Genomic DNA, 72089 nt, shown 5'->3' on the forward strand with positions numbered 1-72089 from the left:
AGAGAATTGTTTGTATAGTAGTCAGTACATAATGACAATAGCAAATAATTATGTAGCATTTACCAGGTGCTGGACATTATTCTCATTTACGTTATTACTTAATTTCTCAGGTAATATAACTCATTGAATCCTCATAAAAATGCTGTGATGTGGATGTTTCTATTATACTCATTTTGCATATGAAGAAATCTAGGCCATAGATCTTAAACAGCTAGCTTGTTATATAGTATATAAGTGAATAAATGAGAAAAGAAAAAAAAGAAATTTATTTTTTAAAATTAAATCTTGAAATTTTTTTTATTTGGGTGTAGTTGCATATATCTTTTTGAGTTAGCATTTTTGTTTTCTTTGAATAAATACTCAGGAGAGGAATTGTTGTATCAGACAGTATTTATATTTTTAATTTTGGGGGGAACCTCCATAATGTTTGCCATGGTGGCTGTACAAATTGATACTCCCATCAGCAGTATACAAGGGTTCTTTTTTCTCTACCTCCTTGCCAACACTAGTTATTTCTTATCTTTTTTATTTTGGCCATTCTGACAAGTGTGAGGTGGTAACTCATTGTGGTTTTGATTTGCATTTCCCTGATGGATGAGTGAACATCTTTTTATGTGTCTGTTGGCTATCTATATGTCCTCTTTGGAAAAATGTCTATTCAGGTCTTCCGTCCATTTTAAAATTGTTTCTTTGGTGTTGAGTTATATAGGTTCTTTATATAGTTTGGATATTAACCCCTTATTGGGTATATAATTTGTGATTATATTCTCCTATTCAGTAGGTTGCTTTTTGTTTTCTTAATGGTTCCTTCACTGTGCAAAAGCTTTTTATTTTGATGTAGTCTTAATAGGTTTTTTTTTTTTCTTTTTGCTTTTGTTTCCCTTGTCTGAGACATATCTAGAAAAATACTGCTATGGGCAGTGACAGAAAAATTCCTGCTTGTGCTCTCTTTTAGGATTTTTATGGTTTCAGGTCTCATATTTAGGACCTAATCTGGAATTTTAAATAACTAACTAACTAACTAAATATTATTATTATTATTGTTATTATTATTGAAGGAAGAAAAATGCCTGAAGCACAGGAAACAGTGTGTAAAAGGACAGGAAGTAAGAGATAGCCTAACATTGACTTATGCCCAAGACTGGTTTTGGCAGGATGTTATTGCATCATCAATCAAGCTTCTCAGTCTTCTATACTAGAAACTGACTCAGAATAACTTCAGCTAAAGGGAAATTTTGGCAGGTTGTTAGGGGACTCACACAACAGGAGGCTGAACGAACAGCTTGCAAATGTAGAGCCCATAAAAACCCATGGAAATTTCAGTAGGCATTTTGGGGAAGGAACTGCGTGGTGAGCAACATTTGAAAAGAATAATCCCCAACCCTAACTCAGCTGAAGCTGGCTCAAATTCTCAGTCCTCAGGATGTGTCTTATCGGTCAGTCTTAGTTACTTGCATCACGCCTGCCCCTACTCCCAGGGCCAGGAGGAGGATCCGAGCCCTTCATCTTCTGTTACGGGAAGTGGTTTCCAAAAATTTTCTTCTAAGAAAACACACAGTGGAGGAAAATTAGTTCCACAAGAAAACTGGGGTATTATTAGGATGGAGATGCATATTGGAAGCTAAACAATGACCTTATCTACTACATGTATTAAGAGAGCAATTAAAGTTGATACTTGGCTGCCACTTCCTGTGTCATCAAACAGGTTAGTGTTCCAAGGAGAAAAAGACATTTGATTATTTTTATAGTGTCAAAAAAGAGTCCTTATTACTGTTGGAAGATTTGAGAAATTTCTGGAAAATGGTGGTAGCCAAGAGATTATTCTTTTCATCATATGTTTGGAGACAGATATGTATATCTCCCTCATCCTTAGCTCTGACCTGACAGTTGGCTTGGTTTTTCGCTCCTCTTCTAGCTCTCTGGAGAAGAGCCGCTTCTTGGACCAAAGGTAAGGTGGATGAAATACGACAGAAATTATATTTTTTGCTATATATCGGGGGGTAGAGAGAAGGAAGAGAAGAGAGGGAGTAACAGGGTGGGAGGAAAAAGAGAGAGAGAGAGAGAGAGAGAAGGGGAGAATTTTTAGACACAGAGGAAAGGTTAGAGATCATTAAATTTCTTTATTTTATGTATGAGAAAACTAAGATCCACAGATGTCCTGGGGTGCCTGGCTGGCTCAGTTGGTGGAGGGTGCGACTCTTGGTGTTGGATTGTGCTTGAGCTCCGGGTTGGATGTAGAGATACTTAATAAATAAACAAACCTAAAAAAAAACCCCAAACCAAAAAACCCCAAAGACATTATGTGACTTTCGCAAGGTCAAGCAGAAACAAAACTCACATCTCCTGATGTCAACTCTGTTTTTTCTATTCTAGCACAAAAACAATGAAATAAATTCTTCCAGATTTTTTTTGTGGTTTGCAGCATGATTCAGATCAGTAAACTGTTCAAGCTTCCAAACTTCCAGGGATTATATTCTTCCCATTTCATGGGAAAATCTGGCTTGATTTCTTTCCTTCAAGTTTCCTGTACCCTAGGGCCGGCTGTCTCCCTTCTCCAATTTATATATCAGTCGGCTACACCTTGCCTGTGTGCATTTGGTCATATCACAAGGGTCATTATGCTCTCATTTCATGAGCAGTGTCTCCTTGTTCCAGCTCCTTTACCTTTGCCTCAAGGCCTAGACCTCTACATCATTTAATAGTATATCAAAAAATGCGTGAATTGAAACTTACTTGGTCTGATTTGCAAACCACCTTTGTTAAAAACTTACTTCTGCCTTTCAGTACTCTTGGCCCTGCTGTCTGGGATCTCAGGCTGCTACTGTGCCTAGTGTAGCGACCTACTGAGGCAGCAGCCATGTATCCGTCTCTTTCCTGCTATCTTCCTGAGCAGAACTAGCCCATTAATATGTCGGGTTTTTCATATTATTAGGCATAAATGGAGAATGTCTGTTTCAGATACCTATTGCTGCATTATAAATCACTATACACTTCATGGCTTAAAACAAAAAACATTTTTTATTTCTCATGAGTCTGTGGTGGGGTGGTTCTGCTGATCTGGGCTGAACTTGGCTAATCTTGGCTGGGTTTGCTCATGCATCTGCAGTTAGAGGGCAGGTTGGCAGGGGCTGGTGGGGTCTGGGATAGCTTTAGCTAGGATATCTTGACTTTCCTCCACATGGGTTTTGATCTTCTAGCAGGCTAGCCCAAGCTTGTCTTCCTGGTGGTGGCCAAGTTCAAAGAGTGGAGGAAGAAACCTAAAGTTTCTTTTTCAGGATTGTTTGTATCAGGTTTGAGATTGTCGCATTGATAAAAGCGAGGCATCAGGCTGAGCCCAGAGTCAGTGGGGATAGCAGAGAAATCAGAGTCAGGGAAGCATGAAGATTGGGGCTACTAGTACATTCATTCTAATACAACACCCAGTTAAAGTAACCTTGAAATTATCCAGGCTGGTTGCTTGTTATGTGTATATTACACATGTACTATTTAGGTGCATGTATAAGTGTGTGTATAGTTTTAATCCAAAGTAATAATAGTAATTGATGGAGTAGTGACCAATGGAGTACAAATGACATCGGTTATTTTTTTTTTTGCCATCTTCTCCCATGTCCCTACTTTTTGCAAAGGATTTGTTTAAGACTGAGTGGCTCCTCCCCTACTCTTAGTGTGTACAGTTTTGGGAGAGTGGCACATGACCACATCTAGTCAATCAAAGCACCACTTCCCTCTGGTAGCTGTGATGCACACACATCTCAAGTTGGGCTAGTGAAGAGACTCAGTGTGAGGTCTTTATCTGGAGCAGGCTTCTCCACCTAAATCCTTGCCAGGCCTGCTGCTCAAATTAGACAGTGTGGAAGCTCTTTCATTCATTGCCTCTGTGGAGCCAAGAGATGGAGACATACTGAGTCCTCGTGAGAGTTTTTGTGCGGCTAGATCCATCTGTATTTTAAGACAGGACTCATTTTTTTTTCGTTTAAATTTTCTCCCTTTATTTAACCGAGTTAGAAGATTAATACAAAGTGCTTGGATCAGTATCTAGAAATAATAAGTGCTCAGTATGTGTACTATTTGTTTATATCAATTTGAGTTGGATTTTCTGTCATTTGTAACCAAGTGAATCTTAACTGTTGCAACTAATGAGAAAATATGATGAAAAAGAGAGCCCATTTACAATAACAACAAGGAAATAAAAAATCGATATGTATTCATCTAGGAAGAAATAAGTGACCTAAGTGAAGAAAATGATGAAATGTTATTGAGGGACTAGAAGAAGATTTGAATATTGAAAAAAGACAATAAGAACCTGGATTGGAAGATACCATGTTTTAAACAGATGAAATTTCCATAAAATAATCTGCAAATTTTTCTATGTGTTGGCTCCTTCTCCTTCTCCTCTACCCTGATATTCCTCTTCCAACTCATCCAAATGCGTACTGTATTCCTCCTTTAATCAGGGACCAATATTTTCTGATTTAATCTTTCTAGTAGTTTCTGAATCTGTTTCCTCTTCCATATACCCACCCCCTCAGTTCCAAATTTGGGATCCCATAATTTTGTTTCCTAGACTACTCCCAATGTCCCATCAGTCTTGCCCCTTTACTTTTGATCTCTTAAATTCACCCTCAAGTCCCAGCTTTTTCTTGCAGCCTTTGAGGCCATTCTTATCCCATCTCCCTGCTCTCTGACAACATTGAACCGCTCGTCATGCTCTGCCCAGACTGTGGTCTTTTAGTTTGACGCCTTTGTTCATGTTGTCCCCGGTAGTGTTATCTGCCACAGTACGTACGATTCAGTGCAAACCATTCGTTGCACTCACCTCACTGTAGTGTAATGGGCTGTTGACGTGTCTGTCTCCTAACCTGACTTGCAGGCATGGAACATGTCAGCTTTGTGTCCCGGAGCCCAGCACAGGGTCCTCAGTGAGTATTTGCTGATGGATAGATGGATGAGTGCATGGTTCCCTAGCTCTTTGGTTGCACAGGAAAAGAAAACTGAGTCTTTCTTCCAGGAGTATTCCATCTATGTAACAGTACCATATGCAAGTCTGTAGCAAGGTGTATGATGCTGCTGAGTGGGAGAAATAAAGAATATTCAGGGTCAAACAGTGAGATGAAAACGAATATGGTCACTTGTGCTGAAACTGTCATTCCTTGTAGCTGTGATAATAACAAGACATAAATATTCATGGTGCCATTATTCAGAGACTTATGAAGTGTTGGCAAAGGGTGTGCTGTCTGGAATTTTTGCTTCAGTGCCTGAAATTATTACTGACAAAATTTTTTTTAAAGAGGAAAAACCGACATACTAATGGTCTCAGAGCCAGTGAGATAATGAGAATCTCTCAAGGTAATGGCTTTGTGAAAGGAGGTGTCCTTCCTGGCCAGCACCAGCCCAGGGGTCTGCCATCTGACAAGGCTTTTACTGGGAGTATTTATTAGGCTTGGCTCTCACTTCTTCGGCAACCTGGGCCTGTGATTTAAGACCGTCCCCTCTTTCCTGCCAAAGAATATGTGCATATGTTTAGATTTCCGGAGCTATTCTTTCTCAGTGTTATATTGTTATTTACATGGAAACATTTATTGCTTCCTTTGGATTATAAATACCATACGAATACATGGAAGAAAATCTGGATAATATAGATGTGTATAAAATAAAAACAGCTTCTCCCATCCAAAGGTAACCATTTTGGTATATTTTCTTTCAGTTCCTTGTCTGAAAAACATAAAATATGAGTGCTGAACTGGGGGACATAGCATAGGGTTGTGTCATAGAGACCAGCACTGAGCCAGAGAACAGGGTTTGAGGCATATCCTTGTTGGTTTCTACCTGGCGAGTTTCGAGTAGGATACTCAACTTTTCCCTGCCTCATTTTTCTTATTTGTAAAGTGTGGATTAAAGTTATATCCCACAGAGTGAGTCTGAGAATTAAGCGGTGATGAATATGAAGCACTAGACTCAGGGAGTAGCTTGGAGTTGGTGGCCAGTGTTTGGTGGCTGTTTCTAGTAGCTTTAGTATTAATACGTTATTCTGTCCCAGAAGTCTCACCATGCTCCTCCCTGTCCTCATCCCTACATCTACCAGTTGCCAAATGCTGTTGATTTTACTTGTTTCGTGCTCCTCAAATATGTCTCCTCCTCTCTGCAGGGAGGAGATCCTCAAATGCATTCCCCCAGTTTCTGCTTTGGTTCAGGCCCTCAGAATTTTTTGCTTGGGTATCACAATTTTATTTGCTTCTTTTCCTGCCGCCTTTGAAACCATTTTCCATGCAACAAGCAGAGAGAAGTTTCTAAATGTAAATCTGACCATATCACAGACCTGCGATTGTCACAAGGTTGCCATGTTTACCTCTGTGCATGTGTGTGGGGGGGGTGGTTCATGCAGGGGAGTGAGAAAGTGTTTGTATGAGTGTGCGTGCATGCGTGTGTGTGTGGGGGGGAAGGAATTTTGTGCTTTAGCTCTAGAAGTGTGGAGAAGGTAGAAAGGTGTCTGAAATCTCATCTGGTCTTGAGACCCCCCCCACCTCCCCGATTGGGGAGGGGAGTTTGGGCCAGAGTGTGAAGGCACTGTCTTCTTAAGCATTTTTGGTGATATTTTACTATAAGCAGTGCTGCTGGACAGATCTGGTGACCAGGAAGCCCTGAATTATTTGTCATAATATCTGCACCAAAACAGTAGTGAAGCCAGGAGGCTGAGTTGCCCAGCAGATCCTTGGGAGGCGGCGGCCTCAAGGAAGGTTCCAGCCTGCTGCCAAAGCCAAGCCTCCCTCTCCCTCTGTTTGTGGGAAAACCCATCTGCATGCGTGGGTATTCCTAGACCTTTTAAGCAAGCTTTTGAATGAGAGCTCTTTGTTCCTCTAAATGAGCGGACCTGGTATTCCATACCCTTTGTAACAGGGCCTTGTTTTTGTCTTTGTCTTCGGCTTCATTGCTAGTTAGGTGCCAAGGAGTACTCCATGCTCACACTGTTCTGAACTATTGGTGTTTCCTGGATGGATCGTTCATGTCTCCATCTTTTGGAACCTGGTCAGGATTCAATCCTGATATGAATAAGAGGGAAATAAATAAAGAACAACCTAAATCACATAATATATTTTACTTTCACATAAAAGTCTGGGCAAGACAGTCTAGGACTAATAGGTCTACCAGGGTCTTCAGGGACTTAGGCTACTTCCAGCTTACCTCTCTGACATCCCTAGAAAGCAGCTCTTGTGTTTACGGTCCAAGATGGCAAATATCACATGTAATTTATAGCAGCAGGACAAACCAAGAAATAAGTAAAGGAGCAGAGGGTACATTCTGCATTTCTTTAATGGAATATTCTTAGAAGCTTCCTGCAACTCCTACTTACAAGATATTAGCCAGAATTAGTCAAGCGATCATACCTAGCTACAAGGGAAGACAAGGAATGTAAGTCTTTACTTTGGGGTAGCCAAAATTAGGGGTTTCAGTCACTATGAGAGATGGGTCAGTCAGATATTGGGGAATTACTGACATCTTCTGCTATATCTAGAAATTCTTGGTTATCTTTTGTGTACAATGGTTCAGCTCCTCTGGAAAATAATTTGGCTCTTTCTTATGAAATTAAATGTGCATTGTAGCCCATGTGTCCATTGGTAGATGAATGGATAAGGAAGTTATGGTGTACATATATATAAAATGAAATATTAGCCATAAAAAGGAATGAAATCTTGTCATTTGCAATGGTGTGGATGGAGAATGTATGCTAAATGATATGTTAGAAAAAGACAAGTTCTATATGATTTCACTTATATGTGGAATTTGAGAAACAAAACAAATGAGCAAAGGAAAAGAGAGACACATACACACAAACCAAGAGACAGACTCTTAACTATAGAGAGCTAATTGATGGTTATCAGAGGAGAAGTTGGTGGGTGGATGGATGAAATAAGTGATGGGGATTGTTTTCACATAAAAATATGCACACTAATGTTCAGAGCAACTTTTATTTATAGTAGCCCAAAACTAGAAACATTTCAAATTGGTTCAACAGATGAATGGTTAAAGAAACTGGTATGGTTAGTTGATTCAATACTACTCAGCAATAAAAAGGAATAAACTATTGATACATGGAAAAACTTGGATGGATCTTAAGGGAATTATGCTGAGTGAAAAAGCTAATCAAAAACGGTTACATACTGTATGATTCCATTTGACCATTGATTGTGGTATCACTTACACGAGTGTACGCACAGGATAAAGCTGGGTGAAACCAAACTCACACAAATTAGTACATGTAACCCTGATGAAATCTGAGGTGGATTGTGTCAGTGTCAGTTTCCTGGTTGTGATATTGTGCTATAGTTTTGCAAGATGCAACCATTGGGGGAAAATGGATGAAGGGTTTATGGGATCTTCCCATATCATTCCTTAAAACTGCATGCGGTAAGGGACGCCTGGGTGGCTCAGTTGGTTAAGCAGCTGCCTTCGGCTCAGGTCATGATCCCAGCGTCCTGGGATCGAGTCCCACATCGGGCTCCTTGCTTGGCGGGGAGCCTGCTTCTCCCTCTGCCTCTGCCTGCCATTCTGTCTGCCTGTGCTTGCTCTCTCTCCCTCTCTCTCTGACAAATAAATAAAATTAAAAAAAAACAAAAAAATAAAAAACAAAAAACTGCATGCAGTAAGATGTACAGTCATCTTAAAAAGTTTGATTAAAAAAATACTTTCAGAGCTGGGAAAGTAAATAAAGTTAATATAATTAAAATGTATTAATTCATAAAAAAATAAATCCACAACAAGTTAACAGCGTTTTAGATGAATCCTGTTTACATGATCCATGTATCCTTCTGCAAATAGTAATAATTTTTATTTTTAAATTTTTAATTATTTTTTAAAGATTTTATTTATTTATTTGACAGGCAGAAATCACAAGTGGGCAGAGAGGCAGGCAGAGAGAGAGGAAGGGAAGCAGGCTCCCCGCTGAGCAGAGAGCCTGATGCGGGGCTTGATCCCAGGACTCTGGGATCATGACCTGAGCTGAAGGCAGAGACTTTAACCCATTGAGCCACCCAGGCGCCCCAATAGTAATAATTTTTAAAAAAGAGAAACCCTCACATTTGTGTATCACATTCATACATGTTAATTCATTTTATATTTAAATAGACTTAGGAACACAAGTATAAGCAAGGAAAAGACCTAAAGCCAGGAAATTAGCTGTGGCTTATTGTAAGGATAAGCATAATCCCAAAAGTAGCAGTTTCATAAGGACATTTAAATAGCTTTCTTGGGGCGCCGGGGTGGCTCAGTTGATTAAGCAACTGCCTTCAGCTCAGGTCATGATCCTGGAGTTCCAGGGATGAGTCCCACATCAGGCTTCCTAATCAGCAGGGAGTCTGCTTCTCCTCTGACCTTCTCCTCTCTCATGCTCTCTCTCTCTCTCACACAAAAATAAAATCTTTTTTAAAAATAGCTTTCTTATAATTGACTAGTATTTTAAATTGGTTTAAATTTGCCACTCTTATTCTAGATCATGAGGAAAGATTCAGATTGTTGTCAGGTGAGATTCTTTGGTTTATTTAAGACTGGCTCCACCTTGTTCTACAAATGTTTGGCTCTCTCTCTTTTTACGAAATTTCTTGAAAGTTTTTGTCTGTTTGGAAAGAGAGAGGAGTGGGACAGGGCAGAGGAAGAGAGAGAGAGACTCTTAAGCAGACTGCACACCCAGTCAAAGCCCGAGGCAGGGCTCTATCTCATGACCCTAAGCTGAAATCAAGAGTTGGGCACTTAGCTGACTGAGATACCTGAGCATTTGTTTGTTTAAATTTGTTTATTTAAATTTCAGTAACGTACAGGGTCATACTAGTTTCAGATATACAATATAGTGATTCACCACTTCCATACAACACCTGGTGCTCCCTACAAGTGCACTTCTTAGTTTTCTCTTAAAATAGGTTCAAAACACTTGGGTGGCAGAGTTGCATTATTCTGATTTTTTTAAAAAAGATTTTATTTATTTGAGAGAGAGAGAGAGAAGGAGTACAAGCAGGGGGAAAAGTAGAGGAAGAGGGAGAAGCAGGCACCCTGCTGAGCAGGGAGCTCAATGTGGGATTTGATCCCAGGACCTTGGCATCATGACCTGAATGGAAGGCAGCTGCTTAACCAACTGAGCCAGGCAGGCGCCCTTGTTTCCAGGCTTCTGGGTTTGCTCTAGGAAGCACATGCCTCAGACTTTAAATGATTTCTCTGGATAGTTGCTGAGTTGCAGCTGGATGATTTCTGTTCAGCGAGGGGAAGACTTTGACTAATATGTGAAGATTCTCTTTGCTTTCTCCAGCACGTAAGAGGCTGGCCACTTAGATAACCTTGAGAACAAAACTCTGAGAATGGCCTTCAGGGAAACTATGCCTCTGGGGCAGCACCAGCTATGGCTCCTCAAGGAGCATTTGGGGTGGAATGGCAGGCCATCCTCCTGTGTCCAAGTTGATGTCTTAGTCTGGGCCACCCACCCATAGGTTGGGTGGCTTAAACAACAATTTATTTCTCATAGTCCTGGAAGCTGGGAAGTCCATGATTGAGTTGTCAGCAGATCCATTGTCTGGTGAGGGCACTCATCTTGGTCTCCTGATGGTCATCCTCTCATTGTATGCTCAGGGAGAGAGAGGATGAGAGAGAAAGAGAAAAGAGATTCTCATGTCTCTTCTTTTTTTTTTAAAGATTTTATTTATTTACTTGACAGAGAGAGATCACAAGTAGGCAGAGAGGCAAGCAGAGAGAGAGAGAGAGAGGAGGAAGCAGGCTCCCTGCCGAGCAGAGAGTCCGATGCGGGACTCGATCCCAGAACTGAGATCATGACCTGAGCTGAAGGTAGAGACCCAACCCACTGAGCCACCCAGGCGCCCACTCATGTCTCTTCTTATAAGGGACTACTCCTATCCAGGAAGCCTTATGACCTGATCACCCCCAAAGGCCTCACCTACCAAGACCATCACAGTGGAGATGAGGATTTCGTCGTATGAAGGGAACACAGTGTGCTGAGGGGACACAGACATCCTGTCCATCACGGCCCTCCTCCTTTTCCATGTTGACTCCTGTCTGCACTTGTGAGCAGATGACAACAGAACATGTAGTCCTTCTTTGTTTTCCAGAGTAAGTTGTGGGAAAACAAAGGGAATGTTTGATTTATTTCTAAACCATTAACAGCTGAGGCTTAGGCTTTGTCAGGTTTCAGTGGAGACTGACTCGATCAATACCCTCTAGAGCAGTGCTTGTCAAGCTTAAACGTGTACATGAACCAGCTGAGGAGAGTGTTACATGATTCCTGTTCAGTAGGTCTGGAGAGGGGCTGTGATGATTCATTTCTATCAGTGCTCATGCTGCTGGCCCAAAGACCACATTTGACAAGCAAGGCGCTATTTAGACAATGAGGTCTGTGAGACCAAGGATACTGTCTTCTGTCCCATTTTATCCCCAGTCTTGGCGAGATGCCTGGCACAAAGTGAGTTCTCAATAAATATTTGCTGAATTGAATTAATGGGGGACACTGGCTACAAGGACATATTTTATAGCTTAATTTTCTGTTGGAGTAATCTCACAGCCAAAAACCTAATGGATAAATACTAACCATAATTAAACATGTGTTTAACCAGTACTTTGGAGTTTCCCTAGCACTTTAATTAATAAGAGTTTATTTGATTTTTACTCTTAACAATAATCCTCTGAAGTGGAGCTGTCATTATTATTTTTCTGTTATGGATGATAAAAGCAACGTCACAGAGGGCGAGTCATTGACCTAATGAAGGCTAGCAGCAGGTATGCTGCAATATGGGTCTGCTGACTGCCAGTTTTTTCCTGCTGTACTTTGCAGAAATAGTAAAACCTCAACCAAAAGCAGGTTATGTAACTGTTAGTATCTTACACCTAGAGGCTGCCGATGTCCCTCTTCCATGTTAATTGCTACACACTTGGCGCAGAAGAGCTAATATATCTAAAATGTAAGTGTATGGGTGTGATGTAATAAAATTTGTCAAAAAAGAACTCACAAGCTCTCTTTGGGCTCCTTGACCCGACTATCTGTGCCTGAAGGCTCTTTTCTCTTCCTTCGGAAGGGGTTGTATCTATGCTGTCCTTCCATTAGGACCAGAGATTTCCTTCCCAAGGGCAACATCCCACACACCCCATGGTCTGCAGGGGCGGACAGCTGGCAGCCAGATCCAGACTGCCTGGGTACTAAGTGATCCTGTCAGATCACCACCTCCCCCATGGTTGCTTTCAGGCTTGCCCTAAAAGAAGTGAGGGCAACAAGAACCTGGCGTTCTTCACCCGAACTCAGACCTACAGTGTGTCTGGCATAGCACACAGGCCTTGGTATGCCTTGGGACATGGGACATACTCATATCTTCTTTCCTCTTGCTAATCCTTGATTTAGAAATGTCCCTAATAAAGTCTGTTCTGAGACCCATGCCTTGCGATGCTGTGTAATGCATCTAAACTATTGTTGTGGTAGGTGGCTGTCTTAAGGGACCTCCCTTAACCCACCTTGCATGATGGAGGGGGTTCAACTGTTTCTTTGCAAGCTATATCTCAGCTTTCTCTTCTCTTTGCCACACTTACCTCATTGCCATAAACATTTATTTGAGATAGAGAGAGAGAGCACGCCTACACGAGTAGGGGGAGTGGCAGAGGAAGAGAGAGAATCTCAGGCAGACTCCTCGCTGAGTGCAGAGGCAGACGTGGGTTTTGATCTCATGATCCTGAGATCATGACCTGAGCCAAAACCAAGAGCTGGACGCTTACCCAACTGAGCCAGCCAGGCGCCCCACCATAAACTTTTCATCTATAGCCCCTTTGCAAACCCAACCACAGTGCCAGGTACGTAACATAAAATAATAGGAAGGCACTGAGTCAGGATTTTATTTTCTGTAACCCTGCCCTGACCTCTATCCTAAGCATCTATGTGAGCATATTGCAGCCCAGGCTCAACAGGCCCACGGAGGAACCTCACTGAAGCTTCCCACAGCGGAGCCTGGAGGTGGTGTCCTGGCTTCCAGGACTCTTGGGGGAGAGACAGATTAGGAGAGAGAGCTCACAATCCTATCAAAATTGTTCTTTGTGTATCAAGGAAGAAATTCTGACCAAAAATGGGGGAAGTCCTGAGGGACAGTATGACAGCATTTGTATGAATTCATCCTAAAGACACCTGAGCAAGAACTGTTATTTGTATATATATCATCACTTGCAGGGTAGGTTGTGTACTTAAGTTTATAATCCACCCTGGGCAGTAGAAAATAATTCCAGTTAGGGAACAACATGATGATTAAAAATCAGGGCTTAAGGGGTTCAAGATCTAGCTGTGCCATTTACTACTTATTTTTTTTTTGTACCTCTTGACCACCTTTACCCATTTCACCCAGTCTCTACCACCTGCTCTGGCAACCACAATATGTATCTGTATCTGTATCTGTGAGTTCAGGGTTGTTTTGTTTTGTTTTTTTTTAGATTCTGCATGTAAGTGAGATCATTCTTTGACTTATTTCACTTAGCATAATGTCCTCAGGTTCCATCCATGTTGTCACAAATATCAGAATTTCCTTCTTTTTTATGGCTGAATAATATTCCTGTGTGTGTGGGTGTGTGTGCGCGCGCACATGCGTGCATGTTTGTGTATGCAAAATATATGAATAAAGAAAACATGGCATATATATATACATTTTTCATCATTTGATGGACAGTTGAGTTGTTTTCATGTCTTGGCTATTTTAAGTAATGCTGTAGTACACTTGGGGTTGCAGATACCTTTTTGAGTTAGTGCTTTCATTTCCTTTGAATAAATACCCAGAAATGGAATTGCTGGATCATAGAATAGCTCTATTTTTAATTTTTTGAGGATCTTCCACACTGTTTTCCAGAGTAGCTACACGAGTTTGCATTCCCACCCATTGTGCACCCGGGTTCCCTTTTCTTCACATCCTCACCAAGATTTTGCTGTGTGAGGTGATATCTCGCTCTCTTGAGACCTGTGGAAATATATTTGACTTTATAAGCCTGTTTGTCTAAAAAACAAAGGAAGCAATTTCACTTTGTATGCTGTTGGGGAGATGAACTAATGCAAATAAAGGCTAGCATGGTCCTGGCACGTAGCATCAGCACTCACTACTTGTTCACTCTTGAATTGGACTCTATACTAGGACCTGTGTCATTCTAGGACTTGATGTTGTACTTGATTCTGCTTTTTTGCCATTTTGTTTCCAGATTATAGCAGTTACTTTAAGCTCCCTGAAGAGTTAGAGGCATTACTTTGATACAGTATGTCACTGAGGCTCAAAGTTTCCTAGGTATGGTTATGGACCTAGCTGACACTTTTTTTTCCTATCCCCTTTTCCTTCTGTTTCTCATGCCTGATCCCCACATTTCCCCTACTCTGGTCTGCCCCTGATATTTCTTCAGTTTGGTTCTGGCCCCATCTCTTCACAGATCAAGATAATTTAGGGCCATGGAGTTTGATTGCTGGGTTTTGTTTCCCTATGCTGACTTTCTATAAATAAGCCTATCCTATTCATGTGAGCTTCTTAGATAAAGCTTGTGCCTCTTATGGATCTTTAAGATGTTGGGTAATATCTTAGATATCAAAGTGTCTGTATCCCTGTGATGTACTTCTGCCAGAGGCTTCAATGTGAAGAAACCAGGTCGCCTGAGTCTGAGTTGTTGGGTAGACAGTCCCTACTTATGTCTGTTTCTTGGTCTCTCTCAGGCACCTAACATCTCAGTTTCCTTATACTGTCCCAGTTCACACTGTTGTTCTAAAGAAATTATTAACAGCATCCTCTTTTTCTCTTAAAAGTCTTGAGCCTTGGAAGATATATTGTAAGGTCATCCTACCTTTTGAAATAGGTATATATTTAAGTTTTGTTTTAAGTGGAAAAGATGGTCAGTTATCAGGCAAAAACTATTTTTTCAGTTACAATAATAAGAACTGTGATAAGGAAAGTCAAATGGAAGTCATAATTTTCAAAAATGATGCTTCAAGGAGTTTTCTTTCTGTAGCACAAATAGGATTGTGTTTTTATCATAGCAAGCAGTGTTTTGGAAAACTTGTAAGAGCCCTACCACATAATTTACATTTAAGTGGTCAACCCTTGTTCCATGGAATAAAGATAAGCAAGCTAAGAATGCTCAAGGGGAAAACAGATACACATTACACATTTTTTTTTTGCTTTTGAAACCTTCTCCTCTTCTTTTTCTCACCTCACTTCATGTAACTGGGTAGAACACATCTTTCACAAAGAGGTGTGAACACGAAGTCTAATAATACTCAGAGCTAGATGGAGCTGGCAGTTTGTTCATCCTAAAATTGTGGAGCCATGTTAGGATACAACAGAGAGAGATGCAAGGAGCTGGGAGGGAAAACTCACAGCTTTGTTACCATCAACTGTCTCTACCTGAGCAGAAGAGACGCGAGCTGGTGTAAACGTCACATACTATCAAGCCACGTCAGTGACACAGGGCCGTGGTGGATAGAAGGAGACAGGGTGCGCATATGGCTGACAGAGGCTGTACAGACCACGCAGGGCACACTCACGGCTCCTGGGACTGGCCGTTTGGCAGGTTCACACGTTCTCACCCTGGAGAGCAATCTATATTCTTGTCACTCCTCACGATACACATCACGTGTTCATCAACTCCTTCCCTTCTCCATTCTGTCGAAGGGCACAGGGCTGTACTAGACGCACTGCAAAATGCTGCCACCTGGTATGCAGCTGAGAGAGAAAGTATAGCACAGTCCCCGAGGAGCTAGAAGAGACAAGGAAACAAAAGGCAGCTTAACGTTGCCTTTATCAGTTGTCTCTCAGTAGATAAACCAGGCTTTATAGGAAGTTACAAAGAGGAAGCTGGATCTTATTCTTTCATTAAAGCACCATCAGGCCTCAAGATTAAATAGAAGAAGTCTCTCAGACATGACACACTCTAATTTACACCTGGTTACTCTGAATGATGGCGTGATTTATATTCAGCTCTAGGTTGTCTGTCTTTGACATTCTACCCACTCACATATTTGCATATTCAGAAGCTGTACAAGCACAAAAATATTAAAATGAAATCCACTATACGTTACAGTAGGATGACATGTAATTTATTCATATAATGACAGGCAGTACTCAGACTTCATTTAAATAAGCAAGTGATTACACAAATGTCTAATAATACTAAAATTGATAGTCAGAAGGTATAAAATACCATGGGTATGAAATGCCATGGTAAATACTATTCAACAGACTACAGTCATAATTCCAAACTAAATCATGGTTTTTAAAATGATTTTTAGCAGTTCTGGAATGATTTGATGTTTTTCCCCTTCCAAGCAATTTACTTTTTTCACTGATACAAGACAAGGTCATTATTTTCAAGAAATATTACAGAAGGACACAGCTTAGGTCCCTCTCTTGCAACACATTTTCTTGCAAATTGTTTTTTGATGTAACCTCTTGACATTGAAAACAAACCAGTCAGCACTGGGTTCCCCAAGCAAAGATGCTTGGATCAGAACAGTGCCAGGGTATAACTCTGAGTTCAGCAAGAGGCAGGCAGTTAAAAACCTTTTGCAGCTTGAAGTATGCATACTTCTTTTCTGAGGCTCCAAGCATCATAAACTTATTTAGGCATCCAAGCCAGTAAAAATATGGGAGTAAAATAATTTGGTGTCCATATGACTATGACACAGTTGCAGCTGGGGAAGGATACAATATAATTCTGTGGTTCTTCAAACAAAAACAGCACCTACCTAAATCTGCTTCTTGTAAGCCTCGTTACATTTTCATGAAGCGGGGCTGTGTTTGCAGGAATGGTTTGGCTTATCGTGTGTCTGTCTGTCTTCATTATTTGAAAGTCATATACTTTAGTGGAATGAGATCCAAGTGTAAACCTGGCCTGAAGAGCTAGCAGCAGTAGTCATGTAACAGATCAATAAATTAAAAGGCTTTCACAGAACATGATTCATCTAAATCTCTTACATACAAAATACAGCTAGAGAAATACAGTTCTTCAATGCTGAATTATGTGGGGGAAGAAAACGATCTAAAAAAATAGAAAACTCTCTCCATACCTGGGTGTCAAGGCAAATGTAACACTGCATAATGCCACAATATGAACAGTCACTGGATGACAGAGCCTCCAAATAGTGGTATCTGGGGATCTGGTAATTATGACCAAGAGATGAAAATACTGTACCAAAAGGCATGCATACAATCACTGTGCATTCAGTGTGTGAGCTGGGACCTAAGCAGGGATCTAACACGACAATGAGGCAGTGTTCCGGGGTATCTGTTAAAACCAGCGTGGGTGACTACATGTTGATTAAACCTTCTGAGGCAGCAAAGTGTGGGCACAATGCCATGTCTGGGTTCTGCAGCTGTCTTAGGATCCTCTTGCGGAATTTCTCCCGCACACGATTGAATTCCATTATGTCCATGGGGTCCTCTTCAATCCAAAACTTATGAAACTCATGCATCAAATAGCCTGTTAGAGATAAGACAGTGATAAGAATGCAGGAGGAAAAAAAGTCCTTAATCACATTCGAAATCACTGAATGCTGAAAGAGATGTCAGACCAAATGACAGCAACCATGGAGCTCAAAGAAGAGATCAAAATGCAGCAAATACTACTGTTAAATACTACTGTTAAAGTTTATTCTTTAAAACTAGTGCAGTAGACACTCCCAATATGCAGGTTTTTGCAACTGGTCTTGGAATTATTGTCACTCTTCCCAGGAAGACAAATCAGTCCCGCCCTCTCTTGAATATGAATCACATCTAGAACATAATCTGAAAGGCCAACAGTGACTACTTCATCCTTCCCCTCCTGATTAAATTAACATAATGGTCTGATTTTTCAAAATTACTCCACTCAGCTTTTTTTTCCTCTTGATATTTGATTTGAGTAAAGTTTTAAATTACTCTGACAAATCAAACAAATGCATTCTGACAGTTTATTATGAGACAATACAAATTGTAAATCAACTCTGAACAACACAGACTGGTCAATAAACTACATGAAATTGTTAATAAGACCTTCTTGCTCTGAAGCATAATGTCATATTCAAATACTTCTGTGTGTCAAAAGTGTTATCAATGAATGATGTGGATTGGAAACAGTTTTGGAATAAATGTTAAGTATTTGAATTTATTCACTGTGTTCTGTTTCCCCACTGTGTACCCTCCCTCCCCCCACCACATTCAGAATTGAAATGTGACTAGGTTTTAAAAAAGACAATAATAGATATTTGTATGTACTAAACCTATTACAAGCTCAGGTGTCTCATTATATGTTAGAAAAAAACATTTAAGGAAATAATCTTAGTTTAAAAAACCAAACATTACGGAAGATTTTCTTGGTTTTAGTGTTAGAAGGAGCAGGATATAGGAGATGGATTCTGAAGCTGGAAACCTGGTTTGAATCCTAGCTCTTCCACCTCCACAGGAAGGAGTGAGCAGCAGAAATGATAAGGGGCATGGGGAGAGAATTTGGGAGCAAACGTTCCAATGCTAATAGTAAAAAAATACCAAAAAACAAAAAAACCCCATTTGTTTTTCTATTAATTAGCTACTCATGAGAAAACTTTTAACATAGGTCCATAAACATGTTTTAAAATATCCTTACCATGTCTCACTGTAATACAAAATTAGAAGTGAAACTCCTTTCCACCCCCAACACACTTCCAGATACTGGTCTACTTCCACAAACATACCTGGTTAAACACACTGTTAAATATGCTTTACATTTTTAAGTATATGGTCTCTATAACTATAGAAAGAAAGGTAGTAAGGAGAGAGAAAACTTATTTTACTTTTTTGGGGGTCTGACCATTGCATTTTTTTTTATTAATTTCTTTTCAGCATAACAGAATTCATTGTTTATGCACCATACCCAGTGCTCCATGCAGCATGTGACCATTGCATTTTTTTAAGGATTGGGTTATCTTTGGGCCCTCCAAGCATATTAACTGATGTGTCTGTTTTTAATATCTCTCGATGGGGACATATAGCAACCCTCACTCACATGCCTCTGGGCCACACCCCAGGGCCCATTGTCACTGTTATGGGTACCGTCAGGGAAAAGTCAGGGAACTTCAGGGAAGCCCCAGATCACAGGTATCAGCAATCCCAGGGGCTGTCCAGTCCACCTCCACTCTGTCTGGTGCTGGGAGTCCCGGAGGCAGCATCCAGCCGTGAGCTCTTCTGGTGACAACACTGACATTAGCCTGTGCCATGGATGTGAAGAACCTGATTCTTTTTTTTTTTTTTTTAAATTCTATTTATTTATTTGAGAGAGAGACAGTGAGAGAGATCATGAGCGAGGAGAAGGTCAGAGAGAGAAGCAGACTCCCCGCGGAGCCGGGAGCCCGATGCGGGACTCGATCCCGGGACTCCAGGACCACGACCCGAGCCGAAGGCAGTCGTCCAACCAACTGAGCCACCCAGGCGTCCCAAGAACCTGATTCTTAAAGGGTTTTTGCTCACACTGGGCCAAAATCTTTTATCCTGTATTTCTTGGAACAAATTCAGTCCTTCTCCAACTCAGGTAACTGAAGTATCTCTTATGCCCTGAGCTTCTACCTTTTCTAGGTTAAGCATCCCTGTTTCTCCTCACCATTTCTCACGTGCTGTGACTGGGCGTCTGCTTACTGTTATTTGGGGTTTAGTGCACACCAAGAGGAAGTGGTTTCCTCTAATCTCAGCACCTTATTCAACCAAAAGAATTCAGTCATCTGTCCATTTCAGTGACTGTGCAAACTCCTAAAGTATCCCACAAATGCTGTGGCGTACTTTCTGAGAGTGCAGACCTCCCAACCCAGATTCAGCTGCAGTGCAGTAAAATGAATCTCAGGTCACTAAAATTTAAGATCCATTGTTCTAAAAGATGTGCTCTTTTTAAGTTCCCTTGGCTTTTTCCTAAATATTACATTTTTTTATGGGTTTAAGTAAAATCTACGACCACTTACAATTTCTCCTTCCAGAGCTATATAAAATACATAATTTTCCTGACTTGGCCTCTATAAACACACTTGAAATGTTTTGTATATAAAAGAGTCAGGTTTTAGTACTATGAATTAAAATCACACATGGTGAATTAGAATCCCATTATTATTATCTCATGAGTGATAAGGTCTTTACCCATACTGACAATAATGAACAGGCACTGTGAAAATTATCTTTTAATGAAGAATTCACTTTTGCATCTTATATATAAAAATAGTCACTCTTCCACAGTGTGCTTGTACATTGGCAACTCATTCTTATGGTGATCTACTGTGGTGCAGAGTGTTAGAAGAATGCAGATCCATTTGGTGTCTCCATTTTTCTACCTTACATGCAATTACAGAAAAACATTTAGAAAGGTTTAAAAAGCAAGAAAAAAAACAAAAGGCAGGCAAGGATAAGACTAGAAATGGGGTGGTTAAAAATTTAACACTATTCTCAGGATCCTTTCTCAGGATCTCAGGGTACAAAAGTGAAGTACAAGCTTGCAGATTCTCGCTATCACACCGGGAAAATAGAGATTGTATAATGTGATTTTAATCAAAATGCAGAAATGGTGGCTCGGCTTCCAGGGCACATATTATAATTATAAATCTCCACTCATTTTTATAACATTACAGAGTGTTCACTTATCCACTGGGTTGATTGATCAGTTGGCTTACCTGCCAGTTAAGAAAAATGCAGCAGATACAAGAAAAAAGGTACAGTTCCTGTGCTCCCCAGTTCTCTGTCTCTGAGGAGGGACACCCAGGGAGACAATTTCAGCTAATGATGTAGTAGCTAAGGAAGCTAACAAAATGGCATGGAAAGTAGAGAGAGGAAAGTGAGGCCAGGCAATTGCTTACAGTCTCTTAATTCTTACAACAGCTTTGTAGAGTGGGTAGTGCACATGTATCTTCATTTAACAGACGAGAACATTGGGCTTGGAAAAAATATTTGAATAGTGTACAGCTACACAATATAGCCGGAAGCTGGAAGGGAGAACTAGAAATCAGCTACTTTTCACCACTGTACCTGCCGCCTTTCCTAGTGTATTCTCTTTCTCTGGATCTTATTCTTATTGAATAGCCCCTTCTTCTGAAGTTCAAAGGAAAGATGATTCTTTTTCCTCTTCCTCTGATCATTATATTTTCCTTGTGCTCACTACACCCAGCCTTACTTCATTTCAGTGGAACTGTATGTTCAGTGGGGCTTTATATTGAATGCAGTTTTTGTAGCATACTGCCTTGGCGGTGCAGTTTTCACTGAATAATACTATAAAGTCAGAATGATAGAGCTATTATTTTCTTCTATTCCTTCACCTAGATGAAATACCTATTTAGAATACTAATTTGGCTTTCCAGCCCAAGCCTGCAGTGTATTTGTTGCTTGAATGTATCTTGGTTTTAGTAGACAGCAGAGACATAAGCAAGGACACAGGTAATTGCAAGAATATTACAGAGGAAACGTGCAGAACTGATCATGTCTGATAGAGGAACAGTAAATTCAGGGCACAGTTTGCTTCCTCTGGAGAGGCACGAGTCCCTCTGCTTATACCCCAGTTCACAGGGGGATTGCTGCTCTTTCTAAAACCTGGTGAGGGCCTTGGGAAATAATTAACCCTATTGTATGCTACTCATTTGGGCTATGGTTGTCTTGAAGGCCTATCAATTCAGGGACTTTAATTTTCCATTTTTTTTTAAAGATTTTATTTATTTATTTGACAGAGCGAGAGATCACAAGTAGAGAGGCAGGCAGAGAGAGAGAGAGGGAAGCAGGCTCCCTGCTGAGCAAAGAGCCCGATGCGGGACTCGATCCCAGGACCCTGGGATCATGACCTGAGCTGAAGGCAGCGGCTTAACCCACTGAGCCACCCAGGCGCCCTAATTTTCCATTATTAACAAGTTATAAAGTATATGTATTCTTAAATTTGCTTTGTTTTTATCTACGTTATTCGTGCACACAGTTTAGTCTCATAGTTTAACAAGGCTTCTTACAAAAAAACCACAAAACCAGCAGCACCTCCTACCTTAATTACTGCTTCCCTAAAGGAACATATCAATTCTTGTGCTGATTCTTTTGATTATATTTGATTATATATAGCTTTATATAACACGATTGCCATTGCTTGATATTCTTGACTAGCTTTGGTTTTTTTTTTTTTTTAAGATTTTATTTCTTTATTTGACAGAGATCACAAGTAGGCAGAGAGGCAGGCAGAGAGAGAGAGAGAAAGCAGGCTCCCTGCTGAGCAGAGAGCCCGATGTGGGGCTTGATCCCAGAACCCTGGGATCATGACCTGAGCCGAAGGCAGGGGCTTTAACCCTCTGAGCCACCCAGGCGCCCCCTGGGCTAGCTTTGTAAGAAGATGAAGATGTAGCTCCCTTTCACCCATTCCAACCACATTATCACATGTTTTCTAACAATTTTCTTTGTGTAGTATCATCAGCCGCCCTCTCTGTTTATATTTGCTTAGTTTTCACCCAGTGAACTCTATGCCAGCATCTTTGCAGTGTATTCAAACACAGTAGATGTTCCATCAGTTTCATATTCTTCCAAGAGTCTCTACCAGAGCCTTCCGACCTGTTACAATCTAGATTTATTATTCTTATCCTGCTGCACAGATAGCGCCTTGGGCTTTCCCTTCACCTTCATCCTTGACGATTCTCTTCACTTGTTTCCTGTGATAGATTTCCTGCTCTCTGGACCCCATTTATTCTTTCAGGATTACTCTCTTTGTGCAAACATATCCTTCAGGATCTTCCTAATAATGGTACAAGGAGGTAAAATGTTTAAAACCTTGCATTTAAAATATGTCTTTATTGTTTTCTCACACTTAATTGGGAAGTTAGCCTGGGTATAGAAATCTAAATTGAAATCATATGCCCTTAGATTTTAAAAAAATTCTCTTAAATTTTTGAAGACATTATTCCACTCTCTTCTAGAGTATTCTAGAACAGTGTTGCTGTTGAGAATTCCAGTGTCATCTTGATTCTCAATCCATCATGTGGCAGCTTTGGAAATTTTTAGAATCATCTCTTTCTGGTGTCATAAAATTTCACAAGACAGGGACCTTAGTGTGAATATATTTTAATCTCTATTATGCTAGGGGTTTTTATTATGAAAACTCATCCTTTAGTTCTGGAAATTTTTCTTGATTTATTTCTTTGATTCCCTCCCTTTAGTGTCATTGTTCCTTTTTCTGGAAATTCCATTATTCATATATAAGACTTCTAAAATGGTCCTTTAATATCTTGACTTTTATTTTCTCTTTTTCATCTATACTTTTTGTTCTACTTTCTGGGAGTGTTTTCAGCTTTATCTTCTAATCCTTGTTGGCACTTTCATTTTTGCTATATGATTTTTAATTTCTAAGAGCGCTCTTTTGTCTTCTGAATGTTCTTTCTTGGCACCTTGTTCTTGTTTCATAATTACAATTTCTTTTCTTAATTCCTTGTGGATACTAATAATACATAGTTTTGAAGTTTTCCTCTCCCTGCATAGTTTCTATTTTCTTTTTTTTTTTTATTTTCAGCATAACAGTATTCCTTGTTTTTGCACCACACCCAGTGCTCCATGCAATCCGTGCCCTCTCTAATACCCACCACCTGGTTCCCCCAAACTCCCACCCCCCGCCCCTTCAAACCCCTCAGATTGTTTTTCAGAGTCCATAGTCTCTCATGGTTCACCTCCCCTTCCAATTTCTCCCAACTCCCTTCTCTTCTCTAACTCCCCTTGTCCTCCATGCTATTTGTTATGCTCCACAAATAAGTGAAACCATATGATAATTGACTCTCTCTGCTTGACTTATTTCACTCAGCATAATCTCTTCCAGTCCCATCCATGTTGCTACAAAAGTTGGGTATTCATCCTTTCTGATGGAAGCATAATACTCCATAGTGTATATGGACCACATCTTCCTTATCCGTTCGTCCGTTGAAGGGCATCTTGGTTCTTTCCACAGTTTGGCAACCGTGGCCATTGCTGCTATAAACATTGGGGTACAGATGGCCCTTCTTTTCACTACATCTGTATCTTTGGCGTAAATACCCAGTAGTGCAATTGCAGGGTCATAGGGAAGCTCTATTTTTAATTTCTTGAGGAATCTCCACACTGTTCTCCAAAGTGGCTGCACCAACTTGCATTCCCACCAACAGTGTAAGAGGGTTCCCCTTTCTCCACATCCTCTCCAACACACGTTGTTTCCTGTCTTGCTAATTTTGGCCATTCTAACTGGTGTAAGGTGGTATCTCAATGTGGTTTTAATTTGAATCTCCCTGATGGCTAGTGATGATGAACATTTTTTCATGTGTCTGATAGCCATTTGTATGTCTTCATTGGCGAAGTGTCTGTTCATATCTTCTGCCCATTTTTTGATAAGATTATCTGTTTTGTGTGTGTTGAGTTTGAGGAGTTCTTTATCGATCCTGGATATCAACCTTTTGTCTGTACTGTCATTTGCAAATATCTTCTCCCATTCCATGGGTTGCCTCTTTGTTTTCTTGACTGTTTCCTTTGCTGTGCAGAAGCTTTTGATTTTGATGAAGTCCCAAAAGTTTATTTTCGCTTTTGTTTCCTTTGCCTTTGGAGACATATCTTGAAAGAAGTTGTTGTGGCTGATATCGAAGAGATTACTGCCTATGTTCTCCTCTAGGATTCTGATGGATTCCTGTCTCACGTTGAGGTCTTTTATCCATTTTGAGTTTATCTTTGTGTACGGTGTAAGAGAATGGTCGAGTTTCATTCTTCTACATATAGCTATCCAGTTTTCCCAGCACCATTTATTGAAGAGACTGTCTTTTTTCCACTGTATATTTTTTCCTGTTTTGTCAAAGATTATTTGACCATAGAGTTGAGGGTCCATATCTGGGCTCTCTACTCTGTTCCACTGGTCTATGTGTCTGTTTTTATGCCAGTACCATGTTGTCTTGGTGATCACAGCTTTGTAGTAAAGCTTGAAATCAGGTAACATGATGCCCCCAGTTTTATTTTTGTTTTTCAACATTTCCTTAGCGATTCGGGGTCTCTTCTGGTTCCATACAAATGTCTGGATTATTTGCTCCAGCTCTTTGAAAAATACCTGTGGAATTTTGATCGGAATGGCATTAAAAGTATAGATTGCTCTAGGCAGTATAGACATTTTAACAATGTTTATTCTTCCGATCCAAGAGCATGGAATGGTCTTCCATCTTTTTGTGTCTTCTTCAATTTCTTTCATGAGTGTTCTGTAGTTCCTCGAGTACAGATCCTTTACCTCTTTGGTTAGGTTTATTCCCAGGTATCTTATGGTTCTTGGTGCTACAGTAAATGGAATCGATTCTCTAATTACCCTTTCTGTATTTTCATTGTTAGTGTATAAGAAAGCCACTGATTTCTGTACATTGACTTTGTATCCTGCCACGTTACTGAATTGCTGTATGAGTTCTAGTAGTTTGGGGGTGGAATCTTTTGGGCTTTCCATATAAAGAATCATGTCATCTGCGAAGAGAGAGAGTTTGACTTCTTCAATGCCAATTTGGATACCTTTTATTTCTCTTTGTTGTCTGATTGCTGTTGCTAGGACTTCTAATACTATGTTGAACAAGAGTGGTGAGAGTGGGCATCGTTGTCGTGTTCCTGATCTCAACGGGAAGGCTGTAAGCTTTTTCCCATTGAGGATGATATTTGCTGTGGGTCTTTCATAGATAGATTTTATGAAGTTCAGGAATGTTCCCTTTATCCCTATACTTTGAAGCGTTTTAATCAGGTACGGATGCTGGATTTTGTCTATTTTCTTCTAGTGGCTTTATTTCTGCTGTTTTGGACTCTCTTTCATGCTTGAGGCTTTCATTACTGTTCTTGTTATCTAGTACTGCTTATGAAATTATTCCAAAATCCAGTGGCTTAAAACAACCATTTAATACACTCATGAATTCAGTGGGTTGGGAATTCAGAAAGGGCATAGGAGGGATGGTTCCACAATGTCTGAAGTCTAACTGGGAAGGCCTGAAGGGTGTGGTGGTGATATCTGGTGGCACGAATCACTTGAAGGTATCTTCACTCACATGTCTGTGGGGACACTAGCTGTCGGCTATGGCCTCATCTGGAGCTGTCAGTGAGATCACTTATGTATGGTTTCTCCATATATCCTAGACTTCCTTATAACATGTAGAGATCAATCCGTTACATGGTGGCTCATGCCTTCAAAAGCAGCTCAGTCTCTGACAATGAGGCAAAACCCTTTTCTAACATAGTTTCTGGTTTCTGCTATAGTCTACTGGCCAGCCGACAGGTCAGCCCAGATTCAAGGGGTAAGAGGAACAAACCCTACCTCTTAATGGGAGGATTGTCAAAGAATTTGAGGACATGTTTTTAACACTGAGACATCTGAGAATCCTTGGCTGTCTTAATATTTTTTACTAAATAAAAAGCCAGGGACTAAAAGCTTATTGGAAGCTCTGTGCATGTGGGAGGACTTTTTGGGTGTGAGCATGACTGTAGAGTGATATGGCTGGGCTGTTCCACTGGGGAGACCCAGAGGTCAGCATCTTCAGCTCTTTTCTGTTGGGCTGCTCCGACAACCCAGAGAAGGCCCTGTCACTCTCATGACTGGCTGCCGAAGTTAGAGGAATGGGGAAGGAGAACCCACCTGCACAACTCAGTCCCCTTCATCACTTCCAGTGTGGTTCGCCAGTACCTGTACCTGATTGTTGTCAGACTAGAGGAGACCCTTTAACTCTCTAGAGAATAATCCACCAGCCTCTCCTGCAGGGCAGGGAAGGACAGAAGCTGTGTCCTAGGGAAGGGGATTTGGGCCTCTAAGAGTTTCTTAAGATACTTTCAAGCGGTCTTATTGTTTTTGATCCTGCCTTCACCCCTATTTCCAGAGACACCTAATGCTGCCAATTCCTGAACCTTTTGGGAGCTCCCATGGAATAAATCAGGTCACTTCTTACATTTCCACACTACCTATTTGGGATTTGCTTTCTCAGGGCTGCTAAATCAGTTATCACTTCATCTGTTTTCCAGCTTTCAAAATGAGGTTTTTCCTGCCTCATTCCTGATTTTTTCTGTCCTTGTGGGTTTATCATTTCTTGGAAAAAGCCTTTATGTTAACTTTAGTGAAGTTTCGAAAGGAGCATAATGCATGCATTAACTATGCCATCTCTAACTAGAAGTCCTGATTAAGCAGACACTAAAAAAGACAAAATCCTAGGTAACATAATCACTATTAGTTAGGAGTTTAAATAAAAGAAATTGCCATTTACTATGTCACATTATAAAAATGAAGTGGGGACCAGTATTCCCCTGCAGTGGATTTGGGATGAACAGCTGTGTCTTAACCATAGAGTGCAGACCTGCTCAACAAATTAACAGAAGAGAAGAGCTGGAAAAATTTAAAAGAGAAGAAAAACTAAAATTTTCTTAGAAAATTTCTAAGAAAGCCTGGGTACAAGGCCCTCAGAGCAATAAGCATGGTTTAAATGGTTTAAATGACATTTCTCCTTTAAATTGCCTGGGTTGCCTGGTGACTTGGAACATCTTTCCGGGTTCCTCCAAACCAGTTTGTATGTGGCCCATAAGGGTGTGACATTCAGGTTTTAGTATTCTAAGAATAGAAAATACCATCCCAGGGCTCTGTCATATAGTCTTGGTTTTTATCTTCTGAAAGTTCAGTATAACTGTATAAAGTTCAGTATAACTTCAGTATAACTGTAACCCTGAAGGATGCCCCTCCTTAATACTTCCTTCTGTAGCAGTACTCATGGTGGCAGGGTAAGTAATCCCATTGACAGCCCACTGCCATCAGTATTACCCACTAAACCAGCATCTCCTCTTTCTAATGTTCACTGAACACTAACTATGGAGCGAGCTAATAAGAACTTTTTATCCATTATCTCACTTTATCTTCATAGCAACTCTATGAGAAGAGGACTCACTTTATACCTGACGTAAGGGAGGCTTAGAGAGGTTGGTAAACATAGATCACCTCGGGCTGTCTTCTGAACCTGCACTCTTTAAGTGCAATGCCATGCTGCATCAGAGGGAGAGAGCTACCCAAGCCAGAAGCTGATACAGTGGATATTATGCAAGAGCTGGGAAAGAGAAAAATCCACAGTGCCTGAAAATATTACTTTAGGTATTTGAATGAGAAAACAACAAAATCAAAACCCAAGGGGAAGTTCAAAGATCCCCAAGCAGCCAAATCACAAAGATCTCTCAGCTTTGCCCCATGCAGAGAATGTTCCATAGAAACTATATTGATAATTCAGCAATAGGACACTTACAGAATGTTTGCTGGAAATGAGACAGTGTTGGAGCTTCTGGGGCAATGTTGTAGAAGTGAGTTTTTAGAGCTCCGCTTACCAGTAGATTATACGCCAGATCAGTTATATTGATGCCCACAATTGCAAACGAGTACCTGCAAGGCACAGACCACAAAACCAACCGTGTGTCACATAAGCATTTAAAAATAACCTCATTTTTAAATTACTGCAGAATTATCAGAGTGGTAGGGTGCCATTCCCTTTCTACCCAATCTTTACCCTGAATGTTGTAACTTATTAGTAAATGGCAGTAATGTAACCAAGGGAATTAAGAGTCCATATGCTTTGATTTGGTAATTCCATTTCCAAATATATGAGAGAACAAAATCTAAAACAAAGAGCTTTATACTCAAGGATAGTCATTATAGCAGTATTTATAATGGCAAAGACATAGAAACTATTCAGATATTCTAACAAAAAGATGACTGGTGAAATAAATTATGGTAATCTCATATATTACAGACAATAAATACTGTATTCCTAAAGACTATTTAAATTGGAAACATTATGCATGAAACAAGCTATGTTTTATTATATGCTCACAATTGTGCACAAAAAGAGGGTGAAAATGAAGTGCCACCAAATGTTACTTTGCTAAGTTAGAGGAATAATACAGGGGTGATTTTTTTGTTTGCTTTCCTGTATTTTCTGTATTTTCCATAATCATATTTTACTTTCAAAATGAGACAGAATTTAAGTAAGTATCTTGACATTCGGAGTATATTTCCTAGTACCTCTTCTGCATGGCTACCAAAAGTTAAATGGAATTGATGTCTTCAGTCTCTGGGTAATATAAGTCCAGCACATTAAAAAAAAAAAAAAAAAAAGGAGTTCTCCATTCAGAAATATTTTTGAATGAAATGGGGCATTAAAAAAAAACTAATAAAGTAAATTTATAATCTAATAGCCTGATACTTGATAAAAATCCTTAAAAAAAACCTATCAGATACACTTATTTTTTTTAAGTCGGCTCCACACCCAGCATGGAGCACAATGTAGGGCCTGAACTCATAACCCTGAGATCAAGACCAGAGCTGAGAACAAAGTTGGATGCTTAACCAACTGAACAGCCCTACCCTACCAATTATAATTCTAAACGATAATTTCTGAAAATCATTTCCATATAGTTAGAGCTTTGTAAAGATTGTTAGCTGGTCAAACAGAAAGTAGTACCATAGAATCCCACAAATAAATAAAAAAACATATGAACAGGTTCTTTTAAAAGTCCAACTGGATTTTTATCAGGACATTTTGTCATATTTTACAGTATTCTTAGGGCATTTTTTTTTGGTTCAGGTTCTGATTGACAATCTTTATATATGAAATCCCACACTCACCCAATTGCTTTATCCATCCTTTTCTTCTCCCACTCTGCTTTGCTGAATTTGCTAAATGAATGAATAAAAAAAAGGATTTAATCTCTAATTGGTAATTTCTCTTTTAATGTTTATATTAAAACTGTTGACTATATGCAGAGATGTCTATAACTCAGTTCTCAAACACTAACCAATTTAAATTTTATCAATTAAAAATCCACAGTAAAATTTATGTGGAGCTCAGAAATGGGATTATTTAAAGCCCTGCTACTTATCCCCTATTCCCTTTAGTGCAGCGGTGGGAGACAGTCCTTAAGGTGAAACACTAAAGTACTTTTTTATGAGATCATTGATTATCAAACAACACTTTCTCCATGAACCTTTGCCTGGTATGTCTCTCCTAACCAGATGCTCCCTTGCTCTTTCATAATTCCTGCTTGCATTTCTTTTGGTTTTATTTCATGACATTTATCCTATTCATTCTTATTTGTGATGTCTGGCTCACTTTAGATGCCAAATAAATGTTTATTGATGAATAAAGTAGTGAACTAGTGAAAGGAAGGAAGGCAGGGAGAGAGGAAGGAAGGATATATAGGTTTTAAAAACTCTGTTTTGACAAGTGTTATGGCATTTCCTCTGTCTAAGGTAAGACAGCTAGCTAAACCATAGCAGTTCCATTTTAGTCCATTTTGTAATTTGAGCTTCTGGATAGTCTTTGTAGAAAGTGGTCTATCACAGACATATTCTGAAAATATTGCTTTGTATTCTTTACTTTGTGGACTCGCAAGTCCTTCCCATTCTCCCCCACTCCATACCATCAGTGCTTTGTAAACAGGAACAATATTCCACTCCTCTTTGTGGGTAATGCAATCCTCATTTTACAGAAAAAAAATGTGGTTAGCATTTGAACTAAATAACATTTCAGAACTAGAGTTATGAATATTAAGCTTCCATCTAAGTAGGGTTCTCTATAATTAGTTGCAACCACTACACACCCATGTGATACACACAGCACAAGACCACAAAAGCATGATGCAAAATTGATATTTAACTATATATACTTTCTACTCTGTAAATGACTGGTGGTAATTCAAAGTAACTGCCTTTCATTCATGTTAAAATATGCCATCTCTTTTGAAAGTGTAACTGCCTACAAACCAGACAGCCAACCAGCCAAAAAGGAATTAGATTTTTACTTAAAAGATTCATATCTGAACTAAACTGAGTTAGGGGCGAAATTTAAGAAACTTAAACAAATTTATAAGCACCTATTTTCTCTTAACAAAGCTTTATAAATACGTAGTGTCTCTGTATTTGTTAAACAAAGTCTCTTTCTGCATTGGAAATAAAAGGCCAAATGACCTCCACTCATTTAATCACTTATAGGATATTCTGGACTAAATGGAATGAATCCCTTTCTTTAAGAAACACTCAACAGCAACAACAACAAACAATCCAACAGGCAGAATTCTCCTCTTAAAATTGAATGTACTTATGTCCCTCAAGCTACTTCAGGACTTAACAGATGGAGGTTTACAAGGGCAATAACAGTGATGTGTATAATGCTTGCTGTTGGGTAGACAGGAGGAGTTTCCTTAGTATATATGCTGCTGCTCAACATCTGAAGTATTCAGGGCCTGACAGAACCTATGTTGCTATCACAAGTGGTCAATATATACTTATTTTAGACCTTGATGAAGGATAGTAGCATTTAAAAACATTTGGACTTTTTGTTTACTGACAGTTACCATCAATATGAAGTGTTTAATATTTGAAGTTCATCTACTCAATTTTATGGTGGGTTGAGGAGAAAAGCATGGTGGCTTTACCTATATTCCTCTACACACACACACACACACACACACACACACACACACACACACACAGTAGTCTCTTCTTAAATAAGAGTATTCACACATAAACTCTCAAATATATCTTCTCTGATGGTTGACACAAGAAATAAAACTACAAAGCGTAGCTTTGAGAATGGCTCCCAGTTAAAATTTATCACCCTATAATGATTAATCAAAAAAATATTTTGAGCTTATTGTCATTTCCCAATGGCCATTGAGGGTTCATGTGTTTTTCTAATGCTCTTCCAGGAATACCTGAGTCTAGACACAGACTCCCCAGAGAGTTTTAATTGGAGGAAGTTCAGAATCTCTATATTACAGAAATATGCAATTCAGAAAATGCAGTTAAAAAATTAAAATAGCTTGATTTTAACCAGGTAATATCTATATCAAGATATATATCAATATATATCAAGATATATATATCAATATATATCAAGATATATATCAAGAAAGAGCTAAGTGATTTTACTGTTTTTTCTCAAATAAAGGTAAAGAAAATGAAAATGTAATCTTATAAATAAAAGATTATAAATACAAATTTATAAAGTCTAGTGTAATTTAATGAACGTAGCCAAATGAAGCTTGAATAAGTATTATAATAATAAGGCGGTGGGGGCAAAGTTAACCTGTTTCTGGATTTTGAGAATGGTATGATAAAATTTTGTGTTAATTTATTGAATATGAACACTAACAAGGATCTTGGTATGCTGAGGAGACAAAAGTGAGTACAAAAGTGTGACTGCAAAGTGGTAGAACTCCTCATATGCAATAACTACTATTTTTAATAATGAAATTAGAAATATCAGTAGAAGAACAAAATTGCAACAAAACTTCCAAATAAAATGTCCCTCTCTGGGGAGTAGATGAGGTCAGAGCATGTGTGGTGACATGTTCAGCTGTTAGGTGAAGTGCTGAACATGGGTCTCCGATCAGGTACAGCCATGAATGTAGAAAGGCCCTTTGATATTTTCTGTTAGGTTGGTCTAAGCTGGTTTTCCTTCACTAAAACACAACCTAAATATAATGAAGTATAATAGATAAAAAGTTGCGAAATGTTTATTTTTTGAAAAATTTTCATGAATTTATATTTCTGTAAATTCTTACCCATACTCATTCTAAAATTAAATAAAAGCAACAAAACACAAAAACAAACAAAAATACCTTATTTCCTCTTTAGTGATATCCCTTCATGTAATCAGTTAAAGAAAAAAGAATATAGAAAAGTAAATGAAAATGCAAAGTATTTAGAATCTAGATTTTTTTACCAAGGAAAATAAAAAAGCCTCAGCATTCTGGATTTTCTCAGTTGGCCCTTGACTTCATGGCCACCATTCTCCCCCCTGTTTCCCCATTGTGCTTCTTTGTCTCTGAAATATTTTTTTTAGACTCTGCTTTCTCCTTCCATGCCTACCTCATTAATCCTCTGGACACCAGCGTTGTTATCAGTCCTTTTAAATACTCATCTCACTTGAACAGTGCCACTTAGTATCCTGAATCCTGTAATAAGTACCTGAAGCTTTAACCCTCCTATTCAGTATTTGTCCAAAGGGCTCATTTGAAATAGCTTTAAGCCCCGCTTCTGGTGGCTTGGTGCTCCTGAGAATCTCACTGACATTTCTGTAGAGAAGTTCCTCCTACTGAAGCCATAAGCCTAATCCATCTTTTATTTTCAGCAATTACCTGCATTTTGGATGAAGAGAGTCAGAGAGGACCTGCTGAGCTGCTGCAGCGTCTCTTTCTGCAAAATACCTGTGGTTGGGGGGAAAGAAAACCAGAGCTCCATACCTGTTGGATGCATTCATTTTAATCCAGTTTCAGGCCATTTTGCTTTCAGAGGTAGACACCAGCAGAAGATTTCTACTTGTTTCAGCTCTTCCAGGGAACAGACGGCTTTTCATAATAGAATTTTCCAGATGTAATGACAGTATAATAGGGTAGTTGTAAAACCCACACAGATTTAGGAATGAATTGACTGCATCTGAAATTTTATTTTATCTTTTTATTTTTAAAGCTTTTTATTTATTTATTTGACAGAGAGAGAGAGCACGAGCAACAGAGCACAAACAGGAGGAGGAGCAGAGGGAGAGGGAGAGGCAGACTCCTCGCAGAGCAAGGAGCCTAATCCAGGACTCAATCCCAGGACCCCAGGATCATGACTTGAGCCAAAGGCAGATTCTTAACTAACTGAGCCACCCAGGCACCACAGGTTTGAAATTTTAATTATGAACTTCGCCATTCCCCAGGGAGCTAAGATACTTGTAGTTACAGGGGTTATAGACGAAGGGGCAGGATGAGGTCCGTCAGAAGGCAGAAGCAGCGTGGACGAAGGGACGTGCTGAGGGGCTGTGGCAGCAGCCAAGGGAGAGAGGAAGAGAGCAGAGGAGGTGAGAGACGATGTACTTCAAGTACATCTGTCTTAGAGAATATTCACGGGTATAAGAATTCTGGATGAATGGAAAATACGGTGCTAAAAGCAAAATTCTACCCCAGGGAAAAAGGGCAATGAAATTTCTTAAAAATACAGTTACATACCTTATAAAATACATCATAAAAAGTATTTCATAAAGACAGCAGCAAAATAAAATATTAGCATCTGTTATTTAATTTGACATGTATATATTTCCCACATCAATCTGAAGCATAAAACAAGCTCTAGAATTTTCTCTCAGAAAATTTAACCAAAGTATTTCATTTTATATAATAATGGGGTATTTACAACATTTCATAAAAGAATAGGTGATTATCAGACATCCCAATTTTTAAATAAAGGCAAAGATCTAGAGAAAAAATAGGGAGCATCAAAAATGACTAAGGCTTAGTTTCTTCTTTTTTTTTTTTTTTTAAGATTTTATTTATTTATTTGTCAGAGAGCACAAGCAAGGAGAGCTGCCCCCAGAGGGAAAAGCAGGCTCCCCACTGAGCAGGGAGCCCAGTGCAGGGCTTGATTCTAGGACCCCAGGATCATGACCTGAGCTGAAAGCAGACGTTTAACTGACTGAGGCACCCAGGTGTCCCAGGCTTTGTTTCTTTTAAAAATACATAGGTTTCCACTTCACAGCACTCACCATATCACAAACCCCATGTGCCTGGGGCAAATAATACATTATATGTTAATAAAAATAATTAATAATACAAAAATACATAGGTATCCTAACTAATAGGATCCTAACTAACTAATAAACACAAAGAACCACTGAAAAGACTCCCTTTGGCTTGAAAAATAGTGACTCCATATGAATTAATTCAAACATGAAAAAAAAGGATGAGCACAGTTATTTGAATCATGATGAACATATAAGAACCATGAATTAAGAATGGTATTTAAAGGGGTGCCTGGGTGGCTCAGTGGGTTAAGCCTCTGCCTTCAGCTTGGGTCATGGTCTCAGGGTCCTGGGATTGAGCTCCACATGGGACTCTCTGCTCAGCAGGGTGCCTGCTTCCCCCCCCCACCCTCTGCCTGCCTCTTTGCCTACTTGTGATTGCTTTCTCTGTGTCAAATAACAAATAAAAAAAAGATTAAAAAAAAAAAAGAATGGTATTTAAAGAATAAAAAAAAATTTGGGGGGGGTCACTATGAGAGAACTAGGGCACCAACTCCTCACTCTGATAATTGGCAACTAAACAGAAAAATTGAGCATCTGTCCTGCCTATATGTTAGAGAAAGTAAATAACCATAGTTGATGAGGGAAACCAAGTTTTTACAGAATTCCAGCCAACAATTGTGGGAGGAATCACGGAATTAGAAAAGCACTTTTTGTGCAATTAATTAACTGATCCAGCGAAGATCACTGAAGGATGAAATGGTTAGATAAAGGGCTGGTGGGGGACTTTACAAAGCAGCCATCAAGCCGTGATGCCTCTCATCCCTCTCAGCATAGGACTGAGCAGGGGACAATGGGGGCTGCCCTCGTATGTCAATCTGGACTTCCTCAGGCCTTTCTGAATACCTCCAATTTTCAGAAAAATCCAGACCATGGGATATTTTGAGGACAGCTGACCTGGGGTCTTGCGCAAATTTATGACATTGGGGAGGGGTCATAAGGAGAAAGTAGACAGGGAGAGACATAATAACTAAATGCAATGTGTAGATAGTCATGTAGAACTGGATTGGAAGAAACTAGCCTAAGAAGACATTTTTGAGAGAGCTGGGAAATTTTAGTATGAACTGGATACAGATGACAGCAAGGAGTCACTGTTAATTTTGTTAGATGTGATAATGGCACTGTGGTTAGTATAAGGTAATACTGATTTTATTAGCGCTCCAAATTGAAATGTGAGGGCAAAATGACAGTATAGGATGTCATTAACACTTCTGCCAAAAAAAATAAGCGTTGCAGGTGTTTAAAAATTTTGATAATCACTGAACCTGGGCAGTATAAGGGGGTTCTTTACAGTTGTCCATTTGTTTTTGTATCTACTTAAATTTTTTCATAATACAAAATTAAAAATAAAAACATTTGAGATCCACTTCTAAAACACAATGAAGTTTGCCAAAGAAAAGGAAGAGGTGTACCTTTTTAAGTTTTAGGAACCTGAGTTATCAGAGGACTTCAGTATTTTCTTGGAGTTGTCTGCAAAGTGGCTTTTGGAACTGATAACTCAGCTTTGTCATTTCCACATGACCAGGACATCACTTTTTAATAGTTGACCCTCCTCCGTTTTACTTACTGCAAATTGTATAGGCCCAGAAGTCCCATTCCTCGAAAATCTGTTTTAGGATCATCACCTTGGAAACCAATTTCACACCACTGCTTAGAAATTCGAGATTCCAGTGGAGTATTGGGCTTCAGGAATTTCCATAACTGGCAGACAAGACAGAAAGTTAAACTGTTGATGTAAACACAATCACTCTTTCCTATGGCAGATTTTGTAAACTGTGTTATTAGGAGGAGCTGTACAAAGCTGAATATAGATTTGATCATATTTCAGTGATCTTTGACAGCAGTTCTCTCATGTTCTGAAGACGCCCTGAAGGGACTCCAAGACCTTTTCAGAGGGTCTGGGAGGTAAAGACTATTTCATAATGAAACTAGGAAGTTACTTGCCTTTTCCCTCTCATCTTCTCATGAGTATAGAGTGGAATTTTCCAGAGGCTGCATTACATGTGACAGTGTCATTACTCTGGAGGCTATGAGATGTGTACTTGTATATTTTAGTGTTTTACATCTTTCTGTTTTAATTTCTTTTTTTATTTTTATTTTTAAAGATTTTATTTATTTATTTGACAGAGATAGAGAGAGAGAGATCATAATGAGGCAGAGAGAGAGGGGGAAGCAGGCTCTCCACTGAGCAGAGAGCCTGATGAGGGGCCCAGTCCCAGGACCCTGAGATCATGACCCGAGCCAAAGGCAGAGGCTCAACCCACTGAGCCACTCAGGCACCCTTGTTTTAATTTCTGATAAAAAATATATCTGCGTTGGGGCGCCTGGGTGGCTCAGTGGGTTAAACCTCTGCCTTCGGCTTGGGTCATGATCTCAGGGTCCTGGGATGGAGCCCCGAATCGGGCTCTCTGCTCAGCGGGGAGCCTGCTTCCTTCTCTCTCTCTCTGCCTGCCTGTCTGCCTACTTGTGATCTCTGTCTGTCAAATAAATAAATAAATAAAATCTTTAAATAAATATATAACTGCATAATCTCCCACAAAAGGTCCTCAAAAATATGTAAGAGAATGAAGGTAAGGGGCGAATAGGGAAAAATTTGAGGCCATGTATTATTTTTACGGCATTATTAACAAAAAGAAAAGTGGACTGACTTGAATTTCATTTCTCACCTGTAGCAGAGGTGAGAATAAATAAGCATCACGTAACTCGATAAAGGAGGGTCACTGGTGTTCATGAATAAATAGACCTCAAAGGATGTTATCATTTTTAAGAGTTACCCAAAAGAATTTTAATTCCAATTAGCATATATTAAATGACAAATACAAATTGCAAACACTATGCTATTTACTGTCTAAGGAGCTGGTTCTGTTTTCCTGAGTTTTCTATGGAAAGATAGATTCAACATAAACTATTACTTGAGAAAGAGTGAGACCCACAGCTACATAAATAATAATGTTCAAACTCTTCTTTCTAATAAATAGAGATGGGCACATAAGCAAATTTACCTCTTAGACTATTAATTATTTGTCTTTATTATAGACAGAGACAAATGCAAATGTAAAAATTTTCTTACTACTATTTGGACATAATTCAACTTCTATATTATTTATTCTATGATGTATGAATTTTAAATCTTACAGATATTAGTAATATAGAAACAGCTTGATTTATAGTGAATTCTCACATCTGACACAATATAGAACATAATATTCAGTGACAGGAAACACTAACCAAAAAAAATGCAATTCAAAGGATATAATATGCTAATGGCTTAACTGGTAAATGCAGTCTAAAGGGTGAGAAAGTAAATCTATCATGCTTGAAAGCAAAATAGCAAACATGCATAATAAGAAATTCCTTTTTAGATTATGCATATGAGAATTTGCCAGTGTTCTGCATTCATCAGGACAGAAAATTTTGGGGTTCAACAGAGGAGCACTAAAAATATGAGTGAAAAGTCCTCTTTTTAAAAATTCTTTAGGAACTGATTTGATTATTGCCACAATGAAAAAAACCAGAATGAAAGGAAACAGTTGGTAAAGCTCATCACACTCATTTAGTCAATAATTTGAAGTAACCTTAGGGCCCAACATCGTGGAGTGAAATGGCAAAAGCAAACATTTGATTTCTATTGGTAGGTTATCAATCTCATTCATTAGATGAATACTTTAGGGGAATAAAAAGTTTGAATAATGCTTTAAAAAGAAATTCCATTTTAATAATTTCATGTATCATGACAGACTAGACCAATGGCTAAAAATTGTTCTTTTTTTTTTTTTAGGATTTTATTTATTTATTTGACAGAGAGATCACAAGTAGGCAGGCAGAGAGAGAGAGGATGAAGCAGGCTCCCCGCTGAGCAGAGAGCCCTATGCGGGGCTCGATCCCAGGACCCTGAGATCATGACCTGAGCCGAAGGCAGAGGCTTAACGCACTGAGCAACCCAGACACCTGAGAGAGAGAATCTTAAGCAGGTTCCACGCTCAGTGCAGAGTCTAATGTGGGGCTCAATCTCATGACCCTGAGATCATGACCTGAGCTGAAATCAAGAGTTAGATGCTCAAGTGACTGACAGCCAGGAACTCCTATTATTTTCTATTAAGTACGTGACTCCACCTTAAATTTTCACTTTATTATTAATGTGGTTAGAAAATGTTTAATAGAAATGTCCATGTGAATAACTTATATGAACAGTGCTATCTATATGAACATAAAGTAATGTTATTCAGTTTCATCTCACCCTATATTTGAACGATCATAAAATCCAGATTTTTTTATACTTTAAGACTATAGGCACTGATAATGGTCTCCTGTGTTTATAAATCAAAGCACTTAAACAATATGGCAATATATTACCAAAGTCTCTAAATCAAGGGTTGGCAAAATTTGTCTGTAAAAGGCCAGATAGTAAATATTTTAGGCTTTGGTTGCCAAATGGGTCACTGCTGCAATTACTTAATTTTGACATAGTAGTACAAAAGCAGCCACAGGTAGTACACACATCAATGAATGGACATATTCCAATAAAACTTCGCTTACAAAAATGGGTGGGAGGCAAGATTTGGCCCACAGGCTTTAGTTTGCTGACTCTTGCTCTAAACAATTTATGAACTAGGTAACAAGGGTATTATTACCCATTTTAAAGATGAAACAGCCTAAGATCAGGCCTTAAACACAAACCATGGGGGCGCCTGGGTGGCTCAGTGGGTTAAAGCCTCTGCCTTTGGCTCAGGTCATGATCCCAGGGTCCTGGGATCAAGCCCCGCATCGGGCTCTCTGTGAAGCAGTAAGCCTGCTTCCCTTCCTCTTTCTCTGCCTGCCTCTCTGCCTACTTGTGATCTCTGTCTGTCAAATAAATAAATAAAATCTTTAAAAAAAAAATAAACACAAACCACAGGCTAGCCTTTTGAAATACAAATGGGAACAAGACATGGTTTCTCCCTTGGGAGGTAGTATAGTGCAGTAGCGAGGAGCCCTTTCTAACACTTCACTGCCCGGCCTCATTTTCCTCACCTGAAAATGGGGATATAACAAGGTTATTGTGACCATTAAGTGAAATAATGCTGCAAAACATTTACTGTGATGATTAATGTGTGCTGTGTTTTATTATTATTGATTTTATTATCAGACTTGGGATTTGAATTGACTAAAGAAGAGAATAAAGATCCCATTCCTAAGTGTTCTTGGGGAGACTAGAGAAGATTTCAAAATTGAACGAGTAAGGATTTTAAAAAGAGCTGGCTTTTGCTGTGAGAATAATAGGTAATAGAGGGGATCACATGGGCAAATATCTGGGCATATGGGATACACGGCCTGTTGTGGTCAAGGTGAATGACAGAGCATGGTGGATACAGGAGATACAGCTTGCAGAAATAGAAGGGGTCCTAAATGCCATGTTAAGATGCATGGGAATCTGAAGTTGTTTGTTTGTTTGTTTAAGATTTTTTTACTTATTTATTTGACAGAGAGAGAGAGAGATCATAAGTAGGCAGAGCAGCAGGCAGAGAGAGAGGGGGAAACAGGCTCCCTGCTGAGCAGAGAGCCCGATGTGGGGCTCGATCCCAGGACCCTGAGATCATGACCCAAGCCGAAGGCAGAGGCTTAACCCACTAAGTCACCCAGGCGCCCCTTAAGTTTTTAACCTAAGGAATAACATGACTAGATAATCCCTCCAGCAGTGTTTTAGAAGATGGAACATAGGAAGCTAATACTCAGTGGCAGAATTATAAGGCTATTATAATAGCCCAAGTTGAAGATAATGTTAGAATAAGGTGGTGGGCATAGGAAACATTCAAGAGCTATTTTGAGGGAGCTCTATAGTTAAGGTTTAGTGATTTTGTAGATGCATAGTATCTCCCCAATTAGATTGCAAGATACTTAAGTGTAGAAAAGATACCTTTCCTCAAAGTGCTTAGGGCAGCAGTGGACAGCCCTGGCTTTATAACTTACTAGCTGTGTGGATCAGAATCTGAACTGAAATGCTTGTAGTTTGCTCAGCTGTAGATACCAACCATCACTTCGCTTAACTCTTATAGTCGTGCCAGTAAAAAATAACACATACATACTCAAATCATGACCACAGATAAAAGGTATATCATAAAAGTTCTTGATTTTTAGTATCTAATGAACCACAATAATTCATGCATTCACCCATATTTGTTGAAAACCCACAATGTGCGGCATTCGTACAACAGATCAACTCAGACGGTGCTCAGCAGGCACCTGGATGTCACTGACTCTGAAGGTACCACGGCCATTCTGATGCATTCTTCAGCTGCCTGTGGCCACTCTGTTAAGTTTTCTACCACTTTTTTCTTTCATTCACCTCTTATTTCTCACCTTGAGGTCATTTTAATTGAACTTGACTACTTCTATCAGAAAATACGATAAAAAAGTCAATTACAGGAAATGAAGCTCAGCCAGTAGGTTAGCTAAATTTAAGCAGAGCAGAAAGGGAAGAAGGAAAACTACTTCTAAGAATGAGCCGCCTTTAATTTTCAGGGATTCATATCAGATATAGCACTAATTAGCAGAGACAAGTCATTTGTGTAAGTATTTACATACACAAAAGCATGAACTCCTTCACACAAAAATACAGCACTCTTTCACACAAAATTACAGCTCCTATTGACATTTTTTCAATGAGATAAAGTTAAGGCAGCTAAACAAATGTTTTCTTGCAATTTTGTTAGTGTCTTTTTGTATTCTAGCAAAGGACAAGGAAGCACTCCATCCTAAAAAGCATCTATTTTCAGGAATGAATTTAGAAAGTATTTCAGATGAATAGTTCTAAAGGTTGGGTCCTAATTTCTTAAACTCCAAATTCAGTGTTTTGAGGTCAAGTTTTATTGGTGTTTAATAATGCACATCAGATCATATAAGATATTTAAGGTTTTGCTTTGATAGCCAGAAGTATTTACAAGTACATATTATTCTTCTAACAGTTTTAATAAACCAGATATAAACCTTAACCTCCTCTTCTGTTACTCTCCAAGTTACATGAATAAATAATCAGCAATAAGATCTTAGGTAATTTCCCTAGAGGGCTATTGCTGAAGCAGAAACCAACTTCATCTTCTTTGATGTCTATTAAAAGTCATAAATGGAAATCCCAGGTCACTCTTTGACAAATGCTCTTTCTCCTACTGGCTTTCAATACAGTTAAATAGTCTAAACCTAAGCCAGAATATGAGCATTCACAGAAATCACCTCTGATGTTCTCTCAGATTTAAAAAAAAAAAATGGCTTTACATTTAGCTTCACACATGAATTTTCTAATGAAGAATTTACCTCCTACATCTGAACCAGCAAGCAAAGTAGGCTTTGCCAACCATTTCCACACCCATGTCTTGTTCATCTTTGTACCCTCCCCCTTAGAGTTAGTGTCTAGCACTTAGCCAGTGCTTGGCAGTGCTTAGCTGACCTAAGAAAAGCACAGAAATGTGTTCAAGGTCTAACCTTCAAAAGCATTTCTTCATGTTGGGGGTTATCAGAATCATAGGGTTCTCTGCGCAGTTTTTCCACATCTGCGATAAGGTTTCTGTAGCCAACTATTTGCAGAAGGCAAGCCTGAAGAGAGATTCCCAACCTAAGGTGTTTAAAAACAGAGGAAACACACATGAGGAAAAACAAAACATATATTTTGGCATTACTTCACTTGATGGGTGCACAATAGGACTTTTCCATATTTATATAATATTGAGGAAATTGCTCATACGGGATGTATTTAATCGAAGCCCAGTTTCTCTTTTCTTTTTGTGGACATAGAACCATATTTAGTTTACTCAGAAAAATAAAAGAATGCTACTTTTCCTGCATTGGTCTCACAACTACTTCTTACTTGAGTGGAGGAGGCATAGTTTCTTACTGAAGCTTCAAATGGACAGTTGTAGAACTTGGCTAAAATTTACCTTTTGGCTGGCCTTTTCTTAAACCAAGTTGTAACAATATGGCTTAAAAAACAAGGGCTCTCTTTAATGCCAGTGACTTAAGTAAGATGTAGAAAATATAGGTGATAATGTGTGTGTGAAAGATAGACTGCTCTCAGGGGCACAGTGGAAGGAAAATTTCAGAACAACAGTATTGAAACAAATACAGGAAAACCTATGCTTGAGAGCATCCCTGACAGATGAGGCAATGCCAAGAGAAAGAACTCATTACTTCATAAAATTTCTCATCACATTCTGACTGCTCTATTTGTCTGAATGCTTTTTCCTATGTTGAAACAAAATTTGCTTTCCTGTTACCAAATGGTTCAAATTTTGTTCTCTGAGCAAATTTATTTCCAACTTCCTCTGCCATGACTACTTATTTTAAGATAGTGATTCTTTCTTCTAGTCTGATCTTTAGGCTTAAAAAAAATCCTGGATTCTTTCAGTTCCCTCTCATGGGACATGGGTTTCTCATGTTTTACTCTCTCGCTCAGTCTTCTCTGAATGTGTTCTGTTTGGATAACAGTCCCCTTAAAACGGATCACCAGAACAGAAACAGTCTGTCAGGTATGATACACAGAGGATCACTACTTCCTGTGACCTCAGTTTGTTTTTCTCCCCTACTACATAGCAGATAAAATAGGGTCTTTTCAAGCACTCACATAACAACTTTATCAAGCAGGTGACTAAATAATCACCCAAATCCTTTTTTCATACCAGCTTCTGTCATGTAAATATTCTCCTGTACTTGTGTGATGGCATTTTAAAATCTGAAGGTAGTATCTCACATTTATGTGATCCAGTTATTTCTTTACAGCTCTTCACTTTTGTGGCTCAAAGATACTTAAATGTTGGCAATTTCATATGATTCCACCCAGAGTTACTGTCCAATATGGTCCTACTCCCAATTTACACTAAATTTGAAGATTTTTATTGTGGTGGTTATTATAATCATGGCCATCTTTTTTTTTTGAGGAGAAAATAAGATGTTTAGAGGTTAAGTCTAAAGCTGGGAGTAATAGAGAATTACACATTTTAGGACTGTATACCTACTCCACATATTGAGTGTGGAGATAGCCCAACTACTAAACTTAAACTGAATATTCAGTTAAATGGCCCTGATAATTATCTGTTACCATAGCACCAAAAAACCAAATGAGATACTTAAATTTAGGAAAAGAACAGAGTGGCTCTGGTTACCCAGGGAATCACTGTATGACTGAGAAGAGAATTGATTTTGAGGAAGAGAGCAAGAGAAATAAGAAGCAACAAGAGGGGCCAATTCCATTTTTCCCCCATTTTTACTGTAGTAATTTTTCAAGTGCATAAGCAGCACTTAAAAAAATGTAATTAAAACAAAATGTGGTTAAAAATTATGGCAGCAGCCCAAGTGTCCATCAATAGGTGAATGGACAAAGATGTGATATCTATGTATATCTATATAGATGTATATAGATATATACACATATATACACACACACACACACAATGGAATTTTAGTCATAAAAAAGAATGAAATCTTGTTTTTTGCAACAATGTGGAGGAATCCAGAGAGTATTATGCTAAATGAAGTAAGTCAGTGAGAGAAAGACAGATACCATATGATTTCACTCACATGTGGAATCTAAGAAACAAAACGAACAAAAACAAAGGGGAAAAAAAAGAAACAAACCAAGACACAGACTTTCAACTACAGAGAACACACTACTGGTCACCAGAAGGGAAGTGAGTAGGGGAATGGGGGACACAGGTATTGGGGATGAAGGAGGGCATGTGCTGTGATGAGCGCCAGGTAATGTAAGGAAGTGTTGAATCAGTATATGGTGCATCCGAACTAGTATAACATTGTATGTGAACTAAGCTGGTTAACGGTAGTAATGGGTTGATAAATTATAAAATATTTCCCCTAGCCTTCTCTTTTTCCTGATTTTTTTCCAGAAAATTATTTAATTTTTAAAAATTACATTTTGTCATGTCAGTCTAGAAAACACTGAAATCCATATTGAGATGTAGAAACACAGTCTACTGCCTATAAAGGTTTTTTCTGCCCTAAAGGAAATCAAAAGAATAGATGGCAAAGAAATGCTTCTGAATGAAACATAAAACTTTCATGGAAGAGACAAAAAAGATTTACTATTAAATCTAATCCAATCTCCAAATACGATTGTGAGTCTAATATATCCCTCATGCCCAACTGCAGTCTTAAATTTTTGGTTCAACTTAATTTAAAATGAATTGCCTTATATCTTCCCAAAGAAATAAAGTATATGTCAGAGGTTTCAAAAAGACATTTACTGTATAATTAAATCACCCTTAATGACTGAATAAGGAAAAGACAGCTAATTAGCTGAAGTGTCTGCAGAAGAATGCTATGGAGACCATGCAGAAATGGAGTTTTGTGATGAGCCCCAATTAGCTAGTACCCAGAATTCCTCCAAGAGACAGACCTATACAAAGTGCACTCTGAAAGGCCCTTCAACGACAGCTCCCTGTCTTTGGCAATTAAAAGCCTTTCTCAGAGATAACATGAAGTTCTCGCCTATGCACTTTAAAAGACAGTTTGATTGTTACCTACCTAAACTGTCTCTAAATATATCTGCCTACGGGATCTATTCCACCCAACATCCTTAGCCCAAAATTTTACTGAAAAACTCCTGCACCCAATGGAAAATATAAAGCTAATTTTAAACGTCATGTACATTGCCAAATGAATTTTAATATTTCCAAGATGAGATGACTAAATTACAAAGTTCTGAAGTCTTCAAATAAAAACCATCTCTCCCTCCCACACATGCCAGTCTTCTTGACAAGCAAGTAGGAACAGTCTCCGAGATTATCTGCCCGTCAAAAACTGAAGGGATATGTTTGAAGGAGCAGAATCAGCTTAGGCACATTTACAACGTGAACATTTACTGTTCGTGTAAAGCAGACCTCACACGGAGCAACCGTTGCTAAATGGGCTCCCTCGATTTCATCTTCTGATATCAGGGCATCCATCAGATTTCTTACTGTGGCTCAGAAGCATAAACATAAATGGTAACAACTAGAGAGCGGCTGCTCTTTACAAATCTGAAAAAGGCTCCTTTTTGTTTTATTCTTCACCTGAAAACCAAATACCCTGCAGATGACTGTAACAGGGAGAGCTCAGCATTATGGAGACACCAAGTACATGCCATGTGTTCTATGTTTACAACAGCATAAATGCATTCTTACTGTGGATTTATGTCGGGGTTAATTTTTTTCAGCTCCATGATGTCCTCTATAGTTTTCTCAATGGCGTCAGGGTGAACACTCACTGAAGTCTGCAGCAGCTGGAAGACACGATTCAGTCAGTTCCCCTGTCAAGAGCATCAGTGGCTTGAGGGGGTCTTAGATGGGGCTTCAAGTATTTGCTTAGAGCTTCTAAATGAGACTAAACTACAGCTAAACTAAAAACAAAAATTGGTTTCGTATTTGAATTCTAATAAATTAGACATTTTCACAATAGGGGAGGTAGTGCAGTTTTCCTGATTAAGGTAATTAATGTAAAACAGAAATACATAAGTTTGGTTTTTTTTAACTGTTTTCATCTTTTTCAAGCTATTTATATTGAAATATTTTATTTTTCTTATCCGATATACATGGTTTCTTTGTTAATGGGCAGTATGCCTATGACTAAGTGAAGTACATGGAGGATATAGTCTTAAGGTTGCCAAAATTATAATATTCAAGAATCTTGAAAAAAGACCCCAGATTTTCTCTCTTATGTGGATGCTTAACTATTAAACGAGCTAGCACGGTGGCTTCTCTGATTTTTTTGGGAGATCTTGAGTATAAAGTTCAATGATTTGGATATTAAAGAAATGCCAGAGAGTTAACATTGCTCTTATTTTCAAGGACTATTCATTCTGTGATTTGGAAAGTATAAAAAAGGATTAATTCAACAACGAAGTCATAAGTCATAAGCATCATAAATCTGCCTAGAAATTCACATACAGTAGCTGCTCTCATGTCCAAAGTAGAGTGGGTTGCGATGGGCAAACCACTCTTTCTTCTCAGCTTGCACAGCCATTGGTATATTTTTCTTCCTTAAAATGTTTATTTTTTGACAGTGGAGATAAGCCTCCAAGTGAAAAGTTGCTGTAAAATACAGAAATAATTTTACTTACTTTACTTTTTGAATCCCTCAGTGATGTTTCTGTAAAATTAAAAACAATTTTAAAAAGTCATTCAAAAATTTTCCTCTACAAGTGGTTTAAAATTACTATACACAGATAGAACACACTATGTCCACAATCCCACCAAGCTTACATTTTGCTTACTTCTTTATTTCATGCTTACCAATTTTCATGGTTCTGGAAGCCCCAGGCTTGGTATTGTAACAGATCCGTTGCAATTCACATCTTCCAGTCAGCTTCCTCATTACAAATTTTAGGCAGCGCCACAAAAATTTACAGTAAAAATACAGGCACACCTGGAACAACATTCTGTCAAAGACAAAAGACAGCACCCTTCCACTAGAAGTCTGGAAGAGAACAGAAAGCAGCCACCACCAGCAGGAAAAGCCCGAAAGAAAATCAGCCATTAGACTTCTGGATTTACAAGCATATTTCATTTTTCTAATCCCATGTTATTGGTGAATAATAACATGGTGAATCTACAAAACCCATTATTGGGAGGGAAGCCCAAGGTCTGTGAAGATGCCCCAATGCTGCCAGCAACTCCGGAATGCTCTGTTCTAGTATATTTGATATTCCAAAAACTGAGGTCACGTGAGGCTCAGCCAAGAATCCTTTCTTTTCGTACCTTTGCCTAAAAACATTTTAAAAATAAATCAGTACCTTGAAGACAGTATCCTTGTATTTTAGAAGGTCTGTCCCTTAGTCTTGGGGAAGAACGTGCTGTGGCCACTCTCGTCTTCTGCCTCTGTAGACAGCCTCTCAGCTAGCCTTGGTCCATTTCCAGGCCCTCCTTAGTGTTTTGCAGGGGAGTGGGGCACTATTTTTATTCTTCCCTTGCTCTCATTCTTTCCCTCCTTCTCTCTGCTTTCCTTTAGGCACTGTTGTCCCTGTAGAGGACTTGCTTGTGTAGCAGCTGTCTTCTCTGCTGCCCAGTCCCTCCACTTCTTGGACTTGCCAGAAGGCCTCCTCATCAGTTCATTGAACAAATGGATTGACTTTAAGTTTTCCAACATTCTCTGATTTAACCTTCCCCAAACTACACCTCTTGACAAGTTTGTTCTTGGCTCCTGCTAACAAAGTTTTCCTTGTAGCACTCTCTATCTCACTCCAGTAATTCCTCAACAAACTATGAAATGTATAGTCGCCAATCATGTACTTACAACATCTTTGGCACTGACTTTTATTTTTAATATGTGAGTGTCTTCTACTTCACAGTACTGCTTAGAGTCTCAGAATGACTCAAGCTACACCAGTAAAGAGGACTTCTCATCCAGGAACTTATATTCAACCCATCTTCTCTTCCTACTATGGATTCCTAAGAGGCAGAATTCTTTATATAACTTCTTATTGGTGTCATTTCTAAAAGAGGTTTCTTTTTCACAAATGTTCACTAATTCCCTCCAACTCTAACGTAAGGTGATCCAGGGTCACTCAGATTAATGAGAGTAGTTAACTAATAGCCTTAGTGATGTGATCCATCTGTGAATATGAACCAACACTTGGACTGTGTTCCTTTGCTTAATTGCTCTGGCCCTAATATCTTGGATAGCCTGTGTTAAAAATAAAAATTCTAATAGGCTTATTTGTATAAGGGCATGGGATCTATATGATATAAATGCAAAGGGAATGGAGGAAACAGTAAGTAACCAAACTGCTACACTAAGATAACAGAATGGAATCCTTTGTAGGCAACAAAATTATGTTCTAGAAGATCTAATAATATGAGAAAATGTCATAATATGCTTAACAAATAGAAAAAAAATAGAAAAAAACACATATGAAATGATCTCTTTTTCTTTTAAAAAAAAAAAAATCTAATGGCGGGGCACCTGGGTGGCTCAGTTGGTTTAATATCTGACTCTTGATTTCAGCTCCGGTCATAATCTCAGGGTCTTGAGAATGAGCCCTGCGCCAGGCTCCGTGCTGGACATGGGGTCTGCTTAAGATTCTCTCTCCTTCTCCCTCTGTCCCTCCCCACCTCTCTCTTGAAAGAAAAAAAAATTGTGAGGTATGAACAAGGAGAAAAAGATGCAGGATATGCAACAAAAATGTTAATAGTGGTATTTCTAGGTAGAGGAATTACAAGCACTTTTAATTTTCATTTTTGGCTAAGTATATTTTCCTTTTTGTATAATAAGTACATTTTATTTTATTTAAGAAAAAAGGTTATAACAATTAAAATGTATAAAAATGATCACCAAAAACCATTACAAAAGTGCATATAAAATATCTATGTGAAGTCAGATTCTGTTGAAAGATAAAAAATGGATTTACTATCTCATAAAGTCTGAAATTCAACTACTTTAGTCAAATACATCCTAAAATGTATTAGGAGGTTATCAGGTTCCTTCCCCCCCCAAAAAAAGTAACCTAAAAATAAATTTGGAGGAACACTTTTTTTTTTTAAGATTTTATTTATTTATTTGAGAGAGAGAATGTGTGCACAAGTAGGGAGAGGGGCAGAGGGAGAAGCAGTCACCCACTGAGCAAGGAGCCCAATGTGGGAATTGATCCCAGGAGGACTTGATCCCTGGGTTCATTACCTGAGTTGAAGGCAGACACTTAAGCAGCTGAGCCACCCAGGGGCCCCAGAAGAACATTTTAGTTAGGTGAGTGAGAAAGTTTACTAAACTTCAGCTTTCTCTCTTGGAAAAAAATTTGTTTTTCCATCTAGTAGATAGCTATGCCAGAAGAAAAGATTGAGCAATATCTTTGTTAACTGGTCACCAGCCAAGTGGTAATGATAGTACAGGTTAGCTTTATGCCTGTTACTAAGTTGAGGGTAAAAGCTTTCCATGATCTGTCCTTATGGTGCCTGTGTAGTTTGCTTAGCACAGGGGCCACCTCCACAGACGAAGCCTCTTCAGTTCATGTGTCAGGACTCTCAGGACAATCAGGTTCTTGTAGTACCAAATCTTCCTAGACCGAAGGGTTCTGATTATTGTTTAAGGAGTATCTTTGTATTTACTCTACTTAAGTACAAACCAGCAGACCATTTTACAGCTTAAAGTAAACTAGAAAGTTTCCCCCCATGCAGCTTCTCCATCAGATAGATCCATAAAAAGATGTGGCTTGAGGCCTAGAAGTGTCCTCCTAGGGCCAGGAGATGTCCAGGTGTACCGTGACTTCTAGCCCGTCTATAATTTCTCCCACTGGCCTCTTTGCACATGAGAAGAAAAATGCCTGGGGAGCTGTTTTACATTAAGACAGCCTTACATAAAAGGAGAGAAAAGAGAGAAAAGACATCAAGTTCTGTTTGCTTTTCTCTTTTCTTTTTTTCCACTTTCCTGAGGATGTTCCTGTTGTCAAAGACAGGGAGACCTAGTGGAAATGTACAGTGAGGGGTTCGAGATGCTGCATCATCCCTCTGGGCTCATCTCTGAAGTGTACGGCATCCCTCTCACACTGTCACAGAAACACTGCCACAAACTGTGTGCAGGAAATGCCCATTCACTTGCAGAGTGACATTATGTACTGCTTCTTTATTCTTTTGTAATTTCTGGGCCAGTTGTCCTGATAATATTAGTTATTAAGGATATTATTTTAATATTTTTCCTAATGGGCCAAAATACCCACAAATATTTCACTAAAATGCCAGCTCGCTATGCTAGACATTATGTTTTCTTGCTTTGCTGGGTACTTCGTGTTTTTTCAAGCCAGAGCATCAGATCAAACAATGTTTTGACAGATATAATTTATTTTTGCATTTAGATCATAAATCTAAGGCATGGTCAGAGATGGAAACACCAGTGTTGCCCTTTACTTTGGAAGCCTTGTTTTGATGATGAAAGGGCCAGATCAGCAAAGCCGCCTCATGAGCGGCTCAGTATGGCTGTTCTTCACCATAAAGTGTTGCCAGGGGCTAACTTTTTAAGTTTTTGAATGTGTTTAAGTCCCTAAGTTGTAAAGTTTATGAAAAAAAGTTGAAGGTCCAGAGGAGAATAAACATGATTAAATGTTTTGGGAGAAATTTGGGAGAATATTTTGTCATGTTTACCCTGAAAAGGAAGAAATTAAGAAATGGACCATGAAATGTTCTTAAGTTGATTAGTGGTTGGTTTGGAAGGAAGGAAGGAAGGTAGGTTGGTAGAAAGGAAGGAAGGAAGGTCCTCTTCTTAGAGTAAGAATTATAGCCACGCCCTCTCTACCATCTGAATTCTATTAAGGGGTTTTATAATTCTGCTTGGTCTGTCTTCCTGGCCTAAATCACCAAAACAAGAGGCTTACTTTTAATTAGGGGAATCTTTTGCTTTTTTCCTTTATAACATTAGACTTATTTTCTTAGTTCTGATGGAAGATTGTCAACTCATTACTGAAAAGATCTACATTTGGTAGGAACAACAGTAACATTCTCAAGAGTACTAGGAGAAAACAGTGATCACTATCCCATGTTTAATAATTCCATGCGTAGACAGCAAGTTTTGTTTGTTTCTCTTTCTTTTTTTTAATCACAGTATTTTGATAGTGTTCCAGAAGGACTTATTGTGGCTTCCTAACACAATGTCTTGCACAAGCACTGAGAGAAACTGATTTAATAATTAGAACTACTTACGCATGTTTTATTTCCAACATTTTCTATTACAACTGTTTATTAATATGCTGCTGAGTAAGGTTTATGGTAGAGTTCATAGCAGTGTTTTTCCACAAAGCAGTTATGATCACTTCTATTATTTAACATTCATTCTCTGGCTTGAACCAGAATAGCCATCCAGTGTTAATTATTCAAAATGGATCATATCTCTAACACCAAATAAAAGCGAGCTCCTGTCTTGTGGTGCTTTGTTAGAGGAATCCACACAGCAGGGATGGGGCCTCTGAAATGGGAGAATCACCCAGAACCATGCAGCCCCCTGCCTGCGGGGTGGGGGGGGGGGTACCTGTAGTGCAACACTACTCCAGCATCTTAAATTTGTTACTGACGTCTTCGTTTGGAATAATAAGAGAAAAGTGGCTTATTTTGAATAGTTTCAGTGAGTTTGCTAATGAAACTTAGTTCTTGCTTGAAGAAATCCTGTAATAAATAAGAAGTACACTACTGGTGAGGAAGGATACATACAAAATAATCACAGTTCTTGGTTCAAACCAAAGTTTCCTAACAGAAACATTTTCCATCTAAGTGGCCATGAAGAACAAAAAACTGGTCAACGTTTCCAGCATTTCATGCATTTTCTGAAATGATATTTAAAAAATTTTAGTTGTTCTATTGGGAGTTACTAATTAGAGGCACTTGTAATCAGTTGGGAATTAACTTGTCATTAGGGGTTTGGCCTTGTAAATGGGCCCCTCTGTAGAATGAGCTAGCTACTACTAAGATAGACTGGATAGGACCTGATGCATGAACTAATACTATGATATCACAAAGAACCATTTGTGCGCCTCTGGAAGGACAAGAGTGTTTCCCCCCACCGAGCCATGGTGAGGCCCTGCCCTGTGCCCTGGGCATGAAGATCGCACTGCCTTTGAAAAGTAGTGATATAAATTTATCATGGATTGACACCATTCCACATTCTATTGCTGGAGTAAAGGGCACTGTTTTTACATTCTAGGGAAATTTTATTTGAGGGCTTAGAGAGCAATAGCTGACAGAGGGATAACTAAAACAATAAATAAATTCATGGTTTATTCTTTTCATTTCAAAGGAAAGGAGGCACAGGCTTATTTTGATTTATTGATGATTCCCTACTCTACTAAAAAGATGATGCTTAAGTACATACATTTTACAAGATTTGTTTTTAAAATTCAGATATTTTGTTTTACTAGTTGGAGAATACTTTCATTGACTTATTTATAAGGGAATCAGCAAACACATTTTACTTTGACATTTGAAAAATATTTTTAAAAAAGAAACAAAAAAAGAAGTATTTAGGGCGCCTGGGTGGCTCAGTGGGTTAAAGCCTCTGCCTTCAGCTCGGGTCATGATCCCGGGGTCCTGGGATCGAGTCCCGCATCGGGCTCTCTGCTCGGCAGGGAGCCTGCTTCCTTCTCTCTCTCTCTGCCTGCCTCTCTGCCTACTTGTGATCTCTCTGTCAAATAAATAAAAAAAAAAAAAAATCTAAAAAAAAAAAAAAAGAAGTATTTAAACATAATCTCAAATACAAAGTTTTATTGCAAATAAAAATATTTTTAAAAGAACCCAAATTAACCAAATCTATAAATAAAATCATAATCCACAGTGGGCCTCAAAATCTTCTAGAGGGGATAAGGAGTGGGCCTGTTACTGTTAGAGATTCATTTCATGGAGAATGTTCTCAGTATTATGAATATTTTAATTTCTGTTGAGTAAAAGACCTGGAGTAGCTGAAGGAAGGAGATTTGAAATGAATTGGGGAGAAAAATGAAAATTGATGATTGACATGTAATTTACTTATTCCTTCACTAAACTGAATGAGTACAAAATGAGAAGTTGTGTAGTACAGAATGGGGTGGGGGGGGGGGGTTATGGCAGAGGGAAGAGGTAGATCAGAGCCAAAAACTTAGTGTCACTGCAAATCCCATGCCACCCTTGTCCACAAAGAATTTACAGTCTAGTAAAAAAAATGATGGTAAAAACAAAAACAGTGTGATAATTCTATAAAAGAAATGGCCCAGAGTGTTAGAGAGATAGAGGAGAGAAAGTACCTTCCTCTGAGATTGGACAGGAAAGCCAGCCTCCACGACCTGATTTTCTTAACAAGGAGGCAGAAACAACATGGAAAATCAGCATGCCTTCCTCCCTTCATACAATAGTTCAGAATGAAATTCAAACCAATACTTATTGAGGGTCCCTGGCTTTCATTTATCCTGCTCATGCTCTGGAGGAAGAACTTCCTGAACAGTGAAGTGACTGGGAAGTCGGCCTTGAAAAGCTGAGGGAAAGCAAAGGGGCGGGAGGGCAGCTGCTGACAGTGGCGCTCTAACAGAACTAGATGGTGAGGCCAACCACAGGAAAGTGCCCAGGAAACTTTTCAGGTTAACATATTTCAGCAAGGATACGGAAACAGTTTGTTGTTTTCTTTTAATGCAGGGAACAAAATAATTTAAAATATATGTATGTGTAGATATACACAGGTGTTCATGTGTGCACGTGCATGTATATAAATACACATGTGATCTACATGCATGCATGCGTGTGTGTGTCGTAAGAAAGAGAAAACTCTGGTAAAAGTACCGGTCTCCAGGGAGAGAGGTATTTGGATGCTCAGGCCCTAAACCTTCCTCCTTTCAGGACTCTGCTTCTCTATCTCCTAAGCTCAGTCATCATCTCTCAAGCAGTGTTAAACAAATTCTGGAACAACTACATGCATGACTCTACACATCATCTGCCCTTTAAAAGCAGTGGATGGGGCACCTGGGTGGCTCAGTAGGTTGGGCAACTGCCTTCGGCTTGGGTCGTGATCCTGGAGTCTGACCTCTCTCCTCTCATGCTCTCTCTCTCAAATAAAAAAAAAAAAAAAAATCTTTAAAAGCAGTGGACGTTGGTTGGTGCTGAGTGGAAATACTGCCTGATTAAATAGGGAAGTGTCTGGAAGCCTGACTTCCATTCTGGCCATTTGCCACCATGAGCTGTGTGACTTTGGACACAGCTACTTTGCTTCTCTGGGTCTGTTTCATATAAATGATTGATGTCAAATAATATTTATGAAATATATGTCTTGAGTTGGAAGAGAAGGATTTGTATCAGAACATGGAACTGACTGGGATGTGCTAGTTCTGTTCTTCTTGGTGCTGGCATTTGGGAAGTCACAGCAGGTTTTTACCAGATTGGCTCTTAGTCCCAAATACAAATTAATTACAAAATCTTCTCATCTCTACTAGACACAGTGTTGTAGCTATTCAGCTTAGTAGAAGACTAATAGAAACAAATGCTACTATTTCTCCTAAAATGGCTGGTTGTGAGGCTGCTCAAGTTTTTCTAAATGAAGACTTTGAAGAGGAAACCCAGTAATATGAATCTTGCCCCAAACTTTACCACTAGCATCTCCCCCTTTTCAAAAGGAGACCCTGACCTCTAAGCTTCACCTAACACTAAAACCTTCTGCAACTAAAAGACACCATGTTTACATTCAGGATGGATTAAAAAAATACCAATTTTTCGTGAATGTGTGAGTAAATAGATGGGTTAATTACCATGGCAACCACAATCATGTCAGATCAGTATTTTGCTGGCAGATGTCCTAGTGATTTTTCAAATATTGTCCTTTTACACAGCTAAGACAAACAGGCTGAGAAATATTCTGTATAATAAAACAAAGCTAATTCCTATAAATGGTTTAACAGTGACCTCCTGAGAACTTTCTGTAATTCTAAAACCAGTAGCCCCACCAAAACACAGTAACTCCCCCACAAACTGATCTAGGTGTTCCACACACAGTGATGCAACCAATATCAGTGAGGAAAAGAAAATCTTAAATGGCAGCCACTAAAAGAATGAAATCATTTCCTAAAGGAAGTGAGATGACTAATTATTTGCTTAGAGAAAACAGCCACAGCAAGGGGCAAGAATGTGTAATAGAGGTAGGCTATCCTGAGAAAAAGAAACTCAATATTCTGGAAAGTATGTTATTATTTTCTAACTTTTGGGACCAGAATAACTCTATTTTATATTTTAATATGTAAAATTTCTCTGGGAATTTCATTAATAGATTGTGAATGGCCATCAAATACCCTTAAAAATAATTATAATTATAGTTCCAGTCAGATGGCTTTCAGAACAATACAATATCACCATAGAATACACCAGCATATATGTTACTCTACACAGCACAATCTTGAGGGAACCAACAATTCATGCAGAGTTCAGAGGCATCAAGGAGGCAGGAAGAGCAAAAGCTTAGAATATGAATATATATGTGTGTGTGTGTGTGTGTGTGTGTGTGTGTGTGTGTGTGTGAGAAATATATACATTTTTACCATAAATGCATAAAATATATACATATGCATAAAATTTATACATTTTTTTTTACCAAAAAGGAATGTTTGAAAATGCCCATATGAATGGCCAGCCAACCAAAATCTAAATTAAAGAATATTTAAAATTACTTTTTCCAGGAAAATGATTCTACACAAATTATACTGATTCCTTGACTACTTAGCTGATTCCTTAAACCTCGACCTTAAGGCTTTAGAAGACACATGGCATCCAGGTTGTCCAAAGTACACCTGCCCCATGCTTTCGTGCCTGTGCTCTCTTAAGATCTCTGGTAATCTCCTACTGGTAAGTGTTCTCTTAACATCAGTATTCAGATAGGGCAGCAGAGGAAACTTGTGACCAAATTATTCTTAGCCAAAATACAGTGCTATTTTATGCAATTCTAAGAGATCTGGTTATAGGATTACAAATAGTGAACAAAACTATTTTTCTAACTCAGAAAGAACTTTCTCCATTTTAGAGGGCTCAGCCAGGGAACCATAAGTACTTACCTCAGGAAGTGCTTCATTGTGCCTGCTTTGATTATCTAGGTGTTGTCCAAACTATCCTCAAGTAATTGCTTCCAAATTTGCCTTTGTCAGAGTAAGTGTAAGCTGTGGGAAGAAATTTAATATATTTACTATTAATAGGGCTAGGCATCCCAAACCCAAGATGACTGCTTACCTTAGTAAGCAGATAACATGCTCTGCACCCAGAACATGATCAACTGGACTGTTCACATAGCATTGCAGTCCGGTGGATGGAGATTACAGCCAAAGGCTTTCACTTTATCATTGCATAATTAGTCTCTCATTGTAAGTCCCTTGCTGGAGAAAAAATTCATTTCATAAGCAATCTCTTTAGTAGTAAGGGTTTTCTCTGTTTAGCATATTATTCCTATATTTTGAAGAATAGTATTTTTAAGAAAAATAGAAATGAAGAATCTTGAAATTAACTATTCTAATTTCTAGATATCTGGTGGTCTTAAATCTGGCAGCCTCAACTTTCCAGAAGTACAACTCAAAAATAACTAAAAGCAACTGGTAATGTCTTTAAGCTAAAAATTAGATGTGAAAGAGCCAAGTACTCCAAATGTATGAATGTTATGTCCCCACCCCCCTCCCCTTTTGGCACTTTGAACAAAACAGTAACATTTTCTATTTGCCTAGCACTTTCCAGTTTATAGTTGGCTTTTGCAAAGTCTATGGGCTATTGGTCTTCTTCCTCCTGACATGGAGGTTGCCAGAAGCTGCCTACAAAGCAGCAGGTTGGGACAAGATGGAAAGCTACAGGGGCACCTGAGTGGCTCAGTGGGTTAAAGCCTCTGCCTTCGGCTCAGGTCATGTTCCCAGGGTCCTGGGATCGAGCCCCGCATCAGGCTCTCTGCTCAGCAGAGAGCCTGCTTCCCTTCCTCTCTCTCCCTATTTGTGATCTGTCAAATAAATAAATAAAATCTTTAAAAAAAAAAAAAAGAAAGCTACAGACTAGAGAAAAGGGAGTGACTGGAGGTGACTGAGAGATGAGAGGCGACGGAGAGAAGAGATGGAACCCCAGTATGTAGTAGTGAGGCAAGGAGCTGAGGGTGCAAACACATGGCTCGGGGTACAGACACCACTACCAACCAGCACAGTCCAGGAGGGGGGCAGCTTAGCCCACATAAAGGCCAGGTTTTTCCTTTAATAAATATGCTTCTGTAACTGTTCCACGAATGCTTGAAAAAGAGTATCTACACCTCAATTTAGGATTGTGGTTGCTTCTGGGAGGCAAGGGAAGGGGTCAGGACTGGGGAAAAGGCCATTGGGGAAAATTGGCCTTCGACTTCATGTTTTACTTTTTACATATATCTGAAACAAAACAAAGGGAAAAAACATCTGCTTATTTTGGGTGGTGGGAAGATATATTAGTCTTTGTGCTTTTGTGGATTTTAAAAATGAATCATGTTTTGTATTAAAAAAGTGTTAGTACCTACCCAGAGCCCAGACTGTGGTTTTGAATACAGTTTACAATGAAGGGAACCGGGACTCCTTGAAGAAATGGCTGATTCTAGGTCTAGGCCTGGGAATACACAAGGTGGGCCTGAAGTGTCTTGTGCCAGAAAGAGGGAGTGCTTGAAAGACAATCAGCGATGTGTCAAATAAACCCAGGAGCCAACTGAAAAAGTTCTTGATGGGGGCGCCTGGGTGGCTCAGTGGGTTAAGCCTCTGCCTTCAGCTCGGGTCATGATCTCAGGGTCTTGGGATCGAGCCCTGCATCAGGCTCTCTGCTCAGCGGGGAGCCTGCTTCCTCCTCTCTCTCTGCCTGCCTCTCTGCCTACTTGTGATCTCTCTCTCTCTTTCTGTCAAATAAATAAATAAATCTTTAAAAAAAAAAAAAGTTCTTGATGGACAAAGCTGGAACTATTTAAGTACAAAAAAAATAAAGTAGTATTGGATTATTGCCCAAAGTAGAAAATAAGTATCTACGATTGCATACTGAAATAAATACGTAAGGAATATGTATGTCTCTAGTACAAATGAATTCCAAATAATTTATGTGAACACTCTGGCCTCAAAGAGATGGAGCCTAACTCCTAACCCTTTGAATGTAGACTGGACATAGTGTAGTGACCTCCTGACTACAAAATGGAAAGGGGGGAAATGAGTAACCCTGTACTAGAGAAACCTGGCAGATACTACCTCAGCTAGGTTAATGAGCTGTTAACATCATCATCAAGGTTAACATCACAGCGGTAAGTCATACTGATGCTCTGTACCCTTGATATGAGGTGATAGAAATGGCACTTTACCTCTGTGGTCTTCCTCCTCCAAACTCATAACCTGGTCTAATCATGAGGAAAACATCAGATAAGTTCTTACTGAGGGATACTCCACAAAATACCCAGTCAGTATCCCTCATAATTCTCGAGATCACTGAAAAGAAGAGAAGTCTCAGAAACTGTTCAAGGCCAAGAGGTACCTAGGGAGACACGGGTACTAAATGGAATGTGGTTTCTGGATGGGATACTGAAATAGAAAAAGGACATTTCGGTTAAAAACTGAGGAAATCTGGGGGCACCTGGCTGGCTAATTTGGAGGAGCATGTGACACTTGATTTTGGAGATTATGAGTTCAAAGCCCACATTGGGTGTAGAGATTACTAAAAAATAAGTAAAAGTAAAAAAAAAAAACTAAGGAAATCTGAATAGCATGGATTTAGTTAATAATTAGGTATTAACATTGCTCTATTAGTTGTGACAAATGTATCACATTAATTTAAGATGTTGACAATAGGGAAAACTGGGTGCCAGTGCAAGGGAACTCTTTGTGTTGTAACTTTTCTCTAAATTTAAAACTGTACTAAAATTTAAAAGAAATGTTAGTACCTACTCTGCTCTAGACACAAGAGTTAGGTACTAGGGATACAGGGTGAACAAGTGGGCATGGGTTCCATCCGTCTCCTTGAGGGAGAGAAAAGAGAAGATGATAGAAGCAAATCGGTGCTTCATCACAATATTACAAGTGGAAAGAGCTGCTGTGATCATGAGCATGGGAGCTGCGCACCTTAGATGTAGGGGTCGGGGCAGACAGCGCATGCAAAGTCCTAGAAGCAGGAGAATACACAGCGTGCGGAGGGGAGATGTTCTCTATGACCTAGTTGTGTTCGGTGAGAGGGACAGGTAAAAAGGGATGGCAACGTATGGAAAGGCAAGAAAGTCTCAGAAGGCTTTGTAAGCAATATTAAAAACTTTTGAACCTCGATCCCATGAGCCGTGGGAAACTACTGAAAGTTTTCAGACTGAGATGTGACATGACCAGACTTCTAGTTTTAAAAAATATATTCTGATTGTAGTGTGGAGAATGAGTTAGATTGTGTTAGAATTGTAGGTAAGGGCACCATTTAGAGTGTCGTTACAACAATCCAGGTGGAGATACTTAGTGGCCAAAGAAGGCAATGGATACAGAAGTGTGGTGAATTTGAGAGATATTTAGAATGTAAAATCAAATGGACTTTTGTTAATTTGCTGGTTAGGGAACATTGAAGGAAAAGGAGTCGTCAGACATTACACCTGTCCCTATGGCTAGATAGTAGAATCTTCCACTAAGATATGGAATTCTGGAGATGCAGATCTAAGGGTCTAGGTGTATTTGGAGGTGTTCGAGGTATTCTGAACTTGCAGGGTCAAGTGGTGGTGTGGATATCCATGGATCTGAAAGTCAGGAGAGAAATTCTGGGTGGAGACAAAGATCTGGACTTCCTCAGCATATAGATGGTAATTAAAACCGCAATCCAGGGGTGCCTGGGTGGCTCAGTGGGTTGGGCCTCTGCCTTCAGCTCAGGTCATGATCCCAGTGTCCTGGGATCGAGCCCCACGTCTGGCTCTCTGCTCAGCGGGGAGCCTGCTTCCTCCTCTCTCTCTGCCTGCCTCTCTGCCTACTTGTGATCTCTGTCTGTCAAATAAATAAATAAAATCTTAAAAAAAAAAACACAATCCAGAAGGAAATACTAAATAAATAGTGTATACAATATTTCTTGCTCATAACAGTTTTTCTTTGTCATTAGGTTAATAAAGTAGAACTTTACTACTAAAGCAATAAAGAATGAAATACATTTCAGAAATGTTTTAGCAAGATAAAAATAATTATATTCTTAAATGGTTTAATTTGTTATCTAGAAAACGGGTTTATCTAAAAAAAATTTCATAATGATGTGGGATAAGTGAAGTATTGTAATACTTCAGCTTCCTGCTATCTACGTAAGTATTCCTGAATCTCTCCATTCAAACAAAACAAAACAGAACCTTTTTGAATTCTTACATGCTAGCATTGTGCTGGGTAGTATAACATAGTTTAATACTGCAAGGGAGTTTTACTATTTAAGGGGAATTTCAGCAAATACGGCAGTGTGTGCATGGTAGTTAAGAGCATAAGTTTTAGAGACAGAGAGTTCATATCTGGGATCTACCACTTGCCAGCTGGCTTTAGACAAGTTGTTTAACCTCTCTAGGATTTAGTTTTCTCCCTGGTGGATGGAGAGAGAAATTATAACTACCTTGTAGGGTTGTACTAAGGATTGAATGAACCAAAGCATGTAAGGTGCTTAGCATAGTGACAGGTGTACAATATGCACTAAATGAATTGGTACTAGTTGTTAGTATCAGTATTTTATCATTCTTACTAAAGACGCTTCTAAAATAAAAGGCCATTTTGTCAAGGGAAGAATCACTGAAGAGACTATTTAGATAAATTCTGGTAAGTTGTGACCTAAACCGGGACACTGACAGTGGTGATGGAGAGAAGTGAACAGAAGTGGAAAATGTTCAGAAGGTAGCATCATCTGGACTTATTGGTTGGATGGGAAAAGTGAAGGGATGGAAAATAACAATTAGTTCCAATTATCTATCCCCCAAACAGGAAACAAAGACAGCAATTAGTTCTAATTATCTGTCCCCCAAAGAGGAGACACCAAAAATGGCTTTGGGTGGAAAGCCTGTATAAATGCTGTTTAACTCAGTGCTCACTGGATATTCATTCAGTAGCTTCTTTAAATGTTTTCTTAAAAAAAAAAAACAAACTGCTTACTAAGTTTTTAAAACCTGGCTTTGTTTTAAAGGAGGCACAAATTTGTCAGTGTCCGAGTTGCTGTTAACTAGACAATCTAGTAAAGATAGGAACATGAACACATAGTGTGCAAAATATGATACTCTGAGCCACTGTGATTTAAAAAAAAGTCTTTTGAGTTGCCTTCCCCCTAAGTGGCGCTGAGTTAATCTATCCCTTTGTGGCCAAAGCAGCATTTTTCAAGTGCTGGGCAGGGCCAGAGTTCAGGGAGAATTTGCAGCTGCTTGTGGTCTGCACAGCATTTTTTTTTTTTTTTTTTCTGCACAGCATTTTAACAAAATGGTGGGCCGGATAGATTTTTAAGTATTTTACACACCAGCCTGTTGACCTTAACTCAGTTAAGTCACTTGGCCTTGTTTGTATCTGTCTCACTACTTGAAAAACACTGATATTAACTGTTTGTTTAATTCAGGTTTATTCAGGTATTATTTATATAAAGTTCACCCTTTTCTGGTCAGACATGAACTCTAATGCCACCTGCTTCGCTGCATGCAGGGACAATATGGGAACTGCTCTTGGGTCGTCTCTTCCCTCAAACTTCCTCTCTAGAGGGGTTTTTAACCAGGTGGACATCAAATTCCCTATTTTAAATCTCTCCTGTTGTTCTGAAGTGATGTGCTTCCTGTTTCTTTCCCCTCTGGATTCCATGCTCTTTTAGGGCACTGGGGAAGCCCCAGGGCCTGATACAATGCCAGGCACATTGGGGGCTCAGAAGGGATTTGCTGGAATGAACTCTGCACCCTTTTAGAGCAATTCCATTCTTTAATAGCACTCTTCCATAGTAGCACCAACAAAACAAATGAAAAATCTCCCCACTGGAAGAAAAAGAAAACCCTACAGATTTTTTTAAACCAAAATAAAAAATATGATTATAACATGGGTTTCCTGATCCTCCTAGTTTATCTGCAGTGATTCCTCTCCACGTGTATGAGTCCACTGCCCAGACCTGTTCCAAAGGGAAGGATCAAATCTGTGTTTGATGCATCAGACACCTCTGAGATCAGCTGACACTTCAGTGCTGTGTGTGGGGTTATGTCCCCTTTGTACTTTTTCTTTCCAGCTGGGAGGAAAGGGGAAGCAGGCATGTCTCTTCGTTTGAGAACTCATCCTCTCACCTGGTATCAGGGAACCTGCCCTGCCTCCTTTGAGTGAGAAGCCCCCTAAGGCTCTTTGTAGAGTCCCCCAGGGTGACCCTACCTCTTAGAAACCAATCTATCTATTGAGCATCCCAGGGAATGAATTAGACACTCAACTAGAGGGAAGAGAAAGTCCTTTCCATAAAATCATAATCCCTAGTGAGACTAAAAAATCGATGTATGTAGCTTTTCAAATTCTGACTAAATCCTCTATAACAACCAAAATGCTTGTGGACGCAAAATGTTTATATGTAATTAAAAGACAATCTACAAAGCGAACAGTGTTCTGCTCTCATAGCTTGCCTAATTTGGGATTATCCTAGTTTTTTTAAAAAAAAGGTTGTATGGAACACATTTAAAAAGTAAAATTTAATTTACGTATTTAGCCTTAGCCTAAAGTTTTGGGAATAATACCTAATATTTATGAAGTGCTTTCTCATATGCCAGGCAATATTCTATGAGCTTTGTTTATAGTAACTTAACAGTCATCCTATGAAGTGAATAATAATTATTATCTCCATTTTACAGCTGGGGAAATTGAGACACAGAGAGGTTAAGCAACCTTCCACAGTCACACAGCTGTTACTGGCAGAGCTGGGATTCAAAGCCTTGCAGCCTGGCTCCTGAGGCATTGCTATTAATTACTCCCCTGTGCTGCCTCTGGAAGCCACTGAAGTAAAATTCTGGAGTGACGTAAGAGTTAAAGAAATGAATAGTGTACTCAGATCAAACCCAAACTGCAGAGCTGGGGATAATCAAAGCCTGGATGTACATCTGCACTTGAAAACTAAGGGTTCCTCTGGGAGCTAACTAGGGGACTCTTGCATAATAAGGGTTACCGTTCCACTGAAAATTAACCTCTTTCCTTTCCCGAAGCAAACACACTGCAGATCTGAGTTTCCCAAAGAGAACGTTTTATGGAAGTTACACAACAGAGCCCTAGCGGGTGGGTTTTATATTCTCTCTTGAGGCCACATTTCCAAGGACATAGGAGTCCTTGGTAGTATAATTCTGAAATAACTAATAGTAAAAGTTCCCTTCCCCTCAGTGTAAATTTTCCCTTGGGGAAAATCCAATGAAATCCAAGCTCCAGGTACACAGTGCTGTTTGTGTGGTAATTTCATTCTCCCCAAATTATTTTTTGACTCATTGATAAGTGTAGCAGGGTCTTCTCTGGGTTTGCTTTCAGTCCACCTCTGTGTGTTTTAGTTTTCATAATACTTTACACCTTTTTTTTTGCAAATGAAAATACTTACTTTTTTTTTTTTTTACTATACATAAAATATACCTAATGGCTGGTAAGATATTCCACATCTACCTAGAAGATATATATTAACTTGAATGAGTTTTCTTGAAAACACTGAAAAGCAAAATAAGTTCCATTCTCCTTTAGATTTCACTAACTGCTTCTGTTGTTTTCTTTTCATGCTACAGCACAAGTAAGGAGAAAAAAATCAAACAGGTCAGTGTCAAACTGTAATTATAGTCTGGAGATGAAAACACATTCCATCCTCCCTCCTGAATTCAAAAGACAAAGTTTGGACAACAGTTATTAGCAGTAGTGAAAAAAAAAGTCCGCTTAGCAGTTGGGGGGGTGCACACCAACAACTTCACTCTGCATATGATAAAGTTGAGGTCAACAGTAGTGAAATTATTTGCCCCTGACTTAATTTCCTCAGTTTGAGCCTTCCTTCTCATTTCACTTGAAAGAAAAAACAGAGGTGCCTGGGTGGCTCAGTGGGTTAAGCCTCTGCCTTCGGCTCAGGTCATGATCTCAGGGTTCTGGGATCGAGCCCAGGGGGAAGCAGGCTCTTCCCCCTCTCTCTCTGGCTGCCTCTCTGCCCACTTGTGATCTCTCTCTCTCTCTCTGTCAAATAAATAAATAAAATCTTTAACCCACTGAGCCACCCAGGTGTCCCAATAAATAAAATACATAAAATCTTGAAAAAAAAAAAAGAAAGAAGAAAACAATGACAAGTTGAACCATAAGGTCCAGAAATAATAACTTTTATAGCTTTCTTCCCTAAAAATACATTCAGTCAAAAGCTGCTTTCGGTATCAAAAGAAAGCCTATGGCTGATTTGGTTCAACCCCATTTATACTCCGTCTTTATTTACAATGTCACTTTAACCGTTTCCGAAAAGTATTTGAAACAATAATAAACCCAAGTAAGTTGCCTTCACCTATCGGGCAAATGAGGCAGTTTCCCTCTGGAAGAGTCTGTGTTCCTAGTGAGGACATGAGCATCCAGTGAAGTCACAGTGATGACATCCCTCCCTCGATCAGTCAAGGAGAGATTTGGGATTTTTTTTTTTTTTTAGATTTTTAAATTTTTTTTTTTTTTTAAAGATTTTATTTATTTGTCAGAGAGAGAGGGAGAGCGAGCGAGCACAGGCAGACAGAATGGCAGGCAGAGGCAGAGGGAGAAGCAGGCTCCCCGCCGAGCAAGGAGCCCGATGTGGGACTCGATCCCAGGACGCTGGGATCATGACCTGAGCCGAAGGCAGCTGCTTAACCAACTGAGCCACCCAGGCGTCCCTAAATTTTTTTTAATAGAGATCACAAGTAGGCACAGAGGCAGGCAGAGAGAGAGGAGGAAGCAGGCTCCCCGCTGAGCAGAGAGCCCGATGCGGGGCTCGATCCCAAGACCCCGAGATCATGACCTGAGCTGAAGGCAGAGGCTTAACCCACTGAGCCACCCAGGCACCCCGAGATTTGGGATTCTTGCTTGTGTTTTTCCACCCTTTCTTCAGCGACAGCTCTATGTCTGGGGGGAGGGGTAGGTAAAACAGAGAGAAGGCAGCTATTCTGATAAAAGCCAAACCGTACAGATGTTTGACGCTAATGTAGTTTTAGGATGTGATTACTTGAGAATTGCTCCCAAATGAGCACGTGTCTGTGGGAACACCAGCAAGAGGACAGATGGCGGTGGCTGAGGAGTGGCTGGTAAGCCACCTGCCGTGTGAGGGGCTGGGCTCTGGCTGAACCGACCCACAAACAACACAAGAAGGCAGAGGTCATTCTTTTAAATCTGGTGGGCCAAGCATCAGACTCAAATCAGGTGAACAAATAGGTCCCGATTAGCAAGTTCAGGGAATGTCTAAGCTTGCATCATGCTTCCTATTTTCTCAAGTCCTGAGAAGCACTGTGTCAGGGAACCCCAGATGGATGAGGGACTCAGTCTTCAAAGGATGTAGCACACTCACCATGTGAGATAAGAAAGGAGGGGAGGGCAGGCTAGGGAAGGAAAGAGAAGGGAAAGAAACATTTCTAAGGCTATTTTTGAGCATTTGAAATCTGTATACAGTGCCACTTTTGACTTTATTACAGGTATGCAGATGAGGGAGAGAGCAGGCAACGTGAAAATTTGCCATCCTGGAGAAATGAAAACTCTTTCAGATTATGCATTTACATTTCACACATGCTGGCCGGCACGTCACATTGGAGATATAATGTTCATGTATAACATTCTCCCTGAGGCCACATTCCAGAACTTTCCTCCTCTGGCCATTAGCTTGAAAAGTGCTCTGCTGACACTCACTAAAATGACAACTAGGAAGGTTTTTTTTCCTCTTTCTTCGGGAATCAAACACTCTTCCAGGGTTTATTTTTGTGATTTATAGCAATAGAGGCCCATGCCAGCCACAAAATTCAGGGCTGCCTGCAAATGTATTTATGATCTGCTTTAAAGGTACAGTGGTTTTCTGGCTTTCACTGTGGTTGCCTACATGTCTGTACTGTTCTCATGGAGGGAGTAAAAGGTGGGAAAAGCAGAATTGATCAGATTTGTCTTTCATCTTTAAAAGAGTAATGAAATTTCAAAATCTAGGTATTAATCCATTTTAACACAAAATACTCAATGTAGATTTTATTCATTCTCAATTATATATTTGAGTTTTAAAAGTTAAATTCCTAAATAAAACCATAATAAAAGAATGATACACTTATGTCTACATAAAAATTAAATGGATATGATTTTGCCAATCCAAATTGATACTTTTTGTAAAATTTTCTCTTGCATATAATGAAAATATAGTGAAGGCATCTGCTATGAATGTTGGACAGGGAAGCGAATTGGAGCATTTCTGGGGGCCCGGCGGCAAACGGTACCCTGCCTCTATATGGCAGCTGCTGACCCGCATCACACAGATGAGATAATAGCATTCACCGAGGACAAGTAGATCTTTTAGGTTAAGCTTCTGCAACAATTCATACTGTAAAACAAATTTAAAAAAAAAGTTTTAAACTCACTTTAGAGCTATGACTTGATACACATGACTTGATAAATGTTTGCTGAGTGAATATTATTTTATTCTCTCCAGTGGTATTTCCTCAAGGCCATCAAGGGTAGAGTGCATCATGTGTCATGTGTCCTTAAGGGAGAATAAAATGCTGCTAATTAAACTGTGATACAACCTAATTTCAGTGGTGGGGGAAAATATCTTACTATCAATGAAATAGAGTAAGACATTGAAGCCTACCACTTATTTCCAAATTCCAGGCTATGGTGTTTCTGCAGAAGAATCCATGGGTTAATGATAAAAAGGACTACGGGCCTGCAGAAAATCACACTAGGGGATTCTTATTCCCCAACTCAAACATTTCTATTCAGGTTACACCAGGCTGAGTACTTCCATGATATGTTATAGGTTGATTACATATGAGCAACTCATGTCCTTAACTCACTGGAGATCCTCCCAACCCCTTACTGCATAGTTTCTGGGCTCTGGTTCCCTTCCCTATCATAGTCCCTCCAGTATACACACAGCATACACAAATCACACACAAATGTTCTCACACATACATGGGGCTCAGGACAACTTTCTTATGCTATCATCTTATGCTCTCACCATAAACATCTCAGGAGTGATGAACATGCCTTATCTACACAAAGAATGAATGAGTATGGAAATGCTTGGTTGAAGATAGAGCATTATCTAGTCCAAGCTCCATTTTCCTGTCCTTACTGTAGCTGATATGATTTCATGTGTTCTGCTTCTTGAAGGGCCTGTTTTTGGTCTCTGATCCCTGTTCTCCTGGTTCCATCTCTCACATTCTTCTTCCTCCTGCCTTTTAAACCTAAGTGTTCCCTAATGTTCCACTCTTGACCCTTTTCTTCCCCTTCACCTCTTCTAAGTGACCTTCTCTTTTGGGGTCTCAATCAGATCAACAAATGACTTGTTCAAAGCCAGACAACCAGCTGGTAGGAAAAGACCTCAGCTCTTATTTTCTAGTCAATAAACATGTTCACTTATTATGCTTAGTTCTTTCAAGGCAGTAGAGACACAAAACAAACAGGATACAGACTTTGCCCTCCAGGAGTGGGAAATCTAGTAGATCTCACACATGGAGTCTAGGGCCTTTCTGAAGTCAGTACAGAAGTTCTGAGCGGCTTCAAATGAAAATACATTTCAGCCATGTCAGACTAAACCAGACTATCTTCTTAGGCAAGGCTTCCTAACCAGTCTGTCAGTATTATGGACTCTTCATGGATGTGTGACAAGATTCTGATCAGTGATTATGTGAAATTCTCTCTTTTTAGGGGGGAGTACATATTATTTAACAATAGTATGTGTTAGGTAGAATATTTTGCTAAGAAGATTGTATGAGTAGGTTAAGAGAGTATTAATTTTTACTGTGGGTTAGGAGATAAGTAAGCAAAACAAGCATGGCAATTGTGTGGGTCTACATAAGCAATATGAGATCCTTACTATGTAGTAATTCTCTCACTATAGTTATTGCTGGTGTATTTAATAGTATTTTACATCTTTAATTTCTTTTAAGTGTGCCTTTAAAACTTGTGTCATGTCACTTTCATTTAAACATGGCAAATAAAATGCATGAAATCCCACTGACAGGAGAGTAAAGAAATAAAAAAGGCATAAATCCTTAAGGCTGAGGGCAACAGGGGAATACATGAGATATCAGCAGATTTCTAGAGTTTGGAAAGGATAGACACGTGGTAATTTATTTAGCCTAATTGATGAAGCCTGCAGTGAGGGAAGTGACCCAAAGGCAATACAATTTAGAATACAGAACCTTGGTTATATTCAGGACTTAGCAATGCCCCGTTCCTCCAAAAGTGTAGTGTAGGATGAGGTCAGCACAGGAGGTTTGGTTGACATTTCCCATAAGGAATAGTTAGATCTCTTTCCCCATTCTTTGGAAGCAAATATAACCGCTCTCTGTCCTATCAGAAGAGGTGAGATTACTCTTGCAGAAGTTGATCTAGAGAGGCTCTGAACTTTTGGTTTATACTGCATATAAGAAGCTTAAGTGGAAGTCTACATGGTAAATGTGAGATTTGTCCAGGCTGCTGCTTCTACTCAGCTCCCAGAACAGAGGCAGCCATAATGTGCTCCTCAGGCCAGTGGGGGATTTATCCCTTAGGAAATTACCTGACATGAATGTGGATCTCCCCCAGTGAAGCACCAGCCCCTTACTGGTCATGAGCTCCACTGATGCACACAAAGCTTCCAGTCAGTGTTTTAGTGCCTCAGTCTTAAATATGAATAGACAGCCAGGGATTATCAGAGAATTGAGAAAAGTTTCTAACTTGACTGAATTACAGACACTCAACGTTGAGAAAAGGGGGAATATGGAAGAATCAGAAGCAATGCAAAGAGAAGAAAATAATACATCATAATTAATTTTCATAGATATTATAAAAAATATTACACTCATGAAAGAGATTCATAAGAAACAATAAAAATCCACAGTATGAGAATAAGAAAATATTCTTAGAAAAATTTTTTTAATGATAGAAACGGAAGTTGAAAAAATGACCCAGATTTGAGGAAACCTGCTGAGAAGAAATTGAGAAAAAGACGAAAAATGGGAGGAAAAGACTCAGCATTCAAACAACAGATATTCCCGAGAAAAAAGTGAAAAAGTATGTGAAAAAATTATTGAAGAAATAAAACAAGAAATTCCAAGAACTGAGGAACCCAAGCCTCCAGATCAAAAGGGCCCACAGGATACCCAGCTCCTTAAACAACAAACACCCTCACCAAAGCACATCCTGATGAAATTTCACAACATAAATGTTTCTGGTGGGGGAATAAAAACAGTTCATATACAAAGGGCTAAGAATCAGAGCATCCAGTTTTTCAGTAGGAACACGGAAGCAAGAATAAAAATTATGAGAAAAAATTCATTCCCATTTAGGGGCGCCTGGGTGGCTCAGTGGGTTAGGGCCTCTGCCTTCGGCTCAGGTCATGATCCCTGGGTCCTGGGATCAAGCCCCGCGTTGGGCTCTCTGCTCAGTGGGGAGCCTGCTTCTTCCTCTCTCTCTGCCTGCTTCTCTGCCTACTTGTGATCTCTGTCAAATAAATAAATAAAATCTTAAAAAAAGAATTCTTTCCCATTTAGAGTTTTATACCCAGCCAAAATATTAATATTAAGCATGAGGTGAGCATGAAGACCATTTTGGACAGATAAGCCTTTCATGTACCTTCCAAGCATGTCTTAGTTTCTGAAGGAAGCATTCCACCAAAATGAAGGTAGAGAATGAAAAGACCTTGGACCCAGGAATCAGAAGATCCCATATTTGAGAAAGGTTAAAGGAATTCTCAGGATGTTAGTGAGCAGGGGCTTAACAAAGGATGTCTTCATGAAAAAAATGAACGGATACATTACTTGACAGATAATTATGTACCATTTTAAGTGACAGGTATTACTCTGATAACAACAAAAACTTTAAAGATAACACACAGAGGATGGTGCTTCCAGCCTCTGGAGGTCCAGTGTCCTAAACTCTGTGAACCCATACAGAAAGACCGAAAAGAGAGAAAGAGTGAAAGATAAACTAAGGCTTAAGGAACCAGAGCACTGCCTGCAACAAGTGGGTGGATTCAAAGAGCCCACCCTACTTCTAGAACAGTATCCGACTAGGCCATTAGCTGCGGGTTGAGGGCTAGAGGGGACGTAGATGAAGAGCCACTGGAAATCATCAACAGGGTTTGGGTCAACAAATGCTGACGTGGTTCAGTATGGCTGTGCCCATTATCTAATAGAATGTCCAAGTCATTTGATATAGTAACCATGAATCCTCCTTTTGGGAATGAACATAAAAAGGGGATAGGAATTTTCTGAAGACTGCTTTGGAAATGGCAAGAATAGCAGTATATTCGTAATAACTCTCATCTGGAAAACACATTCATGAGAAAGCTATAGAATGGAAAATCAAGATCAGTACTACTCCAAAGCTGCAATGTAACCTACCGCCATCATATTAATTTCTTCAGAAGAAATCCGTGGACATGGAAGTGAACCTAATTTGGTTTTCTTTTTAAAAAAACTCCAAAGATAAGGGCGCCTGGGTGGCTCAGTGGGTGAAGCCTCTGCCTTCGGCTCAGGTCAGGATCTCAGGATCCTGGGATTGAGCCCCACATCAGGCTCTCTGCTCAGCCAGGAGCCTGCTTTCCCTGATCTCTCTGCCTGCCTCTCTGCCTACTTGTGATCTCTCTCTGTGTCAAATAAATAAATAAAATTTAAAAAAAAATCCTTTAAATAAAAAAATTTTTTTTTACAAAAAAAAAAAGCCTTCAACAAAATTGAGAATCACTGTAACCATAGAGGCATGTTTTACAGCCAAGCAATGATGTTTAGCACCTGACTTTGTTCAGAACAGAAGTTAGAGGTAAATTTATTGCTCTTTAACAGCTTTGGGAGACTACAACAAAAATGAACAGGAATTTGGTATCTAACCCACACTACTTCCATGACTGACTTGGTTCTCTTAGGAACTTTAAATCTTCTAGAGCCTCCATATGGTGTTAGGTGTTGCCATTGAAATATTTACTGATACTGGGTGGCTCAGTTGCTTAAGCATCTGACTCTTGATTTCGGCTCAGGTCATGATCTCAGGGTCATGAGATGGAGCCCCACGTTGGGCTCTGCCCTAAGCATGGCGCCTACTTGAGATTCTCCTCCTCTCGCTCTGCCCCTTCTCCCTCCACATTCTCTCTCTCTCAAAAAAAAAAAAAAAAAAAAAAAATATATATATATATGTATATATATATACATATATATATATATATATTTATGGAGCTTGTTTCTTAGTGATTAAAATATTTAATGGTTTATATCAGTGATGTCTTATATTTGGTGAAATATGGTAAATGGGTTTAGGAGAAAAAAGTGGCAATTAAAATATGAAACACTCTAGCAATGTTTCCTAATTTCATGAATGTTACGATGAAAAAAAAAAAAAAGGCATCTTGGAATTGATGAAACACAGTATTTTCCCAAAGAGCATTCTTTCTTATTCTGACCCTTTATCCCCATGCCAAATCAATCTTCAGAATCAGTAAACCCACAAAATGATATCTGTCTCCATCTTGTTTGACAACCTCCTCCTACTTGTCCCCATAGCACTAATTTGAAAACACCAGCTTCGTGTGCCTCTTCAAGGTGCCTTATTCCAGAAATACCCAGAAAATGAATAAACATTTCCTTTTGTGCTTTTCAGAGTGCATCATGTTCAGTAGGCCCTAGTGACTAATATGCCAGCATGAGCACGGACGTGCACCCTCTAACAGTCAGGATTTCTTATCACAAGGAACAGAAGCTAGCTCTGCCTATTTTAGCCAAAAAGGAATTTGTTCTGAAGGTAACCCATAGACTCTCTGGGAGGGCCAGAGAACTAGGTTTAGAGGTTATGTAGCCAAAAATAACCCTTAAAATGATGGCATGGAGCCGGTCCAGTAAAGACACCTCTCCTGCTGCCACCAGGTCCAGACTCCAGAGCAGGCCCTGCTGATCTCCCAGCACGGGGCAAGGGGTGTTGTCTGGCCCACTGGGGCAGAGTCTGGGTCATGGGCCTTGGATGCAAACA

At 39.3% G+C, this 72089-nt stretch overlaps 1 protein-coding gene across 2 annotated transcripts; it reads right to left on the reverse strand.

Annotated features, from left to right (window-relative positions):
* Positions 1–16068: 16068 nt before the first annotated feature.
* On the reverse strand, positions 16069–56047 carry LOC111153879 (ELMO domain containing 1). Of its 2 annotated transcripts, XM_022513157.1 has the most exons (11): positions 56031–56047; positions 46792–46937; positions 46620–46648; positions 45685–45782; positions 41999–42128; positions 36111–36244; positions 33123–33191; positions 32604–32627; positions 29608–29658; positions 28232–28365; positions 17294–17466 (listed from the first exon to the last, which is right to left on the reverse strand). In XM_022513157.1, exons 1-11 carry the CDS (start codon positions 56045–56047, stop codon positions 17294–17296), a joined length of 1005 nt encoding a protein of 334 aa, XP_022368865.1. The 2 variants fall into 2 exon arrangements, with proteins under 2 accessions (XP_022368863.1, XP_022368865.1); XM_022513155.1 differs by lacking the exon at positions 32604–32627 and having other exon boundaries at positions 16069–17466.
* Between the last annotated feature and the right edge of the window lie 16042 nt (positions 56048–72089).

The sequence above is a fragment of the Enhydra lutris genome, unplaced genomic scaffold, assembly GCF_002288905.1.
Source record: "Enhydra lutris kenyoni isolate GAN:26980312 unplaced genomic scaffold, ASM228890v2 scaffoldscaffold34, whole genome shotgun sequence".
NCBI classification, from domain to species: Eukaryota; Metazoa; Chordata; class Mammalia; order Carnivora; family Mustelidae; genus Enhydra; species Enhydra lutris.

Bases quoted from the DNA above. Each gene is read 5' to 3' on its own strand.
- LOC111153879 (XM_022513157.1), bottom strand. The intron at 36,245-41,998 runs GTTAGACCTTGA...CTTGTCTGCCAG, and splicing joins ATGAAGAAATGCTTTTGAAG to TTATGGAAATTCCTGAAGCC. The intron at 33,192-36,110 runs GTAAGTAAAACG...CCCCAACCACAG, and splicing joins CTGGGCCTATACAATTTGCA to GTATTTTGCAGAAAGAGACG.